The sequence below is a fragment of the Oryx dammah genome, unplaced genomic scaffold, assembly GCF_014754425.2.
Source record: "Oryx dammah isolate SB20612 unplaced genomic scaffold, SCBI_Odam_1.1 HiC_scaffold_14, whole genome shotgun sequence".
Lineage (NCBI taxonomy): Eukaryota > Metazoa > Chordata > Mammalia > Artiodactyla > Bovidae > Oryx > Oryx dammah.
In genome coordinates, this window is record NW_024070198.1 from 36,379,427 (window position 1) to 36,440,374 (window position 60,948).

Consider the following 60,948-nt stretch of genomic DNA (forward strand, 5'->3'; position numbering starts at 1 on the left):
TGGATGATGGAGGGGCCAAGCTGAGCAGGTCATCAGACTCCCCACACCCTGTAACTTCCTGGAGCTGGGCTTTCAGGATTGGGCGGGCTGGGCGGCTTGGTTGTTGCCATGGTGACTGATGCGCATCTGTCTGCTCAGCAGATAACTTTGAAGTTAACTTGGATGCGGGACAACAAAGGGCACCTCCATCTTGGATGCAAATTACGGCTTCTTTTCATCCTCCTGGGCTCTTAACTGTTTTGCTTTTGTTCTTGCCATTTAGATCAGAGAATGAAACCCTTTCAAATGCTATAAATTCAAGACACAGGCAATTAAGGGGGCCTCTCTGAGGTTCAAGCCCCCTCCTTTAGTCTCTTTGGAAAGTAATCTCATGTGTAGAACAAGAGATGACCTCACAGAGACAGCCTTGCTTGTATGTCAGTATCCAATAAATATTTACTAAGCACCCACTGTGCTAGGACTCAGGGTAGGTTGGGTGCTGGGGATTCATTATGGTAAAAAACCAACCAGGTCTCTGCTTTCTCAGGGCTTATGGTCAAGACTACCACTCCAGGACTGTTTCCCAGAGTACAAGGGGGCTGAAGGAGCCTAGGGGTTTTCATACGGAGGTTTCTGAAGCCCAGGTGAAGATCTCAGTCACTTACTTTGCTCCATGTTATATATTCCACTTCCCTATAACATTTCATTTGAAGAAAGAAGTCCATTAAAAAAAAAAAAAGGACTTCCTTGGCAATCCAGTGGTTAGGACTCCTTGATTCCACTGCAGAGGGCACAGGTTTGATCCCTGGTCGGGGACCTAAAATCCTGCAAGCCACCTGGCAGGGCCCAAAAACACCTGAAATGGAATGGACTGCCTGTCACTGGGCGTATAGGCTCAGTGGACTCTCAGCTTTGGGGAATCCCTTCCTTCTGGGTATGTGTGGGGTTCAGCGTCACCACCAATCCTGCTATCCAGCCTCTCCTTCATCTTTGGGGAGAGGTGAGCTGTGGGGAGTGGAGGGCAATGACAAGATCTGAAGCAGGCTGGTTGATCAGCACACAATGCACAACTCGTTTTACCCTCTCATTTTTTATTTGCATAAAGACCTTAAAAAAAACTTTTAAAATTAGCAATATGTAATCATGCAAAATATGTATTCATGCCATTTTGGAAAGCATTTGATACTTGCTGGGAAGGATGAAGCTTGGGTATCCCGTAAGGCAGCAGTTCCAATCTCAGGCGCAGACCCTAAAGAAACTCAGGTCACAGTCTCCACAGCAGGGTTGCTAAAAACCAGCCCCAAATGTGGAACACACCAGTGTCCATCCACAGAATGAACAAAGATATTGTGATATAGCTTTGCAGTGGAATACTACACAGCAGTGAACAGGAGTGGCCATTTGGTATTCATGAAATGGATGACCTCACCAGTGATATTGGTGTCACGGAAGAGGAACCAGAGAAAGAAAGAACATCCACAGAAGGATTCCACTTATAAAAAGACAAAAAACAGACAAACCTCAATTATATTTGTAGGGAAGCACCATAGGTGTCAGAGAGGGCAAAGGCACCCCACTCCAGTACTCTTGCCTGGAAAATCCCAGGGACAGAGGAGCCTGGTGGGCTGCAGTCCATGGGGTCGCTGAGGGTCGCACATGATTGAGCAACTTCATTTTCACTTTGACGCATTGGAGAAGGAAATGGCAACCCACTCCAGTGTTCTTGCCTGGAGACTCCCAGGGATGGCGGAGCCTGGTGGGCTGCCGTCTATGGGGTCGCACAGAGTCGGACACGACTGAAGCGACTTAGTAGACCATAGGTGGTAGAATTATAAAAAAAAGAACAAGGAACAGAAAATCTAACAAGTCAGGAAGTCTAGAGGAAAGGGGGTGACTGTGATGGAGGAGAGGCCCCTGGGAGCTCCGAGCCTCCAGACGGGTTTCATGTCCTGACCTGGGTGAGGCCGCACGCGGCTCAATGGACGATTATTTTTCACTCTATAAACATTGGTTCCCCTGGTGGCTCAGTCAGCAAAAAAAAAAATATGCCTGCAGTGTGGGAGACCTGGCTTCGATCCCTGGGTTGGGAAGATCCCATGGAGGAGGGCATGACCACCCACTCCAGTAGTCTTGCCTAGAGAATCCCCAAGGACAGAGGAGCCTGGCGGACTACAGTCCACAGGGTCGCAAAGAGTCAGACACGACTGAGCATGGCATGGGTGGGGTAGCATGTGGCTCACCCATCAATTATGTTTTACTTTGTAAACATGTCTTGTGGTCTCCTTTGAATATATGATATATCCCATAATGAAAATATGAGAAAGAAGCAATAGAAGCTGTGCTAAATAATACTTTAAAAAAATTGGATGGACATAAAATTACCCATGGAGAGTAAAAATCTGCACCCTCCTACTCTCCTCTTCCCCCATTATTTGCAGTCCCTGAAACTAAATACAGTAAATACCATTGTGGGTTGACCATCAGCCATCCAGAATTAATCTGTTTTCTACAGTTTGCATTAGTACATGTATGTAAAGCCTTTTCGACAAGTTAACTTGCTTTCCTAAATGAGTCACAGCAGACACACTGTCCTGTGAGCTTTGATTTCACAAATCAAAGAAGGAAAAATACAGAGTGGAGAACGTCCTGGATGCTTTCCCATGGTGAACCTTGCGCTGCCTCATCCTCTCAAGTGGCCCCTGGGCATTTCACTGTCCGGATGGCCGCCACTTACTTTCACAGGCCCCAGCATGCAGACACTCAGGAGGCTTCCAGTTCTTCCCTACTGCAATTTTAAAGTCACGCAAGTGACTTGACATACAAATGTCTTAACTAATTTTCAAAAGATTTCTCATTCCTAAGTATTTGGTCTCACTGGGCGGTGGGGGGGGCATTGGTAAATTCCTGCACTTGCAGAAGGTACGCAGTCTCTCCATGCTGCCACTTTAAAGGGATTCGTTCTCCGCTCTCCTCAGAGGAATAAGGAATTAGCAACATCTGGAACTTCAAAAATTAGACCCAGAGAGTCAGCTATGTAAAAGCAGCTCTGATCACCTGTGTGAAAAGGGTGGATCAGAACCTTCCCAAAGTCTCCTAGAAAAGGGATAACTCTATCGTGTGTGTGTGAGTGTGTGTGTGTGTTTATGTGTATGTGTGTGCCTGCGCACGTGTGTATATGTTTATGCATGTGTGTGTGTGAGTGTATATGAGCATGTGTGTTTACGTGTGTGGTTATATGTGTGTGTGTGTCCATGTGCAGGCTTATGTGTTCCTGGGAATGTATGTGTGTGAGTGTGTATACGCATGGGTGTCTGTGTGTGTGTGTGTGTCCCTGTGACACCCGAACACTGGTTTTGCAGGGAGACGACATCTTTGACAACAAGACAACAGTCAATATAAATCCAATTGGCCGTAATGACTGGATTTCTCTTCCCCCCTCAGACATGGTGACTGTGATTGCTCAGATGCCTTTTAGTTATGGACAAGTTTCTGAACAAAATAATTAGGTTTGGGGCTTTGCAGTCTGCCCTATTGGACTATTGATTATCCACTAAAGTCTCCTGCCCTGCGGACATCCGGGTGTGCAGTCAGCATAGCAAGTGGGCGAAGACAGATCTGGGCAGGGGGTGAGGGGGTGGGGGCAGAAGCCTCCACACAGCTGCACCCCAAGTCCCTCCCAGCTTCCTCTGTGGCCGAGGACCGTCTGTGGGCACCCACCTGTCAGCCGCTCCAGTGTCTCACATCAGCCGTCCCAGACCACAAAGGCCCAGGAAGCAGAGTTGCAGCTCTCACTGCTGTGTGCCCTCGGGCAGGGCTCTGTCTGTCTCTGAGTCTGCTTTCCCACGTGGAAAGGCAGCCATTAGACTCAACAACCTCTAAGGCCCCTTCCGGCACTGGTATTCCAGCCCCCCATTACCCAGTAGAAGAATAACATGAGGCACAAACACTGGTCACAGAGATCACTGCACATCTAGCAGCCATGTTTAAAAAAGTAAAAAGCAAGAGGTGAAATTAGTTTTTAATATTTTATTTAAGCCAGTTCTAAGTACCTAAGATGCTAAGATTTAAGATATGAAGATCTTATCTAAGTATCTAAGATATTATTGTTTCAGCATATAAGAATAATAAACATTAACGAAATTCCTTACATTTTTTTCATATTGCAGATGGTGATTGCAGCCATGAAATTAAAAGATGCTTATTCCTTGGAAGGAAAGTTATGACCAACCTAGACAGCATATTCAAAAGCAGAGACATTACTTTGCCAACAAAGGTCCATCTAGTCAAGGCTATGGTTTTTCCAGTGGTCATGTATGGATGTGAGAGTTGGACTGTGAAGAAAGCTGAGCACCGAACAATTGATGTTTTTAAACTGTGATGTTGGAGAAGACTCTTGAGAGTCCCTTGGACTGCAAGGAGATCCAACCAGTCCATTCCGAAGGAGATCAGCCCTGGGATTTCTTTGGAAGGAATGATTCTAAAGCTGAAGCTCCAGTACTTTGGCCACCTCATGTGAAGAGCTGACTCATTGGAAAAGACTCTGATGCTGGGAGGGATTGGGGGCAGGAGGAGAAGGGGACAACAGAGGATGAGATGGCTGGATGGCATCACCAACTTGATGGACGTGAGTCTGAGTGAACTCCGGGAGTTGGTGATGGACAGGGAGGCCTGGCGTGCTACAATTCATGGTGTCGCAAGAGTCGGACACGACTGAGCGACTGAACTGGACTGAGGTCTTTGGAATTCAGTGTGCATTTTATACTCAACAGCACATCTGACCTTGGCCTCTGGCATCTTGAGTGCGCCATGGCCACGGGTGGTGAATGGCTACTGGACTGGACATCTCAAGTGTCCCTGGTCCATTCCTTGTCTATACAGATGAAGACACTGAAGCAGACTGACTGGGACGGATGGCTCTAGCCCCAGGCTCCTGCCTGTGATCTGATGCTGGTTGCAGGATTTACTCTTTACAGTGCACTGTAAAGCCACTCTGGGGAGACAGAGGAGGAAGGAATCCCTTTGCCATCAAGGAGCTAATAATCCAGTTGGAGAAAAGAAAAAGAATGAGCCCAGAGGCACCTACTGGGGGCCAGTGCTGGCTGGTAAAATTTTAGGGGGAATAAATAGGCTTTCAGGGCTTCATGCGCGCTTGGAAGTAGAGACCCAGGGTGGCTGTGGATCATCCCAGACTTGACTTCGTGTGAACAGAGGACTTGAGTTGGGCACCCAGGGTAGGAAAAAGATTCAAAAACTCAGAGAGATGTGGAAAATATGAATAATGTCCATTGCTGGGGAATTGAGGGGGCCAGTGTGATTAGAGCTGAAGGTGGGAACTTGGGGGGGGTGGGGGTGGGGTGGATTGTGGACAACCTTGAAACATAGATGCTAGGAAAGATTGAAGGCAGGAGGAGAAGGGGACAACAGAGGATGAGATGGTTGGATGGCATCACTGACTTGATGGACATGAGTTTGAGCAAGCACTGGGAGTTGGTGATGGACAGGGAAGCCTGGCATGCTGTAGTCCACGGGGTCACAAAGAGTCCGACACGACTGAGCTTGAAACACAGAAGTGTTTGGACAGGGGTATAGGAAGCCATCTTTGGCTCTTGAGCTGGGGAAGGGTTCACTGGAAGCAGTGGTTCAGTGAGATCCGCTCAGTCACTGATGGATTGGAGGCAGCACCTGGTGCCAGGGAGCGGGTGAGGGGACCGCTGGAGCAGGAGGTGGTGACTGGAGTTGGGGGTAAGAGGAGCCATCTACAGAATGAGAGGATGCCAGTCCCCTGGGTCTTCAGCTTTGGTGGTGAACCCGTGACAGTGTGATCACATCTGGGCATTTTGTTTCCTCCCGGGCTCCCCTTCCTAAGGGCAGGAGGGTCATACTATGTGGGTGGTCCTGCTTAAGCAAAGACTCCGTCAGGAAGAAACAGAGGTTGGGGTGTTGGGAGTGGGTTGGCTGCAAGTAACTGCTGGGGAGGGAGGGGTCATGAAAGAACCAATTACTTGAGGCTTTAACAAGCAGAGACAGCAATTCCTTGCTTGTGTGCTTAGTTGCTCAGTCATGTCCGACTCTTTGCGACCCCAAGGACTGTAGCCTGTCAGGCTTCTCTGTCCATGGAATTCTCCAGGCAAGAATACTGGAGTGAGTAGCCATTCCCTTCTCCAGGGGATCTTCCCAACTCAAGGATCGAACCTGTGTCTCTTGCACTACAGGCAGATTCTTTACCGTCTGAGCCACTAAGCTTTGGCATCATAAATTGAGCAGAATTTTTAGTGAGCAGATCATGGCATCTGGTCCCATCCCTTCGTGGCAAATAGATGGGGAAACAGTGGAAACAGTGGCTGACTTTATTTTGGGGGGCTCCAAAATCCCTGCAGATGATGACTGCAGCCATGAAATTAAAATTGGAAGGAAAGTTATGACCAACCTAGACACTATATTAAAAAGCAGAGACATTACTTTGCCAACAAAGTCTGTCTAGTCAATGCTACAGTTTTTCCAGTAGTTATGTGAGAGTTGGACTATAAAGAAAGCTGAGCACCAAAGAGTTGATGCTTTTGAACTGTGGTGTTGGAGAAGACTCTTGAGAGTCCCTTGGACTGCAAGGAGATCCAACCAGTCCATTCTAAAGGAGATCAGTCCTGAATATTCATTGGAAGGACTGATGTTGAAGCTGAAACTCCAATACTTTGGCCACCTGATGTGAAGAGCTGACTTCATTTGAAAAGACCCTGATGCTGGGAAAGATTGAAGGCAGAAGGAGAAGGGACGACAGAGGATGAGATGGTTGGATGGCATCACCGACTCAATGGACATAAGTTTGAGTAAACTCTGGGAGTTGGTGATGGACAGGGAGGCCTGGCGTGCTGAGATTCATGGGGTCGCAAAAAGTCGGACACGACTGAGTGACTGAACTGAACTTTAGTGAGTTGGTGGAATGACAGGAAAAAGGTTTTTCAAACCCAACCAGGTAGGAGGGGGTCGGGGCCTGGGCAGGTAGGAGACGGGTGGTGGAGGGACATCACTCTTGCAATGGACTGGGTGTAACACTTGTTTCTGTTTCTAGACATCCTGGGAGAACAGAGGTCAATTCCACTAATCACCCTCAGAGGGCGCTCACTGCCAAAGTGATCTCCAAGCCTGAGTCAACCACGGCATTTATGGATACTTACTCTGTGCCAGGCAGCCTGAGGCTCTATTGGGGGAAGACGTGGGGAGCAAGACCCCAGCGGCCTTGCCCTGGCCTCAGATTGTGTGAAGGAGGGATGGAGAAGTCAGACATTAATCACAGTCTCACAGTCACAGATTATAATTGAGAAATAGCAGGAACAAAAAAGAACCAATCAATATAGTACAAGTAACAAATGCACGGGTGTTGGGAAGACTTCCCTGAGAAGAAACACCTTTCCATCCATTTACTTTCAGCCTACCTGGTCTTGACCCCAAGGCATAAAAGCTAAGGGGGAACTAACTAAGTTAAAAGGAGCAAGAGGGAAGGACATTCCCGGCAAGCAGAAATGGCCTGAGCAAAGGCTCTGGGTGGGAAGGAGCACAAGATATATGAACAGATGGAAGACTAGGAATGAGAAAGAGAAACACAGAGGCAGAGAAGAGCTTCACAGGCAGAAGGAATGGAGCGTGCAAAGGCCCTGAGGCAGAGAACCTCAGTGTAAGGAGCCCTCTGTGGCTGCAGGGGGAAGGCAGGGGCCATAAGTGTGGAGGCTGCATGACCCAGGAAGGGCATGGCCTCTGGGCCAGAGTTCCTCCAGCTGCAATGCCAGGACCCCCGTGATACACACAGACGTCTGATGCCACGTGAGAGCCCCGCTAATTAGAAGGGAATCTGATTTTATGTCAGCGGCAGGAACAATGTGGTAAATGAGGATGGAGGAGTGGTCGAGGCCAGAACAGGCACTTCCTGTTGGGCCACATCGAAGATGTTTGACATTATCCCAAGTGCAAGGCCACTGAAGGTTTAGAGAACGAGTGGTATCACCATTCTGGTGTTTTGGAGCTCTCTAGAACAGGTGAGGAGGGTGAACTGCAGGAGGCCTGGGTGACCGTCAGCGTAGCCACTGGAGATGATTGCAAAAGTCCAGGTGACAGCGGAGGATCAAGGCTTAAAGCTGATGAAATGCTGCCCTTCACAGCTGCCTGGCTCCTCTGCAGCCTCTAATTACAGCAAATGTCCTCAGACAGGTTAGTGATTCTATTAAAGTGGCCAAACCTGGAGACCCACATTTTACAGATAATGCTGCATGAAGCCAGTTAATTCACTGATTGAATTATTAAGTTAGAGCATCTATGACTTAATTTCATTGGCCGTCAGCAAGGCCTCCTTCAAGTAAATTGACATTTGCTTTGCCATTCTGTCTTAAAACCAGAACAGTAGATTTGGTTAAACTTTATACAGAAAATGTGCCTTTGCAGTATGCAGAAGAACTCAGAAAAGAATGAAAATAAAATGCATTTTTTTCCTACTTGTATTCTCAGTCTTTATATACGTGGTCAACAACAGATAGAGCTGGCTTCAAGAAGGAAAAAAGCTTTCTGAATGAGACCAATCTTGGCCAAGACCTTCCAAGAGCACTTGAAAAGAATGTGAAGTCATTTGTTCAGGGTAAATAAATATAAATTAAACCAAGGTGGTTGATGGAGTGGTTTGGATCTTCTACGTCTGCTGATTTTTTGGTCTAGGTGTTTAGATTCCCTAGGTTGGATTGTGAAATTGTCTTTTTCTCTTATTTAATTCTGTCTAGTTTTGTTTCATACATTTTGAAGTTCTCCTCGGGTGTGTACACATTGAGTCTTACGTCTTCTACTGAATCGATCGCTTTTACCATGATATTAATGTAGTCATTTCAGCACTCTTATGCGTACAATTTGCATGCTGTATTTTTTTTTTCATCCATTTGCTTTCCACCTACCTGTGTCTATTTTTAAATGGTCTCCTACAGACATCGTAGAGGTGGGACTATTTTTTTAAAAAAATCTATTCTGACAATTTCTGTCTTTTAATTGTGTGTTCCCATACACAATGTAATTGTTAATATAGCTAGATTTCAATCTCATTTAAAAAATTTTTTATTTCTTTATTGACTTATTTTGGGCTGTGCTGGGTCTCCGTTGCTGCAGGAGCTTTTCTCTAGTTGCAGCGGCAGGGGGTACTCTCTTGTGGTGTGCGGGCCTTTCACTGAAGGGTCTTCTCTTGTTTCAGAGCGTGGGCTCTAGGCATGCGGGCTTCAGCAGTGGTGACTCCCAGACTCTAGGGCGCAGGCGCGATGGTTGTGGTGCACAGGCTTCGTTGCTCCGTGGCATGTAGATTCTTCCTGGATAAAGGATCAAAACTGTGTTTCCTACATTGGCAGGCAGATTCTTTACCACAGAGCCACCAGGGAAGCCCTCAATCCATCATTTTACTTTTTGTTTTCTACTTACTCCTCTAGGTTTTGTTTCTTTTTTTTTTTTTTTCTTGCTCATCTGTTTCTCCTTCCTGCCTTTTACAAGTATTTGAATACTTTACGGAATTCCATTTAATTTTCCTGTTAGCTATTTATTCTCCTTCTTATTACTTTTACAGTGGTTGTGCTAGAGATTACAATACACATTCTTGACTTCTTACAGTCCATTGACAGTGAATAATATACCACTTCACATGAAATACAGATATCTGGCTGCTTGATATCCCCACAACCACCCTCATCCTTTAAGTTATAGTTGTTTTAAGTAGTACCTCTCAGTTCAGTTCAGTTCAGTCACTCAGTCGTGTCCGACTCTTTGCGACCCCATGAATCGCAGCACGCCAGGCCTCCCTGTCCATCACCAACTCCAGAGTTCACTCAGACTCATGTCCATTGAGTCAGTGATGCCATACAGCCATCTCATCCTCTGTTGTCCCCTTCTCCTCCTGCCCCCAATCCCTCCCAGCATCAGAGCCTTTTCCAATGAGTCAGCTCTTCACATGAGGTGGCCAAAGTACTGGAGTTTCAGCTTTAGCATCAGTCCCTCCAAAGAAATCCCAGGGCTGATCTCCTTCGGAATGGACTGGTTGGATCTCCTTGCAGTCCAAGGGACTCTCAAGAGTCTTCTCCAACACCACAGTTCAAAAGCACAAATTCTTCAGTGCTCAGCTTTCTTCACAGTCCAACTCTCACATCCATACATGACTACTGGAAAAACCATAGCCTTGACTAGACGGACCTTAGTTGGCAAAGTAATGTCTCTGCTTTTGAATATGCTATCTAGGTTGGTCATAACTTTCCTTCCAAGGAGTAAGCGTCTTTTAATTTCATGGCTGCAGTCACCATCTGCAGTGATTTTGGAGCCCCCCAAAATAAAGTCAGACACTGCTTCCACTGTTTCCCCATCTATTTCCCACGAAGTGATGGGACCAGATGCCATGATCTTCATTTTCTGAACGTTGAGCTTTAAGCCAACTTTTTCACTCTCCTCTTTCACTTTCATCAAGAGGCTTTTAGTTCCTCTTCACTTTCTGCCATAAGGGTGGTGTCATCTGCATATCTGAGGTTATTGATATTTCTCCCGGCAATCTTGATTCCAGCTTGTGCTTCTTCCAGCCCAGCGTTTCTCATGATGTACTCTGCATATAAGTTAAATAAGCAGGGTGACAATATACAGCCTTGATGTACTCCTTTCCCTATTTGGAACCAGTCTGTTGTTCCATGTCCAGTTCTAACTGTTGCTTCCCGACCTGCATATAGGTTTCTCAAGAGGCAGGTCAGGTGGTCTGGTATTCCCATCTCTTTCAAAATGGGAAAGACTAGAGATCTCTTCAAGAAATTTAGAGAAACCAAGGGAACATTTCATGCAAAGATGGGCTTGATAAAGGACAGAAATAGTATGGATGTAACAGAAGCAGAAGATATTAAGAAGAGGTGGCAAGAATACACAGAAGAACTATACAAAAAAGATCTTCATGACCAAGATAATCACAATGGTGTGATCACTCACCTACAGCCAGACATCCTGGAATGTGAAGTCAAGTGGGCCTTAGAAAGCATCACTACAAACAAAGCTAGTGGAGGTGATGGCATTTCAGTTGAGCTATTTCAAATCCTGAAAGATGATGCTGTGAAAGTGCTGCACTCAATATGCCAGCAAATTTGGGAAACTCAGCAGTGGCCACAGGACTGGAAAACATCAGTTTTCATTCCAATCCCAAAGAAAGGCAATGCCAAAGAATGCTCAAATTACCGCACAATTGCACTCATCTCACACGCTAGTAAAGTAATGCTCAAAATTCTCCAAGCCAGGCTTTAGCAATATGTGAACCGTGAACTTCCAGATGTTCAAGCTGGTTTTAAAAAAAGGCAGAGGAACCAGAGATCAAATTGCCAACATCTGCTGGATCATTGAAAAAGCAAGAGAGTTCCAGAAAAACATCTATTTCTGCTTTATTGACTATGCCAAAGCCTTTGACTGTGTGGATCACAATCAACTGTGGAAAGTAGTACCTCTACTCATCATCAATTCCTCAATTGTTACAGTTTTCAATGTTATAAATTTAAACAGTTAAAGACTTATAAAGAAAACAAGAGGGAAAAGGCAAAGCAAAACAAAATAAGACCAAAACACCAGCTGTATCTTTTGCATTTAGCCAGACAGCTTACACTTCTGATGTTCTCTGCTCTTTCCTGGACCTGGATTTCCATCTGCTCTCACTTCCCGTCAGTCTGGGTTAGGACGGAGCACAGCCCTGCCTGACCTGGGAGATAAAGCCCATGTGCAGGCTATGCGTTCAGAACAGCTACTCTGTACTGAAAGGCTTCGACTTCTCTAGGCATCCCTTTGGGGGCAACCATGTGCGCAGAGAGTTGAGCTGATCATCTGTCTCATCTCTGAGCATACTATCATCATTGGTCCTTGTAAGGCCCATTTCTTGGTTTATTTCCACTTTTTTTCCAGCATCCCAGATGCTCACTCCTGGGCCCCTCCCCTATGAAGGCACCCACTCGGAAGAACTTAATATGGACACTTGAATAGGAATGAAGCCTCCAGAATAAGTGGCGCTCTGAGTGCTTTTCCAACATGGAATCTTACTTTAGAGCCTGCTCGCCTCCTCCAGCCTTTACACTCAAGGCTTGGAATCTGTGCACAGACACGTGGGTAATCCCACATCCATGGAAATCCATTCTGAGCATCCTCCACGTTTCAACTATTTATTCCCTAGTGATGGAGACCGAGGTTGCCTCCAGCTCCCTACTGTGACCAACACTGTAATGCCTTCCCTTGTTCTTCCCTCCTTGGGATTTCCCTGAGATGTGGACTTGATCAGAGGGTGCATGCTGACTTAATTCCACCAAGCTCTCTGGAAACGCTGCCCCAGTCCCCACACCACCCCCAAGGAAAGGGTCCCCATTTCCTTACATCTTCACCAACATCTGGCATTTACCCAGCTTCCTAGTTGTTGCCAGTCTGATGGGTAGAGCGCTGCCTCCTCCTCCCATTATAACTGGCGTTTCTCTGATCACTAGTGTGTCTGAGCATCTCTTCATAAGCTTGGGAGCCACTGGGGCTCCCTCTTCTAGGAACAGCCTGCTTCACCCTGTGCCTGGCTCTCCACTGGGTACTCCATTCCTTACTCTGCCCATACGTTAACCAGTGTATCAGTTTTGCTGGCCCATGAACCACTGTGTCTCTTCAGGATGCCATTGTTCATTTCCGCTCTGACCCCTTGTCTGCATGTCACAGCTTAATGCCCAGGTCATAAATCTGTTTTCCTTATTTCCAAGGTCACTGGTCGGGGGAGTGCCTGGGGGTTTTCCCATGGACCACTCACACCTCCCACGCATCAGCACTTTCACTTTTCTGAGGCCAAGAAACCCTTCAAGTGTGAGCCTCTGCTCTGTGCCAGGCACTATGCCAGGATCATCTCCCTCCATCCCCAAACAGTTCTGCTGGGTCGGTGGTGGTGGTGGTGGGGCTCCTATCATGCTTGAGTGACAGATGAGAAACTGAGGCACGTAGAAGTTTAATGACTCGCTCAAATTCAGAGAATTGTAAAAGCGACCCAATCAGAAGCCATCCATAGCTTAAACTCTTGTTAGTGTATCTCCCATAGTGCCTATTTCAAATAACTGTCATGTTCCAAAAAGCTCCATGCCTTATCGTTCCTAAATATTGGAATTTAGTGGGAAAAAAAAAAGTCAACCCTGGTGGGACCTTTGTACCTTCCTAGTCCCTAGTGTTTGAAAAGGGTGAGAGTGGGCAGAGGCAGGGGTTTGAGTGGCTGAGCTCACCAGTCTGAGTTCCCAGGAAGAGTAAATACTGGGTTGGCCAGGAAGTTCATTAGAGTTTTTCCTTAACATCCTACAGAAAATCCCGAACTTTTTGGTCAACCCAATAAATGTGTGAAAATGAAAGTGAAAGTATTAGTCACTCAGTTGTTTCCAACTCTTTGCAACCCCCTGGACTGTAGCCTGAAAGGGTCCTCTGCCCGTGGAATTCTCCAGGCAAGAATACTAGAGTGGGGCCATTCCCTTCTCCAGGGGTTTTTCCTGACCCCTCCTTCATTGCAGGCTAATTCTTTATCATCTGAGCCACCAGTGTTCACTAGGGGGCTTCCTCAAAGCCTGGCCCTGGAGGAGTGGGGGAGAGAGACAGGAGTGTAACCTTGACCTTCCAGCAAAGGTGCTTCTCTTTCAGGTCCCCACCGTTCTGCTTCAGAAGGCAACCAGACCTACCCAGAACACATCCTCCTTGCAGGTATTCAATGAGCTTCATCTGTGTTCCGGAACCTCAGTGATGACCACGAAGGGTCTCCCTGGTCCTGATACCTGGGGAGACAGAGATAACTGATCACACCTGTGGGAGAACAGCTCCTCTTGGACAGACATATTCTGGAGGAAGTAACAGTTCCATGAGGATTACAAGAGAAGGGGACCTGTCTGATACTTGGGGCTGGGGTGTCCACGAAAGGATGGCTCCCCTTAAGAAGTGGTATTATGGCGCCGGCACAGCCGGGAACTGCGCGGGTAGCCATGGTGGAGCTGCAGCAGCTCCGGGTGCAGGAGGCGGTGGACTCTATGGTGAAGAGTCTGGAGAGGGAGACTATCCGGAAGATGCAGGGCCTGATGCTCCGGTGCAGCGCCGCCTGTTGCGAGGAGAGCCAGGCGTCTGTGCAGCAGGTGCACCAGTGCATGGAGCGCTGCCACGCCCCTCTGGCTCAAGCCCAGGCCCTGGTGACCAGCGAGCTGGAGAAGTTCCAGGACCGCCTGGCCCGGTGCACTATGTATTGCAATGACAAGGCCAAAGATTCGATAGATGCAGGGAGGGTAAGGAGCTTCACGTGAAGCGGCAACTGGAGACCTGCGTGACCAAGTGTGTGGATGACCACATGAACCTCATCCCACCCATGACCAGGAAGAGGAAGGAGTCCTTCTCTTCCATCGGAAAATAGCTGTCTGCTAGTGGCCATCAGGGCTGAGGGCAGGAATCAATTTAAAAAGAGGAATGGGGATTTGGGTCTTTCAAGGAGAGTTGATGAATGAGGAAATTAAGAATGGCAGCAAGTCTAAGGCCTGTGTTTCTCTCCTCTGGACACTGGTTCCTTTGTGTTTCAATCCTAGAAAGTGAAATGGATAAAAAGCAGTGCTAAAATTTGGGTCACAGATAGCATAGGAGGTTTGTTGTGAGCCTGAATTTCATGTGGCAAGTACTTCTCCTGCCAATAGGGAGTCTCCCCTGTACCAAACCAGGGCCCTCCAAGGTACCAGATCCTCTTACTCCACAGATACCAAGAGGCTGGCAGGTTCACGTAACCAGCTTATGGTCTAGTGGAGTATGAAAGGAGGTGTTTCTATTTGGTGTCCACCTGCTGTTTACCAGAAGGATCACTACAACATTTTCCACAAACGAATAAAATCCATGCAGTCACTAATGTAGAAAGGGGCAGGGGTCTTCCAGGGGGTTTGTTTTGCTTGTTTTTCTTTTATAGGCAAGGGCATGACGTTAAGATGTAAAGTTGGGAGAGGCAGTTTGGATAAAAACGTTGAAAGGGTCCCTGCAGGTACTCCTTTCTGACCATCAAGATGTGGATGTGTGTTTCTTAAAATCCTCACATATCACATCATTCAGCCGGGAGACCCTGCAAAATTATAAGAAGCGATCTCACACTGGTAAGGGAAGCAAGTGCTCTCCCTCTCACTGGCAGCCATGGTGGGCCCTGAGGCCGCCTGCAGCAGAGTCAGCAAGCTACCAGGCAATCTTACAGTGACACTCAGCCTTGAAGGGAAACGGGGTTTTGACAGTATAATATGCTCATATTCAGGAATGAACAGTGAAAGAGGAACTATTAGCTACTTCATTAAGAGAGTTGTGAAGGACGGGCTTTGGAAAAATCTGTTTCTCATGAAACAGAATGAAAGCCTAAACCCAGTGTTGCTTACTTTGCCCCCTGAAATAACAGCTTTGTTGAGACAATCCCCTGGCAACAACAAAAAAAAAAAAATCAAGGGAGGAAAAGTAAGCAACTCGGGGATGAACTGTGGCTCCTTTAGAGTGATGAAGGGACTGCCCTCCATTACCAAATACCACTTTTGCCAGGGACTTTGCTACATGCGTTGTTCTTGCCCCAGTTCTGGCCCCTTATCACTGTGATAAGGACCTTGTCTTTCTACCAACTTACTACTTGAAATGATAATATTGTCTGTTTGCTGTATCAAGACTGTGATATATTTTCCTAGTGGTTTGGTTTTCACAATAAATAAGACTTAATTTTCTTCAAAAAAAAAAAAAAAAGAAGTGGTATTATGACTGGTAACTAAGAATGAGAAGGTGATAACTAGAAGCAGAATTTCCTGGGCAGAGAATGTGCAGAGGCCCTGTGGCAGAGAAGGACCGAGAAGAGCAAGTGTGGCTGGAGAGGGGAGGTAGGGGCTGAGTCAATTAAAAGGCTATGGAGTCCCAAAGTCCCAGATCAGGCAGGGCTTTCCAGGTTGGCTCTTCAATCTGCTACTTCAGGATACTGTGTATTTATGAAGGTTTCCCAGGCCATAGCAGATGCTCATTACATATGTCCTGCGCTTAAAAATTGATCTGGCTGAGATGGACCCACCCAGATAGAGACATGAGGATTCTCTTTTATCACTCCCCCTTTCAACAATCTCCTGTCTCCCACTGGACAAAGAAAGGCTAACCTCCCACCCAACCCGACACGTACTGTTTTACTGTGTTACATTGTTCTGAGGCATAAAAACATCCAGAGACAATATGGTTTCTTTTCTGTTAAGGCTCCAAAAATCCTCTCTCTACTCATCTCCTTAGGTAATACATGTCTAATCTGTTTCTCTTTGTGTTTAATATTAATCAAAATTCATATTATACATTTGCAGCTTTATCATTTATATACTACTAATAATTGAAACAGTGTCAGACTTTTTTGGGGGGCTCCAAATTCACTGCAGATGGTGACTGCAGCCATGAAATTAAAAGACACTTACTCCTTGGAAGAAAAGTTATGACCAACCTAGATAGCATATTCAAAAGCAGAGACATTACTTTGCCAACTAAGGTCCGTCTAGTCAAGGCTATGGTTTTTCCAGTGGTCATGTATGGATGTGAGAATTGGACTGTGAAGAAAGCTGAGCGCCGAAGAATTGATGCTTTTGAACTGTGTTGTTGGAGAAGACTCTTGAGAGTCCCTTGGACTGCAAAGAGATCCAACCAGTCCATTCCGAAGGAGATCAGCCCTGGGATTTCTTTGGAAGAAACGATTCTAAAGCTGAAGCTCCAGTACTTTGGCCACCTCATGTGAAGAGTTGACTCATTGGAAAAGACTCTGATGCTGGGAGGGATTGGGGGCAGGAGGAGAAGGGGACGACAGAGGATGAGATGGCTGGATGGCATCACTGACTCCATGGACGTGAGTCTGAGTGAACTCTGGAGTTGGTGATGGACAGGGAGGCCTGGTGTGCTGCGATTCATGGGGTCGCAAAGAGTCGGACATGACTGAGCCACTGAACTGAACTGAACTGAACTGAACTGAATAATTGCTATAATAACACAATCTTAAAAAAGAATTTTTGAACTTAGGACCTTATGGCCATAAGTAAATTTTAAAATGCTAATACATGTTCATATATCTGTTGCAGTTCATATAATAGATAAGGTGGTAAACACAGAATTTAAGTAATAAAAACATTACAGTTAGATAAAATTCTGTTGAAAGTGGCTAGAAAATATACTTTGAGAGCATAAAGGAAACAATGTAAAAAATTTACATTGTTAAAGAGAAACAATGTAACATTTACAGTATTAAAGAAAAAGTTGTTTGTATTTTTAAATAAAATATGATAATTTCATAATCCATTGGGTACATTTAAAAGAGAGTTGTAATGGTTTTATATATAAAGGTGAATATAGCCTGGCATGCTGCAGTCCATGGGGTTGCAGACAGGACTAAGCAATTGAACTGCATTGAACTGATACAGGATATGGGGCTTCCCTGGTGGCTCAGACAGTAAAGAGTCTGCCTGCAACACAGGAACCCTGGGTTCGATCCCTGGGTTGGGAAGATCCCCTGAAGAAGGGAATGGCAACCTACTCCAGTATTCTTGCCTAGAGAATTCCACGGACAGAGGAGCCTGGTGAGCTACAGTCCATGCGGTCGAAAAGATTTAGACACAACTAAGTGACTAACATTGGAGAAGGAAGTGGCAACCGACTCCAATAATTCTTGCCTGGAAAGTCTCATGGATGAAGCCTGGTAGGCTACAGTCCATGGGGTCGCAAAGAGTCAGACACGACTGAGCTTCACTTCAAGTGACTAACATACACACATACATGATATACCCCTAAACTATTTAATTTATGATGAAAGAATATTTTAGATGCCAACTGAGAAACATTTCTCAGTTGAGGCACACCTATCTTTTTAAAAACACTTTTGGGCATGTCAACAAAAAATCTGAAGATGCTAATACAGGCTATGGTGCTCTAGGAGGTGGCAGAGATCAGGAGAAGGGACCCAGGGACTGGCATTTCCCCTCGCACCATATTCTTCCGGAAGGCTGGGCTGGAGTTGGTGTGGCTTCCTCTGTGCACCATTGTGGTGTTGCCAGCTGCATGTGTAAGCCCCCCAAGGATGGGGATTTTATCTCTTTGGGCCATTAATATCTGTCCAGTATCAACAACAGAGCCTGGTTGTGGTCAGTGCTCAATAACTATTTGGTGGGTGGATGAACGGTAGATGCTGACTTTCACTTTGTGCCAGGCACTGTATTAAGGAATCCCTGTGGATCCCCACAACAACACTGCCTTATGTCCAGCTGGCATCATGTCCAGTTGGCATCCCCGTTTCAGAGATGAGGAAACTAAGGCACGGAGAAGATACATAATGTGCCCGAGGTCACCTATCAAGGACACAGCGGACTGGCCCCAGGCATCCTGATAACCGTGATACCTCTCTGGCCCAGGGAGCAGAGGGACAGGGCCTGTGTCTTGGTTCTGAAACTCCAGGCACTTTGGGCCACCCCATGAACGTGATACCCTTCTCAGCCATCTCAAACAGCTCCCTGCCAGCTGTTCTCTCCTCCTAAGTGGTTTTCCTCCCCTCCTCCCCGTTTAATATTTAAGTTGCACACATCCTGGGACATCCCAGAGTCCCCATGTTACTGACCTACTTACTTATCCAACCATTTCTCTCACATTGGGGATGGCACAGGAGGTGTCTGGAAGGCAGGAAGGAGGTACAGAGAGAGGGGAGCCCCACACAGCACCCTGCTGCTCTCAGCAGCCTCCAGCTGACAAGCAAACATTAATAAAACATGGCCAGACTCTACGGCTGCGGTCGCAGCAGATAACGTTTATTCTAAGTGGCTTTCCAAGAAAACACCTTCTGCTCCTTCCGCCCCCTAAAGGGTCTCCAAAGCTCCAGCCATGTTAGGAGGGAAGTCTGTCTGTTTTTCTTTATAAAATAGAGGGACTTGGACATCAAAGAGGGCTCCTGTCCTCTGGTAGTGAAGATGACAGCTCCAGGTCAGCCACAAACAGGCCCTTTTCCAGAATCCCCCGAAAACATTGAGCGGAGAGCACTATGGCGCACAGGGCTTGGGCAGCTGCCCACGGGGTCCTTTTGTTTGGGCACCAGGCACTCACCTAGTCTCCAGCGCCCCCTGCTCAGGGGACATGGTCTTCCTTTCTGGGACCTGAACTCAGCGGCCTGGGGCCCTCATTTCCTAACTCTCACTATGGGGGTGATGCTGAGGGATGTCCCCTTTTCTCCCCTCACCCCCCGCGTTGCCACATCACCATCTGGAGGGTATCCAAGGACCCAATGGTCAAAGAGGCCGAGGGGCATTCTGCACCAAGATCCGGAGGCGGGAGAGGGGAGGGGTGCTGGGGTACTGGGTGGCTTCTCCAGGAAACAGGTCTGTCCGCGGCCGCCCAACCCCAACCTCCGTCCCGGGCACACTCACTGAAGAGGCTTCACGTCCTCAGGAACACGGAGGCTCAACGAGAGCGTTAGCTCCTAACTGAGGCCGGATGAGAGCACTAATCCCCGACTCCTCATCCTGGCCCCTCGCCCTGGGGTTCCTGACGTCCTCCCTTTGAGACCTCCGCTTCACCCTGGCCGGTGTCCCCAGGGCTCACGGCGAAGTGTCCGGACAGGGGCGAGGGTCTGCTCGGGACGGGGCGACTCCAGAGCCCGGGCGCAAAGCCGGGTCCGGGACGGGGCGGGGACAGGAAAGCTACTGCGCCGGGAGGGCGGAGGCCGGGGCGCCCCAGCCCCCCGCCCCCGCTCCGCGCCGGCCGTGACGTCAGAGCCGGACCCGGTAAACTGAGCGGCGGCGGCCGGGCGCTGGGGTGGAGACTGCGACCCGAGCCGGCCGGCCAGACGGAGCCCACGGCGGCCAGGGCGGGCAGCCACAGACCACCCCGAGGTAAGGCCGACCCCGCTCCCCGCCCGCGGGACTCGGCGCTGGGGACTGATCGCCGCCCGGACGCGCGGGAGAGAGGGGCCCGGCCGAGGACAGGGGAAGCCCCCGGGGGCGCCACGCGCGGGGTTCCGAGGGGTCCCGGGAAAGCGAGGTGCAGGACGCCTGGTGCGCGGGTGGCGCGCGGCCCTTTGCGAGCGCGCGGAGGGTGAAGTGGGCGCGGGCGGCGGAGCGCCGGCCGTGGCAGGGGATCGCGCCCCGACGGCGCTCGCGGGCGTTATTACCCCCGGAGCGCAGGTGCCGGTGAGAACGCGCTCGCCGCACGTGAGCCGAGGGGGGACGCCGGGGACCGTCTGGCGCCGCCAGGTGAGCCCCGCTCCCCGAGCGCCCCTCCGGCGGGCCGGGCCGGGCGAGCCCTGGGGTCGGGGGAGCCGGCGGCCCCTCACGGCCCCTGACCGCGCGCCGCGCCCGCAGCCGAGCCCAGGAGCCATGGCCCTGAGCGAGCTGGCGCTGCTCCGCCGGCTGCAGGAGAGCCGGCACTCGCGGAAGCTCATCCTGTTCATCGTGTTCCTCGCGCTGCTGCTGGACAACATGCTGCTCACGGTTGTGGGTACGTACAGACCCGGCGTCCCAGACCCCCGGCGCGCCCCGCTTACCCCAGCGCGGTGCGGGCAGGTTGGAGAGAATACGTTTTTCATAAAGACGTTCCCCGCCCAAGACTGCCTCGCTTAGGCTAGTGGCCGCGTTCGTGGCTTCGTTTTCCTGGAGGTCCGGTCAAAATAACGTGACATCAGATAAAACTAAGAGCTTATGTTTCCTCCTGATAATTTCCTGCTTCCCCTTGTCACTTTCAACGCGATTAAAAAATTTTTTTTTAATATTCTATGAAGGAAGAGCAATTTCCAGGATCCACAATAATATTATAATAATTATTACGCCCCTCGAAAAAGGTAGGTTAATAATGTGGTCTGTCACCTAAAGGAACAGGTCAGCATACCTCCCTCCATAGAAGGAAGGGACATGGACACATGTCAGGACTCCTATCAAGAGCTGTTTTAACTGTTGGTTTTCATCTTTTTTGCTGTAATAGATTTTTGAACAGCTACATAATTGACATCCAGGTCTCTTAATTAGCCCCATGAACAACAGGTTTGGCACGCATATTTTCCCGAAAAATATCCCAATTTTTAATGAATAAAAAATGACTTTTTAAAGGGTCATTTCCCTTGTCTAAATTTTTATCTCTGGACAGTTTTCAGAGCATCAGAGTCAGGTTTTCACTTCCAGGAATATGGGAGCTTTGGGGGTCATCCCAGTAGAGTAACAAGGGCCTGTGTCCTCCTTTGTCTTGAATCCTCTGTTATACACATGCCCAAAGCTTTGATTACATCAGCTTTCTTTTCCTTTATGAAAGTCTCAGGAAGTCTTGAATTTGCCAAGTTGTATGAAACATTGCTGCTTCCCCCTCAAGTAATAGAAAGATAAAGTGAGTCTAGAGCAGAATTTCCGAATTATTACTTCCTGCAGGTTAATTTTTTTTTTTCTCTAAGACACATAATGAAATTTAGGTTTCTGTTTTCCTGATTCACTTACTTAAAGGTCTTTCTAGCCTTTCTGAGAAGCCCTGGTTGACCCCAGGTCAGCACAGACTAGATTTTAGATCGCATCTTGCTTTCCTTTCCTAAAATATTCCTATGAAGGAGCCCTGTAAGAAGCAGGGAGCTCTGGGGCTGGTCAGCTCTGCTGGCCCTGAGAGCTCTCACAGCCTCTGGGGCTTTGTTCTCAGAGCTTGTTGTTGTTTAGTCCCTCAGTCGTGTCTGACTCTTTGCAGCCCCTTGGACTGCAGCCCACCAGCCTTCCCTGTCCTTCACCATCTCCTGGAATTTGCTAAAACTTAAGTCTGCTGAATCAGTGATACCCTCTAATCATCTCATCCTCTGTCACCCCTTTCTCTTTCTGCCCTCAATCTTTCCCAGAGCTAAACAACATGAAATTTTTCAGTGTTGGTGCAGAGGTTCCCTTTCCTGAGGCAGACACGCCACTTCTCTGGGTCTCATTTAGCATTTGACAAGACCACAGGTTTGCTGGCTTTGGTCCCAGGGAGGCTTTCAGTGTAATCACCGTTGTCCTGCTCTCGTCTCCAGTCCCCATCATCCCAAGTTACTTGTACAGCATTGAGCATGAGAAAGATGCTCTAGAAATCCAGACCGCCAAGCCCGGGCTCACAGCCTCCGCCCCCGGAAGCTTCCAGAACATCTTCTCCTATTATGACAACTCCACCATGGTCACCGGGAACAACACCGACCACCTTCAGGGGGCGCTGGTGCACGAGGCCACCACGCAGCGCATAGTCACTAACTCATCCTCGGCCCCTTCCGACTGTCCCAGTGAAGACAAAGACCTCCTGAATGAGAATGTGCAGGTCGGCCTGCTCTTTGCCTCGAAAGCCACTGTCCAGCTCCTCACCAACCCATTCATAGGACTGTTGACCAACAGGTAGGTTATATTGTTTCGGTCAAGGAGCTAAATATTCATAATATTGTTCCAGATCATTTTGTTTCTCATTCATTGATCAGAGTCTGGAGATCCAAAGCTGGAGGGGAAATCCAGTCTCCTTCACCTTACGTTTCCACCTTGAGCCAGTCACGATTTCCCATTTGGTGCTCCTTTTCATTGCCACCGTGGCCATCATCGTGGGATTGTATGTGCCACGTGGCTTTCTCTTCTCTTCCACTTCTGGTCGTGGACTTCCCAATAGACAGCCGAAGCGGTTTCCTTCAGGCTGGTGTGGTCAAGGCTCGCGTGGATGGCCAGGTGGGGAACGTGGCATGTGGTCCCTAGTCCTGCTGATAGAGGAAGCAGCTCGCTGACACCAAGGCCCTGGGCAGTGGACCTTCCCCTGCCACGTGCTGAGCTGTGTCCACGTGCACACCAACGAAGAGAATTTTTTTCCCCAGATAATTCAAGCTGCCCATACGAGCTTTATATTAATCTGGATGTTCTGGAGTCTTTTGAGACCCAGTTTTTCTGAATAATGGTTCACATTTCCATTGTTGGTGGCCATCCAGCTACTATTTATTCTTCTCCAGCTGAGGTGGTCCAGCTCTGCCCAGGACTTGGGGGCTGCAAGCACAGGACAGGGGGCTTGCAAAAGAGGGGAGGAGGTGTCTGTTGCAAAGAGTGGGAGCTGGTAGAGTGAGCAGTGGTGGTGGGCTCCCATCTAAACAGTGTGACCCCAAAAGCAGAGATGTGAAAAACGGTGGAGGGGGGCGGTGCCCAGAGTCCTACCTGTGAAACAGGCTTAGACGCACAAACAAAGAGAAGGACCAGAGGTGGGAAAGAGAGCAAAAGAGGGGTCCAGAGAACTGAGGAGGGCAGGTCTGGGGGGACTGGGCGGGGCTGGGCTATGAGGAGCCCCACGTGCTAGATGACAGAGGAGTAGGCGCTTGTTGCAGGAGTACTTGGAAGCCACTAGAGATTCCAAAGCTAAGTTGAAGAGTCAGGGAAGGTGAAAAGTGAAAGTGTTAGTCACTCCGTCATGTCTGACTCTTTGCAACCCCATGGACTGTAGCCCACCAGGCTATTTCTGTCCATGATATTTCCCAGACAAGAATACTGGAGTGGGTTGCCATTTCCTCCTCCAAGGCCCAGTCTTTTATTAAAATATTGCTAATCATATCAAGATGGTGACAGTAGAGAGGGGTCCTGTGTGGCTGAGAGCGGGGCCAACTCTGGAGGGTTGGGGGCTCTATGAGGCAACGAGGCCTGGGGTGGTGGTGGGGGCTCAAAGCGGCCACAGCAGGCCTGCCTTCCTCCACACAAGCGATCCCCTGAAACAAAGATTTCTCTAGGGTACCCATGGTGAGTCAGATGGAAGTACCTTTTCTACCTCTGTGATGTGATTTTCTGGACTGGGTTTGCCATTGAATCCATTTTAACCCTCCCAGGCCACATCCAGCCTGCAGTCTGTGTGGCAGTGTTATCAGGCTACTGCATAAAATGGTAAGCAAATGAATGCAGGATGCTGGGCCCACTGGGAGCCCACCAAGAGGCACCATTATTAAGGTGGCGTTCAGCAGTTCTTCTATTCTTCAGGAGGAAAACCAAGCAGACCTCCGTGGTTTACAGGGTTTTCTTTCTCTTCTCACCCCTAAGAGCGCTCCTTAAAATGCATCTGGTATAATTACAGAAAACAGCTCAGGGTTTTGTATTCTGAGAAAGCAAACAGCTCAAATACTATATGGGAAAATTGAGGACATTATTGTAATAACACCTTGCCAATCACTTGGACATGAATGTCACTAGCTGTACAGCGCAATACTTAGAAACTTGGTAGAAATGATGTGAGCGTTCCAATCTTCCAAATGTAAATGGCAAATGAAAAGCTTTAAAAAAAATCCCATTCTCATTTCTAATGCTTTGCTTATGCCAAGGGGCAGGAGCTTGTTTAAAACCAGAGAGACTTTTGCCCTATTATATACTCCAAATACTTTGACATTGTAGCCACCTCAGCGGTAAAGAATCTGCTTGCAATGCGGGAGCCGCAGGAGATGCAGGTTCGATCCCTGGGTTGGGAAGATCCCCTGGAAGAGGGCATGGCAACCCACTCCAGTGTTCTTGCCTGGAGAATCCCGTGGACAGAGGACCCTGGCAGTCTTACAGTCCATGGGGTTGCAAAGAGTTGGATGCGACTTAGCACGCATGCATGCAAGGCTTGTGTTTGGGCCTCGTAAAAAAAATTATCTTCCAAGAGAAAACTAATTTCCTTTAGTGACCTGTGAAATTTAGTCTATTTGTATGGTGGAACTTGTCAAGAACAAAATTTTCCTCCCTAGCTGATTTCTCCCAGCTCTCCAGCAAATTTCAAAACAATCTTCATCTTCTAGCACTGCCTTGTAATGTGGAAATGGAAACAAATTTTAATATCAATGCAGGCAGGCAAAACAATTGAACAAACTCATTTGTCCCTCCAACGTGGTCATGATAAGTAATGTTTTCTAATATTTTCCAAGCCCAGTAGATATGAATTTGGGGACTTGCAGCATTTCTGGGTACTCTGCGGCTCTGCTCAGAGAAGTGATAAATATATTTCCGTTTACAGACTCTTCCCTTGTGAGCCATTGCAAATAGCCTTTTGATGTAATTTGTGCCAATCACATCCGCAATTACCAACAAGATATGTGACTCACATTTTCAGGGTTGTAAAGAAGTGAGTTTAAAATAGCATTTTACACTTGGTTAATATGTTTTTGATTAAAGAGTAGTTAAAACATGAAGCATCAGATCTTGAGGAGGCTTGAGCAAAAGCTTTGGGGGCTGTCTTAGTATTTTTATAGTAGTGGTCCCCAACCTTTTTGGCACCAGGGACCCGTTTTGTGGAAGACAGTTTTTCCACAGGTGGGGGTGAGGGGTGCTATGAGGATGATTCAGTGGCATTACATTTATTGTGCACTTTATTTCTGTTATTATTACATCAGCTGCAGCTCAGATCACCAGGCATTAGATCCTGAAGGATAGGATTCCTCAGTGACTCTATGGAATGAAATTGCAACCACTCCAGTATTCTTGCCTGCGAAATCCCATGGACAGAGGAGCCTGGCTAGCTATAGTCCATGGGGTCGCAAAACAATCAGACGCAACTTAGCGACTAAACAACAACTCAGGAAGAGAAAGCATTTGTCCAGACTCTGGCTGATGTCTTCCTCTCTTCTGGTTCTTTCCACCAGCTTACTGTTAACCCAGTTTGTACCTTTAGTTATGGAATATAAATAATATAGGTAAAATCTGCCTTTTTTGCATCTACTTGGGCTCTCCCTGGGTGCCCCAGGCTGAATGAGGAAAAGTCCAAACAGTGAGTTGTTGGATGCTATTTTTATTCAGTGAGAGGGAGTTTAGGAAAAATCAGCCTGATATGAGGGACCTCGATCCTCACCCACCTCCCTGGCCTAGAAAATTATCTTTTTCCATCCCACGATGCACGCTGGCCTAGCCTCCCCGTGTCTCTGCAGTGTTCCTGACAGTGGGGAAAAAAGAGACCTCTTGCATCTCCAGAGATGTAGTAGGGAGCTTGGAGCCATTCATTTCTAAAGCTTCTTGCTGTAAGCAGCACCCACTCTGAAATGAGACACCCAATGTCACACCCATCTTAACCCGTTGAACCCCCACGTTACAGTCCAGCACCCCATTGTTTGTGGTCACGATGCTGCCGTGTGAGTGGCTTTTGTGAGTGGGTGACAACAGGAAGCAGCCTCCTGTCTTTTGTTTTAAATATTGTGTAAGATCTCATGTCGAACCATGAAAATAAAATATGACGATTCTTGGGAAGTATTTAAATGCTTACTTGGCTGCTAGATGGTACAAGTAATTCCCATTTCATTTCTTCTGTAGGTAGTATATTTTCACTGAAAAATTTGTGACCAGATAGGAAACAAAGGACATTTTGACTATGGTGAGGGTGGTGATCACAGGTCCAGCAACACCCTTTCCAAAGCCTGTGGGTGTGTGTCTTGACTTGATTGCCATCTTTGAGGCTTGTGTGACTTCTTTTCTAATTCCAGTTTAACTGTTCATTTCATGATTGCACTTGTGAGTGAAATGGACATGAGCAACAGCTGTTGTCATTTGGCCCAGTAAGTGGATTTTAGAGGTACCCACACATAAAAAGCATGTTCTGGGGAGGTAAACAATGTGAAAACCACCTTTACATTTCTCTCTTCCATAAGTCAAGAACATGGCACCATGGTCTTCACTTGCTTAACATGAGGCTTCCATAGTAGTTGTATCTTTAGACCCAAGATATTCCAAATGAACCCGGCAGCTTGGGAAAGGGTTAACTCTGGGGATGGGGGTGGGGAGAGCTCCCTCCTCAGCTTGTCGCTGTCTCAGTGGTCTGCTTTCTATCAAACCAGCGTCAGTGGCTTAATTTATTTCCATAGTTACCTAGTATATTTGAAAGCCAGGTATTCTTCCTCACAAATCTTAGCTCATATCTGAACGACAGGGAGAAAGCCACAGGGCATGAAATCCCCACCAAATAGACTGTGTGTTTTTTTTTTTTCTCTAGCTTCAGGCAGTTGGTCTGAGGTGGGTTCTGTAGCAATAAGCAGTGACCTTTTCAAAAAGCGTCTCCATGGACAGGGAAATCAGCCATTCTGGGAAGGGATCTCCCATCCCAGACATCGTGAGGATGGAGAGGGTGTGATGGAGTCTTTGCTTTGAAATCAGAACAAGCTGGCTGTGGATTTGGGTCCTTCTCACGGGAGCAGAGCCCTCATGTGATATGTGTATCAAGGAATACCCAGGAGAGTAAGAAATTCAAGGCTCATGTAGCTCACTCCACACACGTTATAACTGAAAGAAACAGACCCAGGGGCTAAACACAAGGATTTTCTTTTATTTATGAAATGGTTGACCACAAGCTTCCAAGCCCTGTCAGACTTTTTGTGACCCCATGGACTGTAGCCGGCCAGGCTTCTCTGCCCGTGGCATTTCCCAGGCAAGAATCCTGGAGTGGATTGCTATTCCCTTCTCCAGGGGATCTCCCCGCTCCAGGGATGGACCTTGTGTCTCCTGCATACCACTGAGCCACTAGGAAATGTAAAATACCTCTCTGTTTACTGCTGTTCACTGTTTAGGAGTGTGTGGAGATCATTGCAAAGGGAGATGTCACCTCTTGTCTCCTCTGGGGTAGTTTGTTCCCTTCTCTGTCCCCTGTTCTGCGTCCTTGCTTTTGTCACTTACCCAGAAGAGGGAACCGAGGCAGATTTTAGCAAGCCTGGGACAAGAGCTTACATAAGGTAAAGATAAACTAGTCCATAGCATAGAGAACAAGTATTGATTGCCAGTGATAATTTAGGAACATAATAGGGTTTCTCCACTGACTGTGTATGGATACATAATGCATATAAATTTTATTGCTTTGCACTCTCTTCTAGGAATCAAATATACGACTTTTACTCTTATTCCAATTGGATTAGCTGCTCCCTGATGCCCTGTGGAGATGACAGTGGGCCAGGATGACTCACGAGGGGGTGATAATGGGATGCTTGGGTAAAGGTTTGCCACATCAGACATGGCTCAGCTCAGTATCACTTTAATTGAGATGGCATTGAATTGCTGCAGGAGGCCAAATCAGACATTTACGACTAATGTCAGTTGAGGTTCTGACCATTTAGGAGACATCGTGGGGAGCGAGAAAGGACAGTGGCCATCTGCCCACCACTCAGTGACCCTGGGGCCTTGGGCAGCTGTCCTGAGGCAGGTGTTCAGGGGGACAGGGCAGTCTGAGGGTGGAGAGCCAGGATCTGCCCATTGGGCTGCATTTGCCTTGGGGCTGAGCTCCAGAGAAGGATGCTGCCCAACACTTGCCACTGGGCAACCCTGCCAGTGGCTTGGCCAGTGTTGAAAGCGTAGGGCACATGAGTCTAGTGAGGAGAAGGAAGCAGCAGGATCCCAGTGATACCCAAAGCAACTGGCTTGCTCTGCAGTTGTGGCTGAGTCACAGGCTCCACCTTTGAACCTTGACTTTCTCATCTAAGATGGGGGTTTGGACTGGCCAGCCTTTGAGTTTCCTTCTAGCTTTGCCATTTGGTTTTCCAGCCATGCTTTATTAAAATCTGAAAGCAGTTGAGAAACACAACAGTAGCGGCTGCATTTTTAGAGAAAAACACAACACCTGGTCTTGGTTAAAAGAATCGTCCATAAGTGTGCAGCCCTCTGGGTACCAAGCCACCTGGTATTAACAGGTACTGTGGACCCATGTTCCACACACGCCATGTGGACCTACGCTCCTGCGACTGGTGTCCCAACCAAAGTGTATACTAGCAGGACCCGGCCTCATCGACACTCAAGATTATGCCCTCTGCCCTGAATTTGGGGCAATTTACTTAGATCTCTTGAGCCTCCATGTGGCCATCTGAAAATAGGGTTGGAGCCAGCTATTGCGATGGTCACAGGTGAGTCTGCACGCTTATCATCTCCGGGAGTGCAGGAGCCTCCTGGTAAGAAGGCACTCACACCAGCTGTGCCCTGCCAGGTGACCTTGGTCAGTGGCCAGGCTGTCGACTGGGTGTAATATTACTGGTTTTCCAATAGCTTTGACTTAAGTCAGTGGTTTTCCAAGCTGGATGTTGAAAGGGATAAGAAGCCTCTGTTCATTCCAGGGCAGTTGTGTGTTCATTCTTCCCCCAGACATGCAATGTTGTTGTTCAGTTGCTCAGTCGTGTCTGACTTTTTGTGACCCCATGGACTGCAAGTGCCAGGCTTCCCTGTCCTTCACCAGCTCCCGGTGTTTGCTCAAACTCATGTCCATTGAGTTGGTGATGCCATCCAACCATCTCATCCTCTGTTGTCCCCTTCTCCTCCTGCCCTCAATTTTTCCCAGCATCAGGGTCTTTTCCAATGAGTCAGCTTTTTGTAGCAGGTGGCCAAAGTATTGGAGCTTCACCTTCCAATGAATATTCATGGTTGATTTCCTTTAGGATTAACTGGTTTGATCTCTTTACAGTCCAGGAGACTCTCAAAAGTCTTCTTCAGCACCACAGTTCAAAAGCATCAATTCTTTGGTGCTCAGCCTTCTTTATGGACATGTAATAGTTGCTGAGAAAATAAACTGCCTGTGACTTCTCTCTGAGCCTCCTGGAAGTTTCCTTCATCAGTTTCCATTAGTGCCGTGTTGGATCTGGTGTTGTGAGCAGGTTTCTTTTGCCTGCAGAAGTGAGAGCACAGAGCAGTCGGCTTGGGGCTGGTGGAGACGAGCAGCTGTCATTTGATGGCATCTGAACTGCAGTTCAGCACCTTAGGATCTTCCCTAGTTCACCAGATTGGTTTCAAAGCCTGCCTTGTGAGTTACAAGCTCACTTCAGGTCACAGTAGAGGAGTCTTTGCATCAGTTTGTGGGGTGGTGATTGCCTGAGAATGTGATAATTTTATGATGCTATTTGTTTCCTGGATGCACATGAAACAGTTAAAAAATTATGTAAGTGGGACCAAAACTTTTAGAAGGTTCTGTTCAAAACCACATATGCTTTTTGGCTACCTGGGGAGGTTAGTAAAGTAAGTCTGCAAGGAGAAGGACTGGATGGAATGGCCCTGAATGGAATTAGCCCTAGGACATCAGACAAGTCAGTTTTTCATACCTCATCTGTAACATGTGGAAGTGGTCCATCTGCTCTTATCACATCAGGGAGCTCATGGGTGGAAGTGCTTGGAGAATGGAGTGTAACCTTAGGTGAAGATATTGTTATGATTTTTCATTCCAGCCTTGAGGAGAAGAGCCCTCCCAGGCTGTGTGACTGGTACTCAGGGCTCCTTGTTCCTCGTTGGGTTTCTCTCCAGGGTCTTGAGTGTCTGGGGCTGGAGGAAGAGGAGGCCTGGAGATGCTCAGGGCTATTCTGAGCTGTGACACAGATCTCTAGGGCTGTAGCTCAGCCAGTCCTGGCCCCTGCTTTTTTGTGATTTGTTCCTGGCAGAAAGGAGGGCAGGGGCAGGCAGCTGCTTCACGGTCATGTGCCATCTATATGACAGGGACCAACCTGCTTGCTTAATCTGCAGAAACAGGTCGGGAAAACAGGAAGAGAATGAGGGATGAAGCAAAATTTCTGAAGCGTCTGTCATGTTCCAGGTGCCCTGGTAGCAGTTTAATAGCCGTGTCTCATATCATACCCACTCCACCTGCCGGGTGGTACCAGTGGTAAAGAACCCACCCGCCAGTGCAGGAGGCAGAAGAGATGCGGATTCACTCCCCAGGTCAGGAAGATCCCCTAGAGAAGGACATGGCAACCCACTCCAGTATTCTTGCCTGGAGAATCCCATGGACAGAGGAGCCTGATGGGCTACAGTCCATGGGGTTGAAAAGAGTCGGACATGACTGAAGGGACTTAGCATTCCACCTATGGAAAGTGGGTGGTGGTCTCTCTTGGAGTCTCGGGGGAGATCTACTTGAGTTAAATGGCAAGGCCAGGTGTCCAGCCAAGGGTGTGATACCCAGACATTGAGGTCTCCCCACCTCTCCTGTCTGCCTGGTGGCGGAGCCCTGTGCTCTGTGGTCTTATGGAGCAATTAGCATGTTGAAAGTTTTGTACAGAAAACAAGGCCTGTATCAGGGTCAAGGTGAAGATAGATTTGGAAATGTCCTCGTTTCCTGATGCTTCTTAGACATACTGCAGTTGTGTCTGCTGCCCATGGAATCTCTTGATGACCTTTTACTAGAATCATTTGGTTGTAGCTGTCCCTCTGGGGAAGCTCTAGCCAAGACTCTAATTAAAGAAAGTTTTACAAAATGCTGGAAACAGGGGCTGTGTATTTGAATGTGTTCTGGGTTACTTGCCAAGATTTTATTAACATTTATGCCAGAGAAATTTCCCCTCAGAGTGGCAGTCCCTAAATGTATTCACGTTCCAAGACAGTCAAACACCAAAAGGTCACGGAGGAAGCACCAACTATATGAATTTTTAGAAAAGTTGACAAGACGCTTATCCACCCGATCCCTAAGGCTAACAGGAGAAACTCAATAGAAAGGCTTAAAAACAATACGGAGCAGTCACTAGGTTCTCTCTGTGTTCTGTTTTGCAGAATTGGCTACCCAATTCCCATGTTTACGGGATTCTGCATCATGTTCATCTCAACAGTTAGTAAGTGTCTGACGTTTGCCTTCCGAGTTTGGGTCACCGGGTGGGCTCTGACCACCACCAACTGGGAATTGAGAACACAGCTGGGATGGGGGCGGGGGTAGGTATGTTGGCAACAACTGCAGAAAGCAGTGAGGGTCTTCAGGGTGGGTGAGGTCTTCAGGGAGTCAAAGCATGATGTGGTTAATCCAGAAGTACCCCCATCAGGTTAAGGGAGGCCTTTAGAAAGGTCCTGTTTGAGCAGATTTGGTCACCGTGCCAGCCGGGTCTACACTGACCGTGGCCTGGCCACTCTCTCCGCAGTGTTCGCCTTCTCCCGCAGCTACGCCTTCCTGCTGTTCGCCAGGTCCCTGCAGGGCATCGGCTCCTCCTGCTCGTCTGTAGCTGGTAGGTGTGGAACTGACTAAGTCTGTGCCCCGGGGGCTTTGGTCTGTGGGAGGACCGGGCCCAGCCTTGGCTGGCGACCCATTACAGAATGAGCTGGAATAATTCAGGCAATCAAGGTATCGGTGGTGGTGGGTGGTGGGTTTTTGGATGTTGTTTGACCTTATGTTTTATTGGTCTGGCAGGTGTGGGAAGACAACAGTCTGGGCTGGGGGTGGGCGGGGTTGTGAGTCATGAAGATAATTCTGTTGCTTCCAGAGCTTGGCTGTTACCGTTTCTTTCCCTGATTAGGGATGGGCATGCTGGCCAGCGTGTACACAGATGACGAGGAGAGAGGCAATGCCATGGGGATCGCCCTGGGAGGCCTGGCCATGGGGGTCCTAGGTGGGTGAGGGCTGCCATAGAGGGAAGGGTCTATCCTGTGTTGGACACTGAGCCCCTTTTCACTCTGTCCTCTGTTTCCTCCCTGCTTTCATGGAGACTTTGAAAAATGGGACGTGTCCTGACCTGGGCGGTCCTGGGCTCCCTAGTCCTCTCTCCCCGATCCAGATGAAAACGAGTCTTGAACAGGATGCTCTGCCAAGGTCCCTGCCCTAGAACATTCTCTGAGTTTCCATCCCACCCGAGGACCTTCCCACTTTCTGAGCCTGCCTCCCCGACTTGCCCTGGCTGAGCTCCCAGACCAGGAACAGGCACCTTCCCCGACAGCTCCAGGCCGTCTGCCTTCTCTGTACCTTCCTGACCTTCACCTGGGGGCCCACACTGCCTCCCTGTCTGCTGCTTCGTAAGGACCCTGCAGTCCTCCCTGGCTCATTTTCCTATGCATGTCTGTGCCTGGGTCTTATTTCTCTCTGACCTTTACTTGTGGGGCTCGCCGTCATAGGCTCTTGCCCATGTCTCAGGTGTAAAACCACTTAGAGGAGTTGCCAGGGTGGTTTAACACTCCTGAACAGAATATAGGGTGGTCCTTTCACATACTGTCTGGAACCAAGTAGAGGGGCTTCCCAGGTAATGCTGGTGGTCAAGAATCTGCCTGCTAATGTAGGAGACGCAGGAGAGGAGGGCTTGCTCTCAGGGTCAGGAAGATCCCCTGGAGGAGGAAATGGCAACCCACTTCAGCATTCTTGCCTGGGAAATCCCATGGATAGAAGAGCCTGGTGGGCTACAGTCCATGGGGTCACAAAGAGTCAGATACAACTGAGTAACTGAGCATGCACAGAGGGAGAAGCACAAAGCAGATGGTTCTGGTCTAAAGGGTGGTTGGCAGTCCTGGGCCCGGTACCAGCCCCTCTCTGTCTTCCTCGCAGTGGGCCCCCCCTTTGGGAGTGTGCTGTACGAGTTTGTGGGGAAGACAGCTCCGTTCCTAGTCTTGGCTGCCCTGGTGCTCTTGGATGGAGGTGAGTGAGTGAATCCCCTGGGACCCCTGGCCATGATCTCGGGGACCTCGGGCTCAGCAATCCTTGTGAGCAGGTGCTCGGGGCCACGCCTCTTCTTTTTCCTCCCATAGCTATTCAGCTTTTTGTGCTCCAGCCGTCCCGGGTGCAGCCAGAGGTGAGCAGCAGGGCCAGGTGGGCACTGTGGTGGCCGCATGGCCTCTTCTAACTCCTGTTTTCCTGACAGAGCCAGAAGGGGACGCCGCTCACCACCCTGCTGAGGGACCCATACATCCTCATCGCTGCAGGTGGGGCTCCCCCAGCACCCCGGTGCTTCCCCATCAAGTGGGTGGCGGTGGGTGGTGAGGACCAGCCTTGGTTTTGCTGCTGGAAACATTGCTGCTGCTGCTAAGTCGATTCAGTCGTGTCCGACCCCATAGACGGCAGCCCACCAGGCTCCTCCGTCCATGGGATTTTCCAGGCAAGAACACTGGAGTGGGTTGCCATTTCCTTCTCCAATGCATGAAAGTGAAAAGTGAAAGTGAAGTCGCTCAGTCGTGTCCGACTCTTAGTGACCCCCTGGGCTGCAGCCCACCAGGCTCCTCTGTCCATGGGATTTTCCAGGCAAGAGTACTGGAGTGGGGTGCCATTGGGTTCTCCGTGCTGGAAACGTTGGGCTGTAAAAAAACATTAAAAAGGCACAAAGATGTCACATGTCAGAAGAAATGTTTTTCTTCCGTGGTTGATTTCTGACACAGCCAAGCTCCTTTGTTGTTTTGCATTTGGGGCAAAGATGTCTGAGTCACAGAGATGCCCTCCACGAGGACTGTTTGGGGCCAAGCTTGTTCGCTGTGTTTGTGTCAGCGGGCATCACTGTTTGGCCTTGAGATTCCGGAATGGGTCCATGGGCTCCCGGAATGGGTCCATGGGCTCCCTGCAGGCATCTTAGGTGGGTGGTCTGATTTCACCTTGGCATCTGTGAATGGAGACCGACAGCAGAGCACTGGAGGGTGAAGGGGCGCCCCCTTTCTGCAGAGAGTATCCTGTGCAGCGGCCAGAAGACATCCTTTGTGTTCTTAGTAGGATGCCCTGGGGTGCTGTGGCTCTTGCCGGGGATAATGGGCTGTATCCATCCAAGTGACCATCCTCCCAGGACCATCCTTGTGACCTGGGCCTGGAATTGCCTCGTGAAGAACTAGTCTTATGTGGCCTGGGCCTGGACACAGTGGTCAGCAGCAGCCCTTGAGGTCAGGGAGCCGTGCAGTGTAGGTTCCCTCCTGTTAGGGTTAGGTATGTCTAAGCAGGGGTCACAGACGTGAAGGCTGATTTTTTTTAATATTTAAAAATTTTAATGGAGTATAGTTGTTTTATAGTGTTGTATTAGTTTTTGCTATGTAACAAAGCAAATCAGCTATATATATATATGTACATATATATATATATATATCCCTCCTTTTTTGAAGCAGGCTTGGCAACCCGCTCCAGTATTCTTGCCTGGAGAATCTCCATGGACAGAGGAGCCTGGCAGGCTACAGTCCATGGGCTCACAAAAATTCAAACGTGACTGGGAGACTAAGCACATCCCTCCTTTTTTGGATTTTTCTTGCCATTTATGTGATCATAGAGCATTGAGCAGAGTTCCCTGTGGTATACAGTAGGCTCTCCTTAGTTTTCTATTTTATACATAGTATCAATAGTGTGTATACCTCCCTGTGGAATCTGAAGAAGTTGGTACAGAGGATCTTATTTACAAAGCAGAAATAGAGACATAGACGTAGAGAATGAACATTTTGTTACCAAATTGGGGAGGAGCAGGTGGGATGAATTATGAGATTGGGGTTGACCTGTATACCCAGGCAGACTTTGTTAAGCCATCTGCCACTGGGTCTGGTTCAGGTGGCACGCATGTGACCCTGGTCTAGACCTTGTCTGTCATACCCGTTGACCAAAGGGTAGTAAGCCTAGTGTGGTGACCGCCTCCTGGAGGGCCCCCTCTGTGTGCCCCCTGCAAGACACAGGGGACATTCCAGAGCTGGGATTCCCATGGAGCCCTGGCTGTCCAAGCTGGGGGTGAGGACATGTGTGGTGAGACGTGGGGGCTCAGAGATGCCATCCTGCACCTTGGGGCAGACGTGTGGGCAGGCATTGCTGCCTGTGACCTTCCTGCCCCTGCCTCTCTCTAACCTTCTCTGACCTATCTTGTTCCTACGTGCCCCCCCACCCGCCATGGAGGAAGTACAGAGACCCAGCCCGCACTCAATGTTAGGCCATTGTAGGTTCGGGCAGCCTGGCCACAGGGTGGGGTTAGTTGGGAGCCCGGTGTGTCTCATTTGTCAGTTTATGGAGGTGAGTGAGTGATGACACAGAGAGGTCAACATCGCTGAAGGAAGATTTTGTTAGTTGCGTTTCCCAAGAAAAGGGAGCATGCCACACTGCTCAGGGCCACATGGGGAACTGGTTTGGTCAACAGGCAGAAAGGGGCTGGGGAAAGCCCAGGCCAGATCCTAGGGGCTTCTGTGTGAATATCAGGGCAGGGTAAGCAGCTTAGGGTTGGCTAGTTTCAATAATCCCAGTCTGGGTGCTCTCCCCAGTTCCCTGGGTGAATTTAGGGTGGGGAGGTGTCACTGGTGTCGTGGGTCAGAGTTGATAAAGGGGGAGCTCAGTATATGGGCTCTGGATCACAGGTGAGACATGAACAGCCCTGGTTAGTTTGGCCCTATAGTTAATGTCAAATAGACAAATACAGAATCTAAGGAAACACAAAGTAGTTGAGTGAAGGTAGTCTAGCCATTTCAGTATCATTTTTATGTTCTGTCTTTAACTTTACAAAGAATGAAAAAAAAATCTTTCTTCATCTGTAAGCACCTTAATTATGGTTGCATGATGTTCTTTGAATCAGAAGTCTAGAAAATTAGAGGATTCACAGCGCACAGCAGAGGAAGCTTTCAGAATAATGGGGACAGCAGGCTGTGTGTGTGTTTTTTTTCCCAAAGGTTCTGCATTTACAAAGGGTTCTGGTTAACACAGTGATGACGGATATTTACCCTATAGGTATAGTTGTTTAAAAAGAAAAATTCCTCACCACGATATTTTTACCAAGTGCACTGGAATTTCAAGCAACCAGGGGCATCATTAGAAATATCTGTGTGATTGCACAAAGTGTAGGAGCCTCAGGTTGCCTGAGTCTGTGTGTGATCAGTCTGAGCTGCTGAGTGGCCTCAAGCACATTACTTCCCTAATAAATTGGGAAAATTTAAACCTAGTGATCTCTAAGCCTTTCTCCAGTTCCAAACTTTATGACTATGAGATGTTAGTTGTCTTAAGTAATAACAATACTAAAAAGAAACAACCCTCCCCACCATCCCCTTGATCTGTTATTCTTACAAAAGTAGAAGTTCTGGGTTTCTGAGCTGATTGTTCTGGCTGTGGGCGCATGGGATTTAGCTGTGTTTGGGAATGGTAGGGGACACTGGAGACCCCAAACAGAAGGACACTAACCCTTTTCCTCCCTTAAAGGGTCCATCTGCTTCGCAAACATGGGGATTGCCATGCTGGAGCCAGCCCTGCCCATCTGGATGATGGAGACCATGTGTTCCCCCAAGTGGCAGCTGGGTAAGACTGGGCTGGGCACTTCTGATTCTAGAACTGTTGTCCCCAGGGTAGGTCTCATCATTGTAGCCCTGCTGAGCAGCTGGTGGCAGGATGATAAAGCAATTGTTTCTGTTTGACACTTAAGGGCATCAGTGCTTAGATTAGCAATGAGCTTTGGGGTTTCTTTCAACTCCAGATTTTGCATCATGCCTGATAGAGGTGCAGTTAATACAAAGAGCAGAAATGAGGGAGAAAAGATGCATTCAGTATTTCCTCATGTTTCTGAAGCTGAACTATTGTATTAAAGGTATGTGGACAGCAATCAAGTTTATGGAAAAGAGAATAACGAGAAACTTAGTTTTATTTTTCAAGGGGGCTTCCCTAGTGGCTCAGTGGTAAAGAATCCACTTGCAGTGCAGGAAATGCGAGTTGGTCCCTGGGTCAGGAAGATCCTCTGGAGAAGGAAATGGCAACCCATTCTTATATTCTTGCCTGGCAAATCCCATGGACAGAGGAGCCTGGCGGGCTATAGTCCATGGGGCTGCTAAAGAGTCAGACAGGACTTAGCAACTAAAAATTTTTCAAAAAGTTGAGGTATAGTCAATTTATATTTTTTTGTTAGTTTCTGATGTGCAGCAGAGTGATCCAGTTATGCATGCATGCCTGCTCATTCACTCAGTCGTGTTTGACTCTTCACGACTCTGTGAGCTGTAGCCCACCAGGCTCCTCTGTCCTTAGAGTTTTCCAGGAAAGTTTCGTCCCCCAGATCTTTCTGACCCAAGGATCAAACCTGTCTCTTGTGTCTCCTGTACTGGCAGACAGATTCTTTACCACTGTGCCTCCTAGGAAGGTCCAAGCTTATATATACATATTCTTTTACATTATGGTTTATTACAGGATATTGAGTATAGTTCTCTGTGCTGTAGAGTAGGCTCTTGTTGTTTATTTATTTTGTATGTAGTAATTTGTGGAGAAGGCGATGGCACCCAACTCTAGTATTCTTGCCTGGAAAATCACATGGACGGAGGAGCCTGGTGGGCTGCAGTCCATGGGGTCGCTAAGGGTCGGACACGACTGAGCGACTTCACTTTCACTTTTCACTTTCATGCATTGGAGAAGGAAATGGCAACCCACTCCAGTGTTCTTGCCTTGAGACTCCCAGGGACGGGGGAGCCTGGTGGGCTGCCGTCTATGGGGTTGCACAGAGCGACTTAGCAGCAGCAGCAGCAGCATGTAGTAATTTGTATCTGCTAATACCAAACTCCTAATTCATCCCTCCCCCACCTTCCCTGTTTGGCAACTATATATTTTGTCTTCCATGTCCAAATCTGTTTCTGTTTCCTAAATAAGTTCATTTGTGTCAAATTTTAGATTCCGCATATAAGTGGTATCACATGCTATTTGTCTTTCTCTGTTTGAGTTACTTCCCTTAGTGTGATAATCTCTAGGTCCATCCATGTTGCTGGAATGGCATTATTTCATTTTTTATGGCTGAGTAGTATTCCATTTTATATATATACCACATCATCTTTATCCATTACAAACTTAGTTTTTAAGAGGATGAATTTTTTAGAGGATTTTTTATTTATAGAGTAATTCATGCTTATTGGTGGCTTCCTTGGTAAGTCAGCTGGTAAAGAATCCACCTGCAATGCAGCAATCCTGGGTTCTATCCCTGGATTGGGAAGATCCCCTGGAGAAGGGAATGGCTATCCAGTCCAGTATTCTGGTCTGGAGAATTCCATGGACTGTATAGCCCATGGGCTCGCAAAGAGTCAGACATGACTAAGAGACTTTCACTTTCGCTTTCATGCTTATTGTTCAAAACCAAAGTACAGGGAATGAGAAAGTAAAATTAAAAAAAAAAATCTTATATGCATCTTTCCCCTTCTCCCAGCCCAGTCCTCTGTTAACAACTTTGTGTCTTTTCTGGTTCTGTGCCATCTGTATGCAATGCTTGAAAACCCAACCCGTGTGAAATCTTGTTATTTACATCACTGTGTGACCTCTTGTTTTTTCCTGTTTCTGTGTCAGAATGGGTAGATTTACTTTTCACAGTTAAATTTTAATATTTATCAAAATTACACATGTACATAATTTTTAAGTAAAATATTATACAAGTCGTAATGAAAAGACAGTAGTCTTTTCTCAATGCCTTCTCATCTCCAATCCTTTTCTCAAATTTTGTTCGCCCTCAACTCTTTCAGTTGTTTCTTCTGCTAATTCCTTGTTGTCTCTCAATCATGTGTACACTCTTATTTTTTGATTTTCCAATTTCTGACTTGTCCACCAGCTTCCTAATATAATAGATGAAGTTTTAATACCATTATTGCTCTACCTGAGAATATCAAACAAACAACTCATGTGTTTTCTCATCCTCTGTTTTCCTAAAACAATTCTCTAACAGGTTTTGTTTGCATTGGCTTTCAGTGTTGACATTACTGTGACTGTGTAGATATTGTTCAAAGATGAGCTGTATAGAGTTCTGTGATTATTTCCTTTTAGTGTGTGTGTGGAATCTCGTTCCCCAGCCAGTGATTGAACCCAGGGCCCCTGCAGTGAAAGCACGGAGTCTTAACTACTAGACTACTAGTGGTTTCTTTCTCTTTTACAAGCTGCCTGTTTTTCCTGTAGGTAGTAATTGCTGTCTTTCCATTTCCTTAGATTCCTGTGTAGCATTTGTGAATATATCCCTCAAACTCTCCTGCAGAGATGAGAGACCCTCTAAATACAGCCAAGGGCATCCACAGACCTATCCTTTCTGTGTTTTTGCTTGTTTGTGGACATCTGTTCCACGTCATTCTGTCTCCAGTTCAGACTTGTGCTCTAGGCCATCCTGAGACTTTTCTCTTCTAATATCTGGGCATCTTCTTTGCCTCTCTGCTGTTTCCTGTACCCTCCTCTCCTGCATTCGTCTCTTTGGTTTACATTCTCATTATGCTGGAACACATCCTCCAGCAGCTTCCTGAGGTAAAAGTTCTCTGGGATCCTGCATATGTGAAAGTGTCTTTACAGAGGAGGGCATGGCACCCCACTCCAGTGTTCTTGCCTGGAGAATCCCATGGACAGAGGAGCCTGCTGGGCTACAGTCCATAGGGTTGCAAAGAGTCGGTCATGACTGAAGCAACTTAGCACACACACATGCATCCTTGCCTCAATTTTATCCTGAGTTTGATTGACTTAGTCTGTTTGGGTATATAATTCTTGGTTGGAAATGCTTTTCCTTCAGAATCTTATTAAAAAAAATATTTGTTTTGACCATGCTGTGTGGCATGTGGGATCTTAGTTCCCTAACCAGGGATCAAACCCACGCCCCCTGCCTTGGAAGCATGGAGCCCTAACCACTTCACCACCAGGGAAGTCCTCCTTCAGAGTTTTGAGGCCACTGCCCTGTTCTGGCAGCCAGGGTCGCTGTTGAGGAGGCCCGTGTCCTCATTCCCCATCTTCTGTAGGAACCTGAAGGGTCTTCTGTTTGTCTCTAGGTTTTGAGCATCCACGATGGTGACTGACAGGAGTCTTGTTTTCCTCCACTCTGCTGGGCACTAGCAAGGTCAGCCTCCTCACTTAGGAAACCCCTTCTTTCAGTTCTGGGAAATCTTTTTATATTATTTCTTTAATCCTACCGCTCTTCCATTTTCTGTCTGCTCTTTCCTGGTGCTCTGGTTGGTCAGATGTTGGACCCTACATTTTATGCTTTCATTTCTTATCTTGCCTTTCCTGTTTCCACTAATTTCTTCATCTTCATCCTCTGAACTCTACTGAGCTTTTATAATTGGTGTCATCATGTCATACATTTGAAGAGTCTTTTCATATTTTCTCTGAGTGGTTTTGTGTATGTGTTAGGGAGTGGTGATGGGGTTTTTGAAAGAATGTCCTCTTACTATTTAGTAGGAAGACTCTCTTCACCTCCTTGTTTCAGCCTCCCATGTCATTATCTGGGGTCTTCGAATCTCTTCAGTTCAGTTTCTCTCAAGAAACTGTCTCCTGCCAGTTGAACCACTGAGGACGGAGCGGGTGAGGGGGCGGTTCAGCCTCTTTCTGGTTGACAGCCTCCACTCTCAGCCTTACATTCACAGCACCTGCAGCCTTCAGCTCCTGAACATCCTGGGTTCTGAAGCACGAAGGTCTCACTGCTTCTGCCCACGCTGTGTGAAGGTGGAAGGTTCCGGAGCTCTCTGCCATGTCCCTCACTTCTCTCCCTCTGGTTGATCCTCCTTCTCACTGCATTTTGCTTTTTCATTTTGTTTCTCCTTGAGCAGACAGGGAGGGTCTATAGTTTTTTTTTATTCCTTTACTAAAATTTAAGTGGAATTTAGAAAACCCTGTAGATTCAGTCTGCCCTGTTTAACTGGATCTGGCTTCCCAGATGGCCCAGTGGTAAAGAATCTGCCTGTAATGCAGGAGAGGCAGGTTCAATCCCTGGGTCAGGAAGATCTCCTGGAGAAGGAAACAGAGGAGCCTGCTGGGCTACTGTCCAGGGGGGTCGCAAAAGAGTCAGAAATGACTCGGCAACTAAACAACATCATTGCTTTTTAAATTTTAAATATTTATTTATTTATTTGGCTGAGCAGGATCTTTAGTTGTGGCGTGCGAACACTTAGTTGTTACATGTGGAGTCTGGATCCCTGACCAGGGATCGAACCTGGGCCCCCTGCATTGGGAGTGTGGCATCTTAGCCACTGGACCACTAGGGACATCCCCATCATTCCTACCAGTGATTTCTTTCTGTTCTGTGTTATGATTATACCATACATTTCCCACCTGTCCTTCGCTGGACATTTGGTTTCATCCCAGTTTTTGCCATTAGAAACCTGCAGTGAAATATCCTTTCAGTGTATTCCTACTCAAGTTTGAAAGTACCTGTGTCTGCAGGGCAAATTCCTAAACTTAAATTGTGTTTTGATATTTGGTGGCCTTGCACTAAAGCAGGTGTTATCAGCCTTTCCCCATTGAGTGTATGTGAGAAAGGGGATCTCATATTGATTTATTTCTGCTTTGTGAGTGAAATTGAGCACCTTTCATATGTTTATTATCCATATCTATTTCCTTTACTGTGAATTTCTGATTAATATCCTTTGCCCATTTTTTTCTATTGTTTCATCCTTTTTAAAAAAGTTGTGTTCTTTGTGTGTTCAGATATTGATCTTTATCAGATCTTTTGCAAATATATCCCTTTGTTGTATGTCTTTTGACTTAATAGGTGTTCTCAGGTTTTTTTTGTTTTCCTTTTTGTCACTTGGAACATTTAAAATGCCCTGAGTCAGATTTAGCAGGCTTTTCCATCATTTCAAGTCAGGTTCAAGAAGGCCTTTCCTATGTCAAGATTATTGTTTCACTGAGTTTCCTTCAATAAATGTATGAGTTGCTTTTTTTTTTTTTTTTTTGCATTTAGCTCTTGGTTTTACAGAGAATGCCTTTTGCTGTAAAAGAGTGTGAGAAGGACCTGATGTTACTTTTTTCTTTATAGCCAGCCAGTCCTACAGCCAGGTGCCCCTGGAGTCCATCTGATATTTCCCATGTCCAACTTGCTGGAAATGACCATTTCGTTCTTGGGTCTGTTTCTGGGTTTCTCTCTTGTGTTCCATTTGTCTGCCTGTATCCCCTTGTCAGTACCTTACTATTTAATTACTGTAGCCTGAGAATCTTGCTTAATATCTGAAAGACTAGTTCTTGCACGTACACATTTCTTTAAGAATTTATCAATTGTCCTTCCTAGAGGTTTAGTTTCTTTTCACAGTTCTTTCACGTTACATATTGACATCTTCAGATGGAGACTCTCAATTCTGAATAAGCCCACATTTTTAGAGCCCCCCAACCTTCTCTGGTAGCTCAGCTGGTAAAGAATCTGCCTGCAATGCAGGAGATCCCAGTTTGATTCCTGGGTTGGGAAGACCCCCTGGAGAAGGGATAGGCTACCCTCCAGTATTCTTGGTCTTCCCTGGTGACTCACCTGGTAAAGAATCTGCCTGCAATGTGGGAGACCTGGGTTTGATCCCTGGGTCAGGAAGATCCTCTGGAGGAGGGCATGGCAACCCACTCCAGTATTCTGGCCTGGAGAATCCCCACGGACAGAGGAGACTGGCGGGCTGCAGTCCATGGGGTTGTAAAGGGTCAGACACAGCTGAGGGACTGAGCACAGCACCGTACAACACTACCTTCCTTGGGTGAGCTTGCGCGCCCCTTGCAGAGGCATCTTCACAAATGCTGCCCTCTGGTTGGGGCTGGTCCCTCATCTTCCAGACTTATTCCAGTTAGCCTGGCCTGGGGACTAGTCCTTTGGGGGTCTGCACTGAATTTCTGTGTTCTTTTGTTAAAAAAAAAAAATCCTTCATTAAAAAGCCCCAAATGGCTAGAAGCTGGGCCGGATGTGGAGAGACTGCTAAAGGGTGTGAGATTTCTTTTGTGGGTGATGAAAGCATTCTGAAATTAAATCTTAATGGTGGTTTCACAGCCCTGTGGATATACTACAAACCAGTGAACTGTGTCCTTTAAAAGGGTATGCAGAGTTGTCTGGTCTGTGGATTATGCCACAAAACCAAACCCTCAACAACGAGAGTCATTCAGTGAAGGAGGAAAGATTCTGGGAGCTCAACTAAGGCCAGTTCTCAGCAGAAATCTCACTCTCAACTTCCTGGCTATGGAGGTGACTGAGGAACTGTGGAGGCTCCCCAGGGTCCTAAGGCGAGCTTAGCGCCTCGCAGGAGGCATGGGCTTCTGTCCTCAAGTTAGCGAATAGCAGTTTTGCAAAGGATCAGACAGCTTCCGTCTCAGTGCTGATACTAGCGGATGACACCATGGGAGGTGTTTTTCTCGGGCTCTTTCCCTCTGGCCTGTGCTGACTGGGGCCTCCAGGGGTCCTCAGGTAGTGTGTGTGTGTGTGCGTGTGTGTGTGTGTGTGGGGGGCTGTGTGGCGAGTGGCTGTGAGTGGAGCTACGTGCTGGCTTTGCACGTGCTCCTGGGCAGAGATGCTGCTCCGGTGTTTCTGTTTTCTCCAGTTAACTGACTTAACGCCCTAATTGACCACGTCCTGGCCGTACGCAGGGCTCTTCAGCGGCCTCGCCTCCTTCCTCTCCAGACACGTAAACACAGTCAAGTCTTTCACGTCAGTCAGGGACCCAGGCCATCCGGATTAGATAGCTGGCCACAGGCTGCCTAGATTTCATCAGGAGGACCTCTTGCAGGGCTTATCTCTCGGGCCAGATGGTGCCCCAACCCCATACCTTTCCATCAGTGACCTGGCTCCTTCCTTGCCCCAGAGCTAGACTTGTGTTTCCTTCAGAGAATCAGATTTCTGTTCCCATTTGCAGTGTCTTCTCCTGTTGGGGGGTCGGGGGAATCTCCCCCCACCCCCCACCATGTGGGCCCTTGGCACCTTGCTGCCCACCTCTCCCAAGCCCCTTGGGAGAGGTGAGGACCCAGTGCCAGGAGGCCACACAGCTCTTTCCTGGAGGCCTGGCAGCTCTGCCCCTCTGGTCTAGGGTCTCGTGAGGTGGGGGTTGAGCCTGCTGCTCTTGGCTCTGGAATGTGAACCAGGGCTGGTGGGTGGAGATGATGGGAAGGATTAGGGCTTGGTGTCAGGGTGCCCGCCCTGTCCTAGGAGGTGCCCCTGAAAGGCTGTCTGGAAAAGTAGTAGGTTGCCAGCCTCGGTCTCTAAAGCAGAGATGGATGGCCCCTTCTTAGAACACTGGAGCAGTTCCTCCGTGAGGCCCACTGAGGTCTCTCTGAGTTCCGAGAGGCTGGCTCCGTCGATGATGTAGGCAGTGGAGGTCCCAGAAGGCCGAGTACGCAGAGGCTGTGTCAGAACATGAATCGGGAGCTTGGAGCCTGAGATCCAAAGAACGTGTGTGGCCCGCTCCGCACCTTGGAGGGAGAAGGGGGCCTCCGGGCTCCCGAACATGGGGCAGGCTGCTGGACCAGTGGGGGCGCCTTCGAGGGACGGCCTTCAGCTCTGTGAAGTGAACGTCCTCGCTCAGAGTCTTTCCTCTGAATGGTCAGCTGGCTCTGGGCACCTCCGGTGTGCCACCACGGAGCAAGGCTGCAGGGAGACAGATGAAGTGGTCCCCACCCACAGCAGCTTACTGCAGTGTGGGGAAGGTCAGCGTGCCAGGGTGAATGGTGGGTCAGGTGGGGTGAGTGTGGAGTGACAGGGCACAGGGATCAGGCTGGGAGGGCAGGTGCCAAGGCCCTTGGTGCTCACTTTGCCACGTGATCCTCAAAGCCTCCCTGTGAGGTGTGTGCAGTGGGAGCTGTTGCCGTCTCTGTCTCGAGGTTCAAGTGACCCATTCAAGCCTCAGCTGGTAAATTCCCAGCTGAAATGAACACCTGTTGCCCCCCTCCTAATTCCATGCTTCTGGCTAGAGAATCATGAAGTTGGTGTTTGCCATCTGAGAGTACAGCTGACCTTTGAACAACAGGGGGGTTAGAAGCACTGACCCTCCACACAGTTGGAAATTCGCTATAATTTATAGTTGCCTTGGTGTCTGTGGTTCCACAGGTGTGGGTTCACCCAACCATGGGGCGTGTAGAACTGTAGTATTTACTATTGAAAAAAATCTACACGCAAATGAATCTGAGCAGTTCAAATTCATATTGTTCAAGGGTCAGCTCTGTTTGCCGTCCGTGGAAAACAATCTGTGCTGGCTCCTGGGTTACTCCTGTGTGCTCAGCATCCCAGCTGGTTTGCCTGGGAAGACATACCTTATCTGGGGTGTGCCCTGAGCTTGTCTGCATCTCTGCTTTGAAGTTTCAGCTTCAGTGATGCTTTCCATGTTCCACCTGGGGAGTCAGGAGTCACCAGCAAGGCATTCTGGCCAGATGCTGTCCCAACCACTTTCTCCAACCTCTGCTCAGGTTCTGGGCCAAATGCAGCCTAGAAGTATGTTTCGTTTGGCTGGCACAGGTGTTGGCATGAGGTTTATGTTTTTAAAATATGAATTGCCAGTGTGTAAAAATCGGGCGACTTCGTGTAAGAATCTGGAGTTCCAACTTCTCTAGAAAAACCAGATTGTCTCATTTGGGACTTCAGTCCCCAGGGCGGTCACTGTCTGGGCAGAATGGCAGCTGCACCCTCAGGTGGGTCTGGGCACCCCCTTCTGCTTTCCTTTTGTTTCCCTGATGCTGAAGCTGAATGTCAGCGGCTCTTTATCACAGTACCCATGCTGTCACTTTTCTGATAGTTTGCCTGCTTCATTCATTAATGCCTCCTGACACTCATCCTCAGACAAAGGCCCTCATGACTTCTTACATCTCCAGACTAATTTAGTTCTCTGCTAAGCCCCTTCCAGGGTCAGGTTTAAACACCAGCTGCTTTGGGGAGCTTTGCCAGCTGCAGACTCTGGTTCCCAGAGCACGGCACTGGTACCTGTGTATATCCCCAGCTCAGCCATGTCGTAGTTCAGATGTCCTCCGATCCTTTGGAGAGACTCTCATGGTGACCAGGACCATGTTGTGCCCATTGTCTTTGCCGCACCCAAGCACTGAGCTGGGTGTGAGCTGCCGGTGATGTTTGCTGTATCCTGTCACCTCTAGCAATTAGGTGGCCACTGTATGTTGCTAAGTGTGATGGAAATGGTTTCCTGGAACGTGAAATGAGATTGCATTTAATTGTTATTTTCCAGATTATCAAATCTAGAATGATTTGGTTTTAGATTTAGCTCCCGTAAGCAATCACTGTTGAAGTCCCTTCTGTTCTGGGAAGCTTGGCCTTTCTGGAGCTTTTTTTTTTTTTTAATTAATTTTTATTGGATCATAGTTGCTTTACAATGTTGTTTTAGTTTCTACTGTACAGCAAAATGCAATCTGCTGTATGTTTACATATATCCCCTTTTCTGATTTCCTTCAATACTGTGTATCTGAGAGTTTGACGGCTTGTGTTAGTGCCTGTGGGGGGGACAGTGGAAGCCAGGATGTCTTTGGAGAGGTAAGATCACACTTGCTGCTCGTGTGCTAGTGAGCTGCCTGTACAAGGGGGACTCTGGCCCTGGGCCTTTGGAGTGAGTGGGGAGCTGCTGACCATTTATTCAGTCAGATGATTGGGAACAAAGCAACGTTTACCACTTGTGGGCAAGGCTTAGGAACCAGCCTGGTATTTCTGGATTTCAAGGGAAAACACCAAAAGTGTGAAAATTTTGAAAAGCTGTCTTTGGAAAAGAGATTGTCTTATTGTCCTAAGGATGGATGGAGGCCAGATGGAGCTGATGTGGACAAATGCCCTGGCCACCAAGCGTGGGCTGGCTTGAGTAGGCTTTCCTGTTCAAGGCAGAGAGGCATGTTCAAGGCAACCATCGCCTTTGTCAGCCGTGAACTCACCTTGGGGCATGCAAAGTTCCTTTCCTGGGAAAACATGAAACTGTCAGTCACATAGGATTTGGCCACAAAAAAATGACCACATATTTGTTTACTTATTTATCTGGCATGCACAGATGTTCATAAAGGGAATTGAAAGCAGGATGGGGCTTCTCTAGTGGCTCAGTGGTAGGGAATCCGCCTGCCATTTTAGGAGACACGGGTTTGATCCCTGGTTCGATCCCTGGAGGATCCCACATGTCACGGCACAACTAAGCCCGTGTGCCACTACTGAGCCTGTGCTCTAGAGCCCAGGAACTGCAGCTGCTGAAGCCTGTGGGCCCTAGATCCTGTGGGCCCCAACAAGAGAGCCACTGCAAGGAAGAGGAGCTCCGCTCGCTGCAACTAGGGAAAAGCCTGACCAGCAATGAAGACCCAGCACAGCCAAAAATAAAGAGATAATCTTAAAAAAAAAAAGGCAGGATGTAGAACCGTAGGTATAATACTATTTTTTTTTTAAGACACAAAACTCCTGTGCTTACGCATTTATTTATGTACATAGAACTTGCAAGGGAAAACAACTGTGGGATTATCTGAGTGATGGAGCGTGGGAGAATTTTAATGTTTTTTTCCTTGTGCTCATCTCAGTGTTCCTGACTTTTGTCAGTTCCTATGTCTTTGTTCTGCTGTACAAATACGAAGGGAGGAACCTGGGAGCAGATGACCACCACTGCTCACTGCCTGTGTGGGGTGGCAGCTGGCAGCTCCACAGCCAGGAGCCGTCACTGTCATCCATCCCAACTCCCCTGGTAAAACCCGCCACCAGGCAGAGGTGGGGGCAAGATGAAGCCCACGATAGAGGGAGGAATCTCATTTCTGGAGTGTCGAGGCAGCTGGCAGCTTCGTGTGGACGGATAAGCCTTGTGGAGTCCAGACTAGCTCCATCAGACACCGGATATTAGCTGCTTGGGTGCAGCAGGTCCCAGGGTTTCATTTCCTCAGCTCTCATCACAAGCGTGGTGCCTCACAATTATTAGTTTTTCTCACACGTGACTGATATCTATACTGATAAGGTGTCCCTTTCATAAATTTACAGGCGTGGCTTTCTTGCCAGCTAGCATCTCTTATCTCATTGGAACCAATGTTTTCGGGATCCTCGCACACAAAATGGGGAGGTAAGATGAAATGAAACAACCCAACACTCACTCTGTTACAGTAACGAACTTACTTTAAAAAATCCCAAGTGTTTCTAGTTTCACTACTATAACTGTTAGAAACTTTCACTGCTATAAACTGTTATTTCCACTGAAAACCTGTGGAAATGGGGAGGTGGAGAATCATTTCTTAATGGTGCTGTTTTGTTTTTTGACAGATGGCTTTGTGCTCTTCTAGGAATGATAATTGTTGGAATGAGCATTTTATGTGTGAGTAAAAGATGACATTTGAAAATAAAAAAGGAAAAAGATGGCATTTGACAGGTGGAAATAACCTGTAAATGAAACTTTTGCTTTGGGCAAGAGTCACCAACAAATATGGCAGTTTGAAGTTTGTTGACACTTAGTTTTATTAATCTTCCATTTTCTTTTCATTTTTTATCATGTTAAAAACTTTGGACAAGATTCTCCAAAGGGTTTATCTTTATGTCAGTTGGAAATTATTTAGAATGTTTTATTACATTGTTTTTATTTTACCTTGTTCCCCTCTCCCTGTGCATCTAAAATATTACAGTGGCTTGAACACTTTAGGACAACTAGCCAGAAACAATAGCAAGATGTTTTCCTAGAATAAAACATCTTCTACCAAAGGCTAATATCTACCCCAAATGAGACCTTCTGGTTCTTTTCAAAAATGGAGTATGGTCACTTCCCTGGTGGTCCAGTGGCTAAGACTTTGCCCTCCCAGTGCAGCGGGCCTGGGTTTAATCCCTCGTCAGGGAACTTGATCCCATATGTAGCAACTAAGCATTCGAGCTGCAGCTAAAGATCCCGCATGTTGCAGCTAAGACCCACTGCAGCCAGATAAATAAAAAGAACTCTTAAAAAGATGGCGTACAGGCTAGGCTGAACTTTCACATATGGAAGTGAACTAGCTTTTCGTGGTGGTCACAAAACCCATTTCAACTTTATTAAAGATTTGGAGGGTCCTCTTCTGCCCAAACCCCATCTTGCTCCCTCCTCCTACTTCCTTCAGAAGGGAACACACATAACAGGCCTGAGAAAACCTATTTTTAAGATTTTCTGTGATAATTCAGAGTTGAATAGCATGTTCTTTTGGCATAACATGTATTTCCTCTTACAGATTCCTCTTGCGAAAAACATCTATGGACTCATAGCTCCCAACTTCGGAGTTGGTTTTGCAATTGGTAAGTCACTGGAGCCTTGTGCCTAAATTTAAAAATTCGTTTTCCCAGTACCAAGAAAGAGTTCCTCAACTTCCCTGGCAGTCCAGTGGTTAGGACTCTGCACTTTTACAGCAAGGGCTTGGGTTCAATTCCTGGTTGGGGAACTAAGATCTTGCATGGTGTGCTGTGTGGCCAAAACAAACAAACAAAAAAGAGTTCTTACTTGGGCAGACTTACAGTTACTCAATCTAAAATTTCTAGACGCTTGACAGGAGGCTGTGGCAGTTTAGCTCACGTACAGTTTGTAGACTGTCCACAGATACTGGCTTTCATGAACTAGTCATTTATTTCCTGAAAACCAGTATTGTAAAAGCCTGATATTTACAGAAGCAAAATGACACTCCATTGCTGAGCCTGGGCAAACAGGAGAACTGCTTACTCAGAGCCCATCTGTTTGGGCTCATGTCTGTGCACAGACCTTCTCCTATGAGGCTGGGGGACAAAGGCTTCACATGTAGTTTTCAATAAGGTTTGGTACAGAAAAGGTAGACTGATGTATTGACGACCAGCTGTACTGTGGGAATTTTCACAAGCAAAGGGGATAAATCTTTGTAGCAATGTGAGGCGCACAGTAAGTAATGTGTTAGGAAAAATCTCGTTCATATTTTAGATAAATAGCACATGCTTGTTTCTCTTTTATAATATACAGATTAATCATGATAAAGGTGAATCTGTCGCAGGGTAAAGGCAGAAGTCGGATCTTTGGTACAGTAGCGAGGATGGAGCCTTTGCTGACCCCTTAGACCAGGCTAGGTTATCCCAGCTTACGTGCATACATATACGACTTGAGTGACTTCACTCACTCACTAACCCAACTTTGTTGAGCTTTGGTGCCTCAGATGGTAAAGCGTCTGCCTACAATGCGGGAGACCCAGGTTCGAGCCCTGGATTGGGAAGATCCCCTGGAGAAGGAAATTGCAACCCACTCCAATACTATTGTCTGGAAAATCCCATGCAAAGAGGAGCCTGGTAGGCTACAGTCCATGGGGTCGCAAAGAGTCGGACACGACTGAGCGCGACTTCAGTCACTCATACACATACACACACACACGTGTGTATCCATACACATAACTTCTCACAGCGCCTTCAGAGCATCACTCACAATCATGATTTAGTTTTCAGCTCTTTGCTCTGTTCACCCTTATCCCAGCACCTTGCACATTTCAGGTGATCAGCACATACTAGTTGAATGCAAGAAATTTTCCTTACCCTCCTACCTCTGTAGGGGTGCGGGTGAGGGATCTGACGTTTGAATGCCCTGCCAGGTGTGTTCACAGCCATCATCTCATTCAGCCAATCATTATCATCTCCATTTTATTGATGGGGAGAGTGATGTTCAGAAAGATAAAGCATGACGATGCTTAACCAGCCAGGGGTTTGGATTTAGAACTCCGAATACACGTCCTTTCTTTATGCTTCCTGTTCTCTGACTATTTTAGAGACCAGAGGTCCTAATACAGGTCTTGGCAGTGGTGATGGTTTTTGGTGTTTTAGCCAACTAAATGAGCAAACCTCTTTTGATTTTAGTTTCCTGAGTAGGGCCGGGCAATCCCTCAGACTCTTTCCTGTTCTGGTTCCTTCTGATTCTCTCTATGCTTTCCGACTTTAACTCTCATAATCTAAGAGTGAGGCCAAGCTGTGTGTGGGGAGGTGGCTGGGTGAGGCCTGTATGCCCTCTTTGAGGGCAGAGGACAATGTGGATCAGAAAATAGTGAATCAGGAAAGCACCCCCAGGAAGCAGGCTCAGGGTTCACACAGCCAGTAACCAGCATCCCTCTGGGTCTGCAGAATGGCAGGCAAGCCCCTAGAGGACTGGGTGCTGTCTACCAGACAGTGGAGGACAAGATGAGGCAAGGCAGGGAACAGGCAAATAGTAGTCTGAGTTCCAGTCCCAGCCTCAGGCACCTTTAGTCTGTCTTCAGTGAAAGGTCTGTTGTAGGGAGTTTGCCTCAAGACTTGGCAGATGGTGGTGAAGAATCTTGGCAGGGTTGTGAGGTTAGGACACAGTCATTGATGTTCAGCCCACTGTTGGTTTCCATCAGTTTTCTGTAGACTCTCTGTGTTCCCTGACTGTCCACAGGCATGGTGGATTCATCAATGATGCCCATCATGGGCTACCTGGTCGACCTGCGGCACGTGTCGGTCTATGGGAGCGTGTATGCCATTGCTGATGTAGCGTTTTGTATGGGATATGCCATAGGTAAGGACATTGGGTTTCCAAAAGAACTTTTTTTCCTCAGTACACGATTGATAATGCCTACTGAAAATTATTTAAACCTTTGCATCTTTCTGCCTACATCTAATTCTCTGTTTCCTGAAAGGTCCTTCCGCTGGTGGGGCTATTGCAAAGGCAATTGGATTTCCATGGCTCATGACAATTATTGGAATAATTGATATTCTTTTTGCTCCTCTCTGCTTTTTTCTTCGAAGTCCACCTGCCAAGGAAGAAAAAATGGTAAGAAAAGTTTTAGGATGCAATTAAGTGTTTCTTGATCATTTTAGCATGGTCTTCTGGCTAGTGTCTTATGGCTTGGTTCTAAAATATATTTCTACTCCTTTTGAACAGAACTCCCCACATATAAATTGTAAGAGTTCCTTTTTAGTTTATACCACATGGAGCAGATACTTCTTTGACTGTATCAAGCATTATGTTTATACACTTGAAGAGTGAAATAATTTTCAAATATAGATTAGCTGTCAGTATAGCTCTCTGTCAACCAAATATAAACACAGATTATCTGGAGAATCCCAGGGATGGGGGAGCCTGGTGGGCTGCCATCTATGGGGTCACACAGAGTCGGACATGACTGACACGACTTAGAAGCAGCATATTGAAAATTAAACAATTTAATTTTCAAAGATTTTTGAAATCTTGAACATAACTTTTTTACCTCCTGTGCTCACTCCTAAGATCAATCATTTTTGGTCCTGTTTGCTTTTCTCCTAACCCTGACGGTTTTCAGTAGTAGTGTCTCAAGTCTTTCTGCATAAGACTCTGGAGATGGTTTTAATGTAGGTAATAGACACTTATGGAAAAACATTGTTTTATGTACCTTTGGGCACATGTGAGCACATCTTTATAATGTTTAACAATTTCATGACCAGAATCCTAGCTATAGGCAAGATATAGTATTGAATATAAAGTGTTCCCCTTTTGAACAAATTCAAACTTATCAATTCTAAATTTGAATTTTGAAATGCATCAGTCATTTTACCCTTTCCAATAAGTGTTCATACCTGGTGCTGCTGCTGCTGACTTTTTTTAAAAGTCTGATGCTGGTGGACATTCATCTGGTTGAAAGAAGAGGGCCTTAGATTAAGAGTGAATGAGAGAAGCAAGGCCGAGGGAGACGGTATTTTTTTGTTTAGTAATGGATGTGAGGTTCCCTTGCACTGTGCTCTTGGGAGTACGTCAGAAGTTCTCCATGACTTTTGAACTGAAATGGGTTTTAAGGCTTTGGCATTTCTTAATTGCCCTCTTCATGATCTTCCCCAAAGAGCAGGTTTAAAGACAGACACAGACCCTGAAGTTGGGTCGTGTGTAGTCTTTGGGGCATTTGGGGCATTTATTAATTTGTTCAGTATATTTAAGAAGTGTATCCAGCACTGAGCACTGGTCTTGTGCCCTTTATTATTTAGGATTTAAGTAGGTCTCTTTGAATTACTCACACCCATCTGACTCTTCCTCTTGCTGATGCCTCCCCAGCTCCGAACACCTTTCCCGTCTCTCTCAGGGCACTTCCTGTTTTCCAGCCTGGTCATCTGAGTTCCCTGGCCACCTTTGTCTGACCCCAGTAGAGTTCCTTGGCCCCCATCAGGGTCAGGAAATTCTCTGTGCAATCACAGAAAATAGTTCTTGTTCTGTTGCCACCATATCAATCTGATTAAGGCTGAATGAAGATTACTCCCAACCCTATTTGACCAAAAAAAAAAAAACCTACAAATGATTCTGTCACCCAGGAGACTGTGCAAGACTCAGAAGGTAGTGCAGGGCCCTGGAGCCAAACTGTCTCTCTCACAGGAAGACGATTTAGCCTTGATCTCACAGGGTGGTTTGAGAATTCAGTGAAGGAATCCCAGCAGAGTGTGACCCCCATGTCTGCACACAGTAACTGCTCAATAAGTTGTCACTAGTTTCCACATAACCCCACCCTCCTTTCTTGCTCTTACCTAACTCTGACGCACTCTGTCAGCCCAGCGGTCCCTCAGGTCCCTCCCTCTCTTCTCTCTGTGAGATGAGAGCTCTCATAACCCAGCGCTGCCTAGTGGGCTTCCCTTGCCGAGCAGCAAACGTTAGTGGCTACTGTGTTATCCGTTTGTCAGTAACAGCTTCGAGGGCTTATCTGAGGTCTTGGAGGAAGTGGGTGAGGTCAGGGGACCAGTTCCCACTCTGGGGTCCACACATGATGGGCAGAAGGCCTCTGTGCCTCTTCCCACATTTAAATCAAGGCTTTTTTTTCATTTAAAAAGAAAAGTGCTGAAGGAAGTGGAAGAGACAATCCTGGAAGGCAAAGCGATAAGGGCTAGGCTTCCAGAAGCTACTTCCACTGTAAAATGTCCCTTAATAAGTGCCTAGCAAGATGAATCATTGAAAACCAGAGAGAATGTGTGTCTCCCTGCCCATAATTGATGCCTGTAATTGAAGGCATCACGTCAGATCCATTTGAGGGGCATGATGGTGACAGGGGAAGGTGGCAGCCAACAGCTGCTGCCTACTCACTATGCACGCAGGAAGCAGCCGCTGGCACTGAGTGATGAGAGGGAGCGAGGGCAGGAAGCGGTGTGTGCCAGGGCGGAGACACAATCGATTAGCATCCACTTGAGAAAATCCAATACTGCCAAGTGCCTGCATTCAGGATCAGCAGTTACCAAGCGCAGGGGACAGGAGAGCCAGAAGGCGTACAAGCCTTAGCAAGTCATTCCTTCATTAGGGAACATTCTGATTAAGTGGTGTGTGGACTTAAACTCGAAATGGAAAGTTTGAGTGCCATTTCATGGTTCCCAAGTCATCCGATCATGAACCAGTTTGTGAGCACCTGAGTTTTGCTTTCATTTGGTTTATTGGATTTCTGGGATTTTGTTTGTTTGTTTGTTTGAAATCAGTGTTATCAATACAGGCAGAGAAAAAAGCCTGTTAGTCTAGTCCCTCTGCAGGTATAAGAAACACCAGCTCTGTCATTTGAGGAACTGCGTTCCATGATTGTAGCCTCTGGCTCTCAGAGTAGCCAGTGAGGAAACTGGGTTCTGGAATGGACTTTTTATTTTTTCAGGTTAAATTTTTTTTAAAGATAGGGCACATTTCTTAGGTCTCAATGGACATGAGTTTGAGCAAACTCCAGGAGATGGTGAAGGACAGGGAGCCTGGCGTGCTGCAGTCCATAGAGTTGCAAAGAATCACGACTTAGCGACTAAACAATTTAGGTCTTACTCTTCAAGTTTATGGAGAAGGCAGTGGCACCCCACTCCAGTACTCTTGCCTGGAGAATCCCATGGATGGAGGAGCCTGGAAGGCTGCAGTCCATGGGGTCACTGCGGGCCGGACACGACTGAGTGACTTCACTTTCACTTTTCACTTTCATGCGTTGGAGAAGGAAATGGCAACCCACTCCAGTGTTCTTGCCTGGAGAATCCCTGGTGGGCTGCCGTCTATGGGGTCACACAGAGTCGGGCATGACTGAAGTGACTTAGCAGCAGCAGCTTCAAGTTTATAATTGTTGCTCAGACAGGAAAGTAGGCGATTTGAAGACAAGCTTGCTTTTACTGGCTGATCCTGATGCAAAACCATCACTTAAAAAAAAAAAAAAAAGATAATGTGGTAAATAAGTCTTTTCTAGCACACAGGAGCCCTGGTATCTTTCAATGTCTGGAAGCCTGGAACTCTTACATTTTAATCCTTTGATGGTTTCACTGTCCTAGCTTCATATTTATATTATTTTTACACTTCACTTGGTCCAGCGTGTTTTCACTGCTTTGGAAATCCTGACTCTATGGTGTCTGATATGAAACCAGGCATTTGGCAGGACTGGAGCTCAACTCTCAGGAACGGGCTTTGCTCTGAATACAAATGACAGTCCCCTGCACCCTCCTCTTTTATACTTCACTTGAGGGTCAAACACACCTTTCTCCCCACAGCAGTGCACGGAGGACTCCTCTAATTACCAGGCTGCTCCCCAGGTCCCTCATGCCCGTGACTTACCCACTTGATGCTGCTCATGCCTCTCTTTTCATGGCACTTTTGGACTATTACATGCCATCTGGCTGAGTCTTGTATAACTTAAAAAAAAAAAAAGATGGCACAATAAATATTTTTAAAAAGTGTTCAGAAACCAGTAAGCTATGTTTTAAAAGTTACAAATGATTTTTTAAGAAAGAAAACGCCTTTACCTGGTATAGGTAGTGTCAGCAAGCGCAGTTTGGTTAACTGATAAGTTCTGTACAGTGCCAAATAATTGGTCTGACTGAACGTCTTCCCTTGCAATGCAGTTTTTAAATTGGGTCCCTGTTATGCGCCTAGTGCTAGGTTCCAGAAGTCCTTAAGTCTGTGTAGTGCACAGTGACTTAGCAGCAGCAGCAGCCAGGGGAGAGGCCTTTGTGGTAAGGAAGAAGGATGGCCATCCTTTCCAAGGCTGGCTCTCCGCCTGTGGGCCTGGGGTTAATACGGCCTCTTGCCTGGCATTCAGGGCCCTACAGTCTGGGTCTGGTTGGTCTTTCCTGTGATGGTCTCACTGTGCCTCAACATCAGATCTTGGGGTTGGCAGGAGGGTGGGGGAAAAAGCAGGCTGCTTTAATGTCCTGCAAGCTTCAAGTCCACCCCTATCTTCTCCATGTGCTTTCCCTAAGCACTTAACTCCCAGTAAGCACTCTGTCCACCAACCCTGTGGAACCATCACTTGTGTGCAATGAGGTTCCTAAGTTGCTGGGAGAGGACCTTAAAGGCACTGAAACACACATCTGATAAGTGCCCAGTAAGCTGTCATCAGCTGTGCAACACTGCTTTGTCCCAGAAGATGCCACACGTAACTTGGGTGGTGCTTCTCACAGCATGGTGACACCAGTGTCACTACGGGTAGGAACCTGGGATTCGATGTTTAACCTGCCCCATCGAGTGATTCTCGGGCACGTTTGAGAATTGTGAGTCCAGAGGCAAGACATGGAGCTCTTGATGGCTAAAGCTTTTGTGTTACAAGCACACACCCATGTGGCAAGAAGGGTCCTGCTGTCTATCACTTCAGTTACTTTTGAAAAAATCGAGCTCTTCTTGAAGTCCAATTCGCTTGGCAAGAAGCATAATAATAATGAAAAAAGAACTAGAGTTGAATTTGCAGCTAACAATTTGAGCCGGCAGCCTAACTTAGACAGTCACGGAAATCCTTATCATCACAGACCACATGGCAGATCATTTTAGAATTTTTTGGGAAATGATAAATGGGTTAAGGGCTGAGTGGAGACAGAGCAGCTTATCAAATCTGTGGGACAAGAACTGGGAGGAGCAGCTGACAAGTGCCAAGATAGGTTGCAATAGGCCAACAGAAGATTAATTTAATCCAGATAAATGTTGCCATTTAGATTTTCAAATGCACAAAAAGGCACTGGCGGGATAGCTTACGTGGAGAAAAACTGAAAGACATGCCTGGTGAGAGAATTCATTGCAGTTGCACCGTGTCATGCTCAGCACCCCTGGCTGTCCTGTGGGGCATCACCAGAGTGGATGCTGGCACAGGCTGCTTGGGCTCGATCCACACCACTTAGCCCTACATCTCTTGGTCTAGGTCTTTGATCCCTGTGCCTACACAGAGGATGATCAAGCTATCACATAGGGCTGTTGTGGAGTAGAGATATATTGAAAATGCCTAGCACAGTCTCAGTATGATAAACCCCAGCTGTATACTCAAGACTACGTGCTTGGTCTGTATACTTCCAGGAGGAATAATGACTGTAGCCCTTATCAACTGAGGATCAGTTGATCTTTAAAAAGTTTTTGTTACAATAAGGGAGCACACAGAATTTTTATGTATATGAGAAAAACATACTTTTTATTAATAAAATATTAATGAAGAGGCCAGCCAGGACTCGGGAAGACAAGACATCCTTCCAAGATGCCATATTTAAAAGATAAGGGCCCTGTGATGCTTAATCCAGGGAAATCAAAGGGGCCATACCTGTGGCCTTAACGAAGGAGGATCCCCCCATCCTAAGTATAAACTAAACCTAACCTGAATACCCCTTTCTTCATAGCTTACAGGTTCCTCCAAATCAACTTAGGGTCCCTGGCAGATGGACCACTGGAACACTGTAGAGACTGCTTCTGCTGCCTCCTACTGCCTGGAATTTTCACTGTAGAACTCCAGGTCTTCTAGGCCAGGCACCTGGCAGTTGCACCAAATTACTGGTTGGGTAATATTGGGTGGTACTGTAGGAAGCTGTCAAGCTACTAATCCTTCGTCTTAAGCAGTCTCTGCCTTGGGAACCAGTGAGTTAATGTTATCTGTGCCTGCTCTCTCTTAGGCTATCCTCATGGATCACAACTGCCCCATTAAAACAAAAATGTACACGCAGAACAGCAGCCAGTCGCATCCGATAGGTGAGGATGAAGAATCTGAAAGTGACTGAGACCCGCAAAAGTCCTCCAAGTACCTAATTGTATAAAAGTGTTTCCAGTGAAATGACTCATCCAGAACTGTCTTAGTCATACCACTCATCCCTGGTGAAAGTCATACAACCAAAGGTTCTTTCTTTTCCATGGTTATGATCGATTGCCAACGGCCTTATAAAGAAAAAGCAGCTTTTCTAGGGGTTTGTATAAATAGTGTTGAAAACTTTATTTTATGTATTTGATTTTATTAAATATTATACAATATATTTTGACGAAATATAGTGTAAATCTATAAATATTTGAATCCAAATCAAATATAATTTTTTAACTTACATTCACAAACACCTGGGCAAAAAAAAGTCTTATATTTTTTCCTGAATATTGGTAATGAGTGTTTAAAGCACACAATATCTCCGAGACACTTCCAACAATGAGAAACTAGAAGAAAGTCTGAAAAACAGTCAAGTCAGACGGCATATATTATGTAGTGACACTGAATGTTACTGAACTTGGAATTACAGTTGACCTGGAACAACACAGGGTTTGGGAATGCCAACACCCCACACAGCCAAAAACAATCAGCCCTTCGTATCCGTGATTCCACTCATGGTTGGATTCAACCAACCACGGGCCACGGAGTACTGCAGTCTATATTTGCTGAAAAACTCTGCATATAAGTGGACCCATGCAGTTCAAGTGATGTTGTTCAGGGGTCAACTGTACTATCAATATAATATATTCATGAGGTAAAAGCTAGTTATCTCAAATGCAGAAGAACTTGAGTCAGTCAGCTTTCGGACTTAACCCATGAATCTCAGTTGGCATTAGTTTTCTATATAATCACCTACCTGGAAGCAGATGGTTGTAAATTATATGTTTACATGTCTTGTGGTTGGCAGCAAACATTAAAGCCAATAGGGTAAAATAAGTGAATGTTCTGAAAGCAGAGAAAAGCACCCAAATATATAGTTATGAACAACTAGAAGCTTTCCCTTTCAGATACATACTTGTCTTACCGGATGACAAAAGACTGAGAACAGAAACACCTTATACTATTAGGGTTGTTTAAGCCTGATGAGATATATCAATATCTAGCTGAAGTTTTAGAAAAGAAATTTAAAAAGCTAATAGCTGCTATGATGTGGAAAAAAAAATCAGACTATAATTTTCTTTTACCTGGAAGTCAACTGTTTTTTAGGAATCTGTTAATTTTTTTTATACTATTACTTTAGATGAAGATGGAGGAGGAATAAAACAGTCCTGAATCGTGTTAGGAAAACAGGTAAAAATGATAGGGTGGTCAGGGCACACTCCCTTTTCACATGCAGGAAAAAACCCAAACATCTAAATATGTCTGTGTAATACTGTATCACCTAGTGCTGTGTGATGTAGTTTTTCTGAGCGTGAACATTGCTGTACCTTTTCGATGTAAGTACTGTTAGTGAACACTGTCCGTTTACATCATTTTGTATGACATGAAGATAGTGTGGAATGTCTCAAAAACACTTGTCCATTCTGTAGTTTTGTAATGTAAACAAAAACTACCGAATGTCAGTTTTTTTTGTTAAGCTAAAATTGTTTCTGTTAATTTGGAAAGACTCTTTTACTTCCCTAAGAAAGTAGCTAATACTTCCTTTCCATTTTCTTCATGAAGCTTTTTTGTGGGGCTTTGATCTGAAGTCTGGTTTTTTAAGTGCGTGTGTTGGAAGCAAACTGGCTTCCTACTCATGTATTTGCACTGGGCGACTCACACAAGGCCTCTGCTTTGCTGGAGGAGCTTCTATGGCTAAAGTAAAAAAGCGGGATTGTTCTCTACTTCTGTAGGGGAGACCCTTAGAAAACAGTGTGCTGCAAATCAGTTCTCTTGGAGGGTTTGTGCTTCTCCCCACTCCTAATACTATATAGCTTTTAAAATTTTTGCCTGTAAGGCTTCAGTCTCTTCAAGAATGACTGGCAGCCATGTCTGCTAGTGATCCCTAGAGATCATATAAAAGAGAAATGTTTTTCAGATGTGTATTGAGAGCAAAAGGGGAAAAACTGTATCTGATAAGGAAAAAACACTATATGGTCTTTCATATGAGTAATATTCTGGGGTTGGCAAAACTATGAAAAGAGGGGCTGTTTTTAAATGTGTGTATCAGAACAAAGAACACACAGCTCTCTGAACTGTTAATCTTTTGAGCAGAGGTGGTTTTTATGTTTGTACCTAGCAAAACAGATACAAAAAATGTAATGAGGTAGCAATGAATACTCAGTTCTTTATTTTGACTGCTAAGTGTATCCACCTACATTCTGTTTTAGCTAGTTTACCTAATAAATCTTCTGAACACTACTGTGCCTGTTGTTTTCCTTTGTTAACCAGATAAAATCAGAATAAAATATGTGAGAACATATTAACTGTGGATATTCAATTAAAAACTATTCTTTTTTGCTTGCAGGCGTCAGGTAAAATCTACTCCAGACTAGTTTGAACCATATTTTCTGGCTTTGCAAAATTTGTTTTAAATTGAAATATGTAACTAGCCACATGGTGTCAATGTGGAACCAACCAGTAAGTTACCCCTGCATCTCTAAAGTTGTACTGTTTTCCTGATGGCTATGAACAAATAACTGTGGTTGATAAAAATAACTGTGATATGCAGCCACTTGACACGGTAGGTCCACGGCCATGGAAGTACCATGAAGTCTAGGATGTGCTGGTGTGCATCTTTCAGGGGGGAGAATCCGTGGTTTTAAACAGATTTAAAATGGATCCATGGCTTAAAAAGGATTAAGGGAACTTCCCCCAATCCCATTTTTAAAGAAAAGCTATTTTATCTCT

General features: G+C 46.9%; 1 protein-coding gene and 1 pseudogene across 1 annotated transcript; both read left to right on the forward strand.

Moving 5' to 3' along the window:
* The first annotated feature begins 13,979 nt into the window (after positions 1-13,979).
* Positions 13,980-15,425, forward strand: LOC120873968 (annotated as a pseudogene).
* Positions 15,426-20,360: 4,935 nt separating this feature from the next.
* On the forward strand, positions 20,361-60,459 carry SLC18A2 (solute carrier family 18 member A2). The gene is made up of 15 exons (XM_040254769.1): positions 20,361-20,484; positions 22,019-22,370; positions 31,446-31,504; positions 31,805-31,888; positions 32,177-32,269; positions 33,193-33,282; positions 33,393-33,436; positions 33,506-33,566; positions 36,775-36,870; positions 48,230-48,308; positions 48,506-48,557; positions 49,432-49,495; positions 51,615-51,734; positions 51,856-51,989; positions 58,040-60,459. The coding sequence occupies exons 1-15, from the start codon at positions 20,364-20,366 to the stop codon at positions 58,142-58,144; spliced, it is 1,554 nt and encodes a 517-aa protein (XP_040110703.1). The 5' UTR covers positions 20,361-20,363; the 3' UTR covers positions 58,145-60,459.
* The last annotated feature ends 489 nt before the right edge of the window (positions 60,460-60,948 follow it).

Coding starts and splice junctions, on each gene's coding strand:
- SLC18A2 (XM_040254769.1), top strand. CDS start 20,364: ATGGCCCTGAGCGAGCTGGCGCTGCTCCGCCGGCTGCAGGAGAGCCGG. Junction 31,889..32,176: donor CTCCTGCTCGTCTGTAGCTG/GTAGGTGTGGAA, acceptor TTCCCTGATTAG/GGATGGGCATGCTGGCCAGC. Junction 51,990..58,039: donor CTGCCAAGGAAGAAAAAATG/GTAAGAAAAGTT, acceptor GCTCTCTCTTAG/GCTATCCTCATGGATCACAA.